Source organism: Electrona antarctica (assembly GCF_951216825.1).
Source record: "Electrona antarctica genome assembly, chromosome: 2".
NCBI lineage: Eukaryota > Metazoa > Chordata > Actinopteri > Myctophiformes > Myctophidae > Electrona > Electrona antarctica.
The window spans coordinates 22,067,243-22,138,019 of NC_136807.1; the positions used below are offsets into that span (position 1 = coordinate 22,067,243).

General features: G+C 41.9%; 8 protein-coding genes across 9 annotated transcripts in view; 4 read left to right on the plus strand and 4 right to left on the minus strand.

The window, feature by feature from the left end:
- Positions 1-8,687: 8,687 nt before the first annotated feature.
- dnase1l1 (deoxyribonuclease I-like 1) lies at positions 8,688-19,779 on the plus strand. The gene is made up of 10 exons (XM_079495997.1): positions 8,688-8,722; positions 10,003-10,170; positions 10,449-10,537; positions 10,944-11,030; positions 12,259-12,371; positions 12,478-12,590; positions 13,587-13,744; positions 15,409-15,505; positions 15,844-15,909; positions 18,867-19,779. Exons 2-10 carry the CDS (start codon positions 10,012-10,014, stop codon positions 18,933-18,935), a joined length of 951 nt encoding a protein of 316 aa, XP_079352123.1. The 5' UTR covers positions 8,688-8,722; positions 10,003-10,011; the 3' UTR covers positions 18,936-19,779.
- A 970-nt stretch (positions 19,780-20,749) lies between these two features.
- On the plus strand, positions 20,750-25,045 carry LOC306932530 (L-rhamnose-binding lectin SML-like; the record flags this gene model as incomplete). Its single annotated transcript, XM_079514367.1, has 6 exons — positions 20,750-20,754; positions 21,360-21,365; positions 24,020-24,132; positions 24,256-24,300; positions 24,614-24,749; positions 24,919-25,045. The coding sequence occupies 6 exons, from the start codon at positions 20,750-20,752 to the stop codon at positions 25,043-25,045; spliced, it is 432 nt and encodes a 143-aa protein (XP_079370493.1).
- A 969-nt stretch (positions 25,046-26,014) lies between these two features.
- Positions 26,015-34,500, minus strand: atp6ap1a (ATPase H+ transporting accessory protein 1a). Its single transcript, XM_079528786.1, has 11 exons — positions 34,305-34,500; positions 33,565-33,691; positions 32,895-32,969; positions 32,144-32,337; positions 30,741-30,781; positions 30,427-30,512; positions 30,013-30,153; positions 28,829-28,989; positions 28,260-28,310; positions 27,497-27,734; positions 26,015-27,338 (listed from the first exon to the last, which is right to left on the minus strand). Exons 1-11 carry the CDS (start codon positions 34,424-34,426, stop codon positions 27,129-27,131), a joined length of 1,446 nt encoding a protein of 481 aa, XP_079384912.1. The 5' UTR covers positions 34,427-34,500; the 3' UTR covers positions 26,015-27,128.
- Positions 34,501-36,321: 1,821 nt separating this feature from the next.
- tafazzin (tafazzin, phospholipid-lysophospholipid transacylase) lies at positions 36,322-43,156 on the minus strand. The gene is made up of 11 exons (XM_079520406.1): positions 43,085-43,156; positions 42,398-42,543; positions 41,668-41,796; positions 41,527-41,572; positions 41,308-41,393; positions 39,808-39,888; positions 39,672-39,713; positions 39,455-39,517; positions 39,057-39,109; positions 38,887-38,964; positions 36,322-38,776 (listed from the first exon to the last, which is right to left on the minus strand). The coding sequence occupies exons 2-11, from the start codon at positions 42,504-42,506 to the stop codon at positions 38,675-38,677; spliced, it is 789 nt and encodes a 262-aa protein (XP_079376532.1). The 5' UTR covers positions 42,507-42,543; positions 43,085-43,156; the 3' UTR covers positions 36,322-38,674.
- A 917-nt stretch (positions 43,157-44,073) lies between these two features.
- drc8 (dynein regulatory complex subunit 8) lies at positions 44,074-46,809 on the plus strand (the record flags this gene model as incomplete). The annotated part of the gene is made up of 6 exons (XM_079514374.1): positions 44,074-44,168; positions 44,577-44,649; positions 44,942-45,021; positions 45,230-45,272; positions 45,839-45,905; positions 46,545-46,809. The coding sequence occupies 6 exons, from the start codon at positions 44,074-44,076 to the stop codon at positions 46,661-46,663; spliced, it is 477 nt and encodes a 158-aa protein (XP_079370500.1). The 3' UTR covers positions 46,664-46,809.
- Positions 46,810-48,383: 1,574 nt separating this feature from the next.
- Positions 48,384-55,563, minus strand: LOC306936805 (mitochondrial carnitine/acylcarnitine carrier protein-like). Of its 2 annotated transcripts, XR_013791540.1 has the most exons (10): positions 55,236-55,563; positions 53,405-53,497; positions 53,019-53,146; positions 51,935-52,025; positions 51,441-51,558; positions 50,673-50,745; positions 50,434-50,543; positions 50,057-50,097; positions 49,730-49,851; positions 49,469-49,485 (listed from the first exon to the last, which is right to left on the minus strand). XR_013791540.1 is itself a non-coding variant. In XM_079520428.1 (9 exons), exons 1-9 carry the CDS (start codon positions 55,347-55,349, stop codon positions 49,423-49,425), a joined length of 912 nt encoding a protein of 303 aa, XP_079376554.1. In that variant the 5' UTR covers positions 55,350-55,558; the 3' UTR covers positions 48,384-49,422. The 2 variants fall into 2 exon arrangements, 1 of the variants encoding a protein (XP_079376554.1); XM_079520428.1 differs by lacking the exon at positions 50,057-50,097 and having other exon boundaries at positions 48,384-49,485; positions 55,236-55,558.
- Positions 55,564-63,971: 8,408 nt separating this feature from the next.
- On the minus strand, positions 63,972-65,322 carry LOC306932552 (kelch domain-containing protein 3-like; the record flags this gene model as incomplete). Its single annotated transcript, XM_079514383.1, has 2 exons — positions 63,972-63,977; positions 64,549-65,322. 2 exons carry the CDS (start codon positions 65,320-65,322, stop codon positions 63,972-63,974), a joined length of 780 nt encoding a protein of 259 aa, XP_079370509.1.
- Positions 65,323-69,450: 4,128 nt separating this feature from the next.
- Positions 69,451-70,777, plus strand: part of LOC306918068 (uncharacterized protein) — a 10,729-nt gene continuing 9,402 nt past the window's right edge. The window contains exon 1 of the mRNA XM_079496023.1: positions 69,451-69,578. Within this exon, the coding sequence (XP_079352149.1) occupies positions 69,516-69,578 (63 nt within the window). The 5' untranslated portion in view covers positions 69,451-69,515. The remainder of the gene's footprint in view (positions 69,579-70,777) is intronic.

Genomic DNA, 70,777 nt, shown 5'->3' on the forward strand with positions numbered 1-70,777 from the left:
ACGTCATAGTGTAAATTTTATGTCAAATTACGTCAAATTTTACATCATAGTGTAAACACAAATATTGCGCAACACAAACATTGATGACGAAGGTGAAGATGCAAATTGTGATTGGCCGGAATGAGAGGGTGTGATTTTTAATCAATTACACTAATTTGAACTGGTGGATGTCTAATTATAGGTTTTCTCAGTTTTTAGTAAAAAATCACACCCGTGTGAAGTGAGTGGTGCAACTCCGTGTGGGGGCCCGGTTCCGGCGAGCCGCCCCGCGTCCGAAACGGTCGAGAAATGACAGAATTACCATGTGTGTGTACTGGCACACCCGAAAGCATCATATATACATGCAGTTAACATGTGCGTGTGTGTTTGTGTGTGTGTTAGGTTTGATTGATTGATTGATTGAAAATTGTATTAACAGTTTGCAGAATTACAGTACATTTCAAGCACAAACTCAATACAAAGGCTTGGTTGCGCACAGGTGGTGCACAGGTGGTGAAAAACAACCATGCTATTTTCGTGCTCAGACCCACCCAGCCAGCCACACACATAGCTCCGTAAGGGAGTGGTTGCATGATTGCATCACTCAAAAAATTACTCCTGCAAGGCCATAAAATCAGCCATGTGAAAATGTTGGCTAATTTTAGGACTGAGGCTGATTTTTGCTATAGAATGGGTTAAGTTCAGGGATAAGGGGTTATTATTATTACCATAACAAAATCCTGCAACCCTTTGTCATCAGCATAATTGGTATAGCCAGTACAAACTGGCTGATCAGGTGTGAATTGAAGGATGGTCAGAGATCAAATTGAAAGAAGCCCAATGGCTAGCACAAGTTAAGCACCCATGTGCGCATCTGATGTTGACACTTGAAACATCTGCAACATCTGGGGCGTGTCGTGCTGGTGTGATGAGCTACGGCTGTCAGTGAGAATACCAGGATGACGAAACCTAGCCGGCCTAGCCTAGTCAGCCTGACTTTGTTCGACTCCGTCTCGTTGATCTGCAACGGTTCTTTGTGGAGATCGGGCGCCGAGTGGGGTGTCTTCTTGGCGATGATCTGCTGCTGTAGATTCTCTATCTGAGCAGGCTCGTTCTGTGACGAGTCTACACGAAGGACAGGTTGATCCGTGGCAACTTGGCCGCTCATTGGGGCTAAAGTGTTGCCCGTGTTTGTCATCGCAGCTGGGAAGGAAACGTGGAAGTCGCCTTCACGATCTCCTGTGTTCAGATATACTACTTTCGTGCGCCTGTTCCGAAGCACTGATGAATATGTGCACGGTATGCTCTCTAGGAGGGCATCTCTTCATGTAGCTTGCATAGCATCCAGGTAACGCTTGCGTTAGGTGGAGAAGTTTGCTCTCAGGAGTACTTGCGTTTGATCGTGCCTTGTAAGTTGTAAGCTTACGGATGTCGGCCGATGTGAGTTCATTCCTCTTTTTGTTGGAGAGGGGCTCCTTGAGCTCTTTAAGCTTGCCATGTTTGATCATTTGGCACCGAGTGTGAGTCTGAGACTGGTCACGGTGGCAGATAATGGCAGCAGGCGGTGACAGCAGGGCGATGATGATCACCGTACACCGTATCATGTGGATCTGGGGTAGATTGTCGTTCTGTTTGTGGGGGAGGTCCTGCTTCTTCTTGCATGGGTATTGCATGAGTGTCGTCCCGTGCTGTTTGTGGTGGGGGTCCTGCCTCTTCTTGCATGGCCATCGTCCCCCCCTGCACGCCTCGTGCAGTTCCTGATGAAGGCGGTTTAGGCCTATGGAACGTTACTGTTTGCAATTCCTGTGCATCAGCTTCTTTGGCTGGGCTTATTGCAGCTAGAGGATCGCTTCTTTTGTCTTCCCGGTGATTATCGTCTAACTCTGGCGGCTCGTCGGATGTAATCGCAGAGTCGAGTCTAAGCTGTTCATGGTCTGGGCAGGGCACAGTCTGCGGTGACTCTGTGACAATTGGAGTTCGCCTTACTTCACTCAGTGGTATTTGGGTCTCTGGGCTCATGTGAGCTATGCTAGACTGCGCCAGGCATGGATTGTCTTTCGGCTTTGTTGACATGAGATCTATCCTCCCCTGCATCTCGATCGAGGATGCGATAGTTTCAGGGGGTTTGTCATTAAGGTCAGGGTTGTGAGGGCCTTGGACGTCGTGGGCAACTAGTTTTGTGACCGTCAGGCCGGATGGTGGCTTGGAGTTACCAGGGTGAAGTTCTCTGTCCTGAGAGGAGTTACTGTTTGGAAAGCTCCTCAGGTTTTGCTCGTCGCGGGCCGAGCGCCATTTTGCCAATGCGAGACATCGCTCGGCTAGCTTGGCTTGGTTTTGCTCGTCGCGGGCCGAACGCCATTTTGCCAATGCGAGACATCGCTCGGCTAGCTTGGCTTCACGGTTGATGAATTTCACTAGGTCTACGAATGTGAGTCCAAATGGAGTACTTGGACCGTAAATGGCTTCCGTGATCGCTTCTTGTTCTCTCCATGCATCTCGTGATCGCTCTGGTAACTTGTTGACGATGGGCTCCATGACGAAGTTTGCTTGAGCCGTTCCACCAGACGTGACCTCAAGTCGGCCCCGGAGGTTCCAGAGGAACTCAGCCAGTAGCCCGTACTCGGCCGCCGTCTGCACTGGTGACCAGTCCAGTGCCCGTTGGACAAGGCGACAACAGTTAATGGCACTGGGACCGTCGTATTTATCTCGAAGCGTCCTCATGGCAGGAGCATAGGCTAGAGTTGGGCTGAGTGCAGGAGAGTGTCCTCTGATAAGTTTCCGAGTGTAGCCGGAAGTATGCTGTTCGAGGAAGTTCAAGCGATCGATGTCTGTCGCTGAGGCTTGGCCACTGAAGTAGTTATGGAAGTCTCTCAGGAATTGGGGAAACTGCAGGCAGTGACCGTTGAATGATTGGATTTCGACAGAGCGGTCGGAGCAGGCTAATTGAGCCAGGCTATTGTTGGAGCGGGCTATTTCAGCCATGTCACTGCTGAAGTAGTCTAGGATCGGCTGGTCCGTTCTTCTGCCGTCCCCCCCTGCACTTGTGCAGTAAATGAAGGTTTTAGGACCATAGTCGAGGAGGGATTTCGCCTCGCGGTTGATCTCCTCACCGAGCTGTCGAATTCTTCCTGGCAGGGATGCGTCCTTCTGTCGTGGAGGCGCGTGCCTTCCTCTCGAGTCTGCTATTTCGCTTCTCAGAGCAGCGATTATTTTCTTCATCGCTTCGTTGTCTTGAAGCAAGGCTTCTGTATCACTGAGAGCATTGCTCATGTTGGGGTCTGTTAGTGCAGACATGTTGCCAGCTGTAGGTATGCAGGAAGTCCTTGGGTAGCACTCACCTGCAGAATGAGCAGTACTTCTTCGTCTTCTCGGGACCAGCTGGTGCAACTTGGTGTTTCGATGAATTTTAAAGGACTGTATGATATCGGACTTCGTCCGCCTTAGGTTCTGGAGGTCTCTGGTGGCGGCAGTCAAATCTTCCGATCAATAGGCGTCGGGGTTTGGCTTCGCGTTCCGTGTGAGAATGACCATGTAAAATCGATTCCCTATATTCCTATATATAGGCAGCTGTCTGAGGGCTGTTGATGTAGGAGGGAGTCTTGATCGGGGCTTGAGTCTGAGTTCTTGGACTCAGATACCTCTTTTTGTATTGGTGATGATTATGTATGTATTTATATGGTGTTGTTGTCCGGGCACCTCTGAGTCAACCTTCATCTTGCTAGCTGGAATACCTCCTTGGTCTTGCCTGGTACTGGTACGCGTAGCTAGGTCTTGTCGGTTTCACTGCTGAGATTATCCTGGGGAACACACCCTTCTGGACGCCTACGTCCTCTTTTATAGGGTAGCGTGACGTCGTGGCCCGACGTCACACTACTGACCGTTTCCGTGGTAACAGGTACACATACTCCTTAAGGATTGCTCTTTTGATAAAACCATTGTGCCAAATAAAATTTCAATATGGCGGCCATTTTTCAAGATGGCCGCCATTGAATATACAGTAATATTGCATTTCGCAATAAATTCCCATAGACTTGTCCTATTTGAATGATCTTGGTGTCAAATCATACATTGTTCACTATGTAGAATCCACATTTGGACCCATGGACTTACTCACTGGCTTCCTTGTACAATATATCAGTCCCGGAATCCTAATATTCTGCTAAATTAGAGGTTTGTGTTATGCCTGACTCGGGTAAAATGGATGGTAGTGTATAACTTAATATTGTTAGAGGTTTAGTGTGTGTATGTGTGTGTGTGTGTGTGTGTGTGTGTGTGTGTGTGTGGTGGTGGGGGGGTCAATGTAGTAGCTCAACAGAGCGGATGTCAACATACAGCCAGGGCACACTGGTGGCACCGCTCCTGTGAAACTCAGCATGGGGTTCAGTATCAGCCGAGTAATTTGTTTGGTGTAGCTAAATAATGACTTCAGTGTCCCAAATGTTGTCTAATAAGCCCTGCATCTTTTAGCTAGATTACATGTAGTGTACCATGTATGATGTTCAGTTAGACAACCGTGCCTGAATTGACAGGGTACCAGCACGGGAGAGCCGAGCCAATGGTAAGGGGGCTATACATGACTTATTCATGGTCTTACCAACATGGTGTACAGATCGCACAGGACTTAAATGATACTGGATGAACGATCAGGCTAGGTGTAGATCAGATATTTTATTGTCAAACCTAGTCGTATCCCATACCTTATTGTGCATGATGGCGGTAAAAGGATAATCCCTCTGCCTTGATTCACTGAATACAGATAATGGTCATATACTGTGATACCTTGATTACCATTCACCAAGATTGCAAATATAGATCCAGGACCGTCTAAATTCAAGACTGACTGGAGCAAGTGTTGTCTTTGCAAATAGAAGAATAGTAAAGAGCTCTCATCACCACATGCAAGACAATCACAACATGATGGCTACACTATGATTGCAACTAATATTCCCCTCTTTCACACAATGAATGAGATGCATATTAATACAATGTATCCAGACAGACTTGATGATGGTGGTGGCATTGAAGAAAATCTGAGGAGGAACAAGGCGCAATATCACAAAAGTTGTTGCATTACGAAACTGGAGAGTGAGAATCACAAAACTAAAAGCAGAGTGCACTCAGCCAGTGTAGGGATGTTCTTTTGGCTTTCCTTGGCTTGTCAGAAGCCTCTGACTCTTATAGTGAAGCTATTGTCCTTAGCAAAGCAGCTAACATCTTGTGAAGACATATATGCTGGACCACAAGTCCCTCCAAATCAGGTATTTCTTACAGCAGTTTTTCATTCAGTCTTGTGGAGTTGACAGCAGGTGCATCAACACCCAGCTGTTCCAGGCACTGGGCGTACAGGTGAACTATGTCTGCAAGTCGGAGGACTGAAGGACCCTCACCAGATCTGATGGTCTCCACTAGATATGTGACTAGCTCTGAGAATTCCTGTAGGTGGGCAACTGGGCATCCTCTTCGGTTGAATGTTCCTCTTCCAGTCTCTTTGTGGTTGTGAGGTACGACCTCTCTCTATTGTACAGGTCTGCCAAGCATGCAGCATGGTATTGGTACAATCCTTTCTATATTAATATGCTAGATTCATGTTAATGTTTCAGACATTTAACCATTTAAACCCTCAAAACTTGACATTCAGCTCTGTAGTCTTGGGTCTTCTCTTTTTTTCCCATGACACCTTGACACCAAACCTCTTTGCCGAAAATAGGCAACATGCTCACAACATGTCGCAGCGCGAAGCGTTGAGAGCTTGTAGATTGGCTATATTTTTGGCGAATGTTCTCCCCCAGAATAGGGATGCTATAGGGTTCAAGAGGTTAATGGTATTAAAAACATTGTTTATATATATATTATCATAAAAATCTTAGTGTGTTGCCAATTACGGCCCCAGACACATTGAGAACCACTTTCCGTCCTAAGCCACACAAACACATACACTTTAATTAACTTTGATGCTTCCTCGAACATCATTCATTCTTCCTGGCAAGAGACTGAAAATATGTTTCCTCATACCACAAATACACCAAGTAAAGATTCCCATGACTTCACCATTGTGAAACCTCCACCATTGTTACATTCCATATAGTTTTGCGTTTCTTCCGTATACCAACAACTCAATGTGGCTTATAATGATGGCACAAGGATGTCACGATGCAGCAGTACAAGCCAATAAAAATAAATAAATCAGTATCGGTGTACCCACCTGCTGTGTGTGTGTGTGTGTGTGTGTGTGTGTGTGTGTGTGTGTGTGTGTGTGTGTGTGTGTGTGTGTGTGTGTGTGCGTGTGTGTACGCGTGTGCATGCGTGTGCGCGTGCGTGCGTTGCATGTCTTTCCGACCCAGCAAGACGAGCAGGGTTTCAACAACATCACTTCATCATCCTACAATGAGAGCATGGATATTTCAATTACCTAAAACAATGAATGAGACTTATCTCTGCCAGTCTCTTTTCCAACAAAGATAAAGATAAAGATAAAGAAAACTTTATTGTCCATTAAATTGACATAAAACATAAAATGCATCAACACCCAGCTGTTCCAGGCACTGGGCGTACAGGTGAACTATGTCTGCAAGCCGGAGGACTGAAGGACCCTCACCAGATCTGATGGTCTCCACTAGATATGTGACTAGCTCTGAGAATTCCTGTAGGTGGGCAACTGGGCATCCTCTTCGGTTGAATGTTCCTCTTCCATGCAGTCTCTTTGTGGTTGTGAGATACGACCTCTCTCTATTGTACAGGTCTGCCGAGCATGCAGCATGGTATTGGAGCAATAACATCTCCACCACTGAGTCTTGCAAGAATATTATGCGGAGAACTTTTAACCCAAAGTCCAGAAGGGTATTGTCTATGGAAATATGCATTGAAATCGTAGTGCCAAAGACGCGGGAACGAAAATCATTTTCTAGGCACTTTTTCTTGGGTCGCAGCACGGCCTACTAGCCCATCCAGTATAATTTAAGTCCTGTGCGATCTGTACACCATGTTGGTAAGACCATGAATAAGTCATGTATAGCCCCCTTACCATTGGCTCGGCTCTCCCGTGCTGGTACCCTGTCAATTCAGGCACGGTTGTCTAACTGAACATCATACATGGTACACTACATGTAATCTAGCTAAAAGATGCAGGGCTTATTAGACAACATTTGGGACACTGAAGTCATTATTTAGCTACACCCAACAAATTACTCAGCTGATACTGAACCCCATGCTGAGTTTCACAGGAGCGGTGCCACCAGTGTGCCCTGGCTGTACGTTGACACCCCCCCCCCCCCCCCCCCCCCCCCACACACACACACTAAACCTCCAACAATATTAAGTTATACACTACCATCCATTTTACCTGAGTCATACATAACACAAACCTCTAATTTAGCAGAATATTAGGATTCCGGGACTGATATATTGTACAAGGAAGCCAGTGAGTATGTCCATAGGTCCAAATTTGGATTCTACATAGTGAACAATGTATGATTTGACACCAATACCATTCAAATAGCACAAGTCTATGGGATTTTATTGCGAAATGCAATATTACTGCATTTTCAATGGCGGCCATCTTGAAAAATGGAGCAATCCCTAAGGAGTATGTGTACCAATTTTGGTGCTTGTATCCGCAAGTGAACGATTATTTCCGCTATCTGCCCCGCTACCTGCATGGTTCTCAGATACTGTGATTTCCTTCTCTCAACATCACTAAATTCACCATTAATTAACTATCCACCTCAACTGTTTAAGGTGCTGTACTATGATATTATTGTAAGCACTGAGTGCTTACAATAATATTACATAACATTGAATATGAACATTTTCAGGGCCATGTTGAATTCATCATGTACAGATGTATTAGCCCGATAAGCGAACTACAGGGGCCCAGCATGGGTTCAGTCAGGCGGCAGGCCTGAGGTTCGGGAGGTTTGACCAAGCAAAAGACAACCAAGCACCACCCACCTGCCACCGTCAACTCCACCCTGTGCCACCCGCGCCAACCACTCACCCACCTCCAACCAGGCCGACCACTCCTACCTCACCAATCACCCTGGGTACTTAGATGACCTTAGATGTTCATGCCGGCACCTCTAATGGCATCCCCCGCCCCTGGCCATCCAAGCCACGTGGCGATGACCTTAGATGACCATGCTGGCTCCCCTAACGTCCTTCCATGCCGTGGCCGTTTATGCCGCACGTTCCATGCTTCGCATGCGACGTGCCCATAAACGACCGTACTCCATGTCTATTCAATAAACAACCCTAGAGGTTCTTATGTCTGATGCTTGGTCTTTCCTAGTGAACCCTTGGCTTTTTGGGGACTGGCGGAATCAGTAGGCCTACAGAATGCCAGTTTATTTGTGCAGTAGGGAGGAGGAGAGAGGAACAGCATCAGGCCTTCTGGGTTTTCTATTTCATTTGAGACTAGCTGTTCTGAAAAGATTATTGGCACCAGGCTGTAATGATTGTAATGAGGTGTGTTAGGGGGGGGGGGGGGAGAGAGAGAGAGAGAGAGAGAGAGACAGAGAGAGAGAGAGAGAGAGAGAGAGAGAGAGAGAGTGTGGCCGGGTGGGTGGGGTCTCCTTTCTTTCACTCTCTGTGACTGCAGGACCCTAACTTTGCATCACCCTTTCCACAGGCGGAGAAAGAGCAAGGCCCTACATTTAGAACAGACAGGTCCCTCCCACAGGAAGGGGGTTTCACATATCAGGAAGTGAGATAAAACAACCCAAACAGACACAGTGGAATCTTTCAAGGGGTGAGTATGGGAAATGTGTTGTTGCTATTAATCAAGTAAAAGGTTAACGTATGCCTATTTCCTTCTGGGAAATAGTGAATGATTGGCGGACAGACATACAATCCTCGTGAGGAAGACTTGTAACATGAACTGTTTATGTGGGTGTGATAGACAGAGTGATCACAATACACATACAGTGCAGTATGTGTGTGAAATGTATTTCATGTCTCAAGTACTAAAAAAGCTAAAAAATGTATGAGAGATATGAAAGAGAGCTATGAAAGACAGCAGAACCCATTTATGTTGCCCTCATCTAGGGTGGAAGTTGATCCTGCTAAATGCTTCTTAATCACAGGGTGAGAATAGTTTGGCAGTGTTTTTGCGACTTAGTGCTTAGTCACTGTATGGTTTTAGTCTTTGAATGCTCCAACTCGCTGATATGACTTTCAAAATGAATGAATGTATTTGCTATCACTAATATTCCAAGTCAGAAGTCCAAATCATCTTAGCTTTTCTCTTTCTGTTGTAAGGCTGTTCAAAGTCTAAACATATGAGTGAAATGTTTAGAAATAAAGAACAGATATAGTTCATATACTGTAGCGGCAGCCTATAATACAATATATGTTGATACCAATAATAGAAGACAGAAATGGCAGCTGGTACATTCCTTTTCACATCCTAGCGTATTTGGTGTCTTGCGAGAAAGGGGAAGTTTCTGTCTTTCTACCACAGGTGGGACTCAGGCTCAACAACTTTGAAACTGTAATAACATGAAAGACGATTAGAATTATTTGAGTAGAGGTACAGGGTACAGAATTGTACTGCCTTTTATATAGGTAAATAATCAACCAAAATTAGTTTACTTGAACGTAAATTATTGTTAGAGTGAGTCTCATACAGTGATTGTATCAGCATGGGTCTCTACATATTTTTGCTATCTGGTGGCAGATCAGTATACTCCCTGTCCTGACTTGCGTAAACAATAGTGTTTTCAATTGGTCCCTGCAACTACAACATTTTAGTGTTCCTCACTAACAAGGCAGGACAGCAACAGTCACATATTTTAGTTTTACGCATTTGTGATAATTTCATTCAGAATATACATGATGCTACAGTGTGTAGTGTGTGTAATGTGTGTACTGTAATGTAGCGGGGTGTGCAGTGTGGTAGTTTGTGGGTGTTCTTTCTTTATACTGTAAGTTAATACATTACAGGGGTTTCTTTCATGAAATTACCGTGTGTAATGTGTATACAGTTATGAACATACACTAAAGTAAGTTCCTAATCTTTTTTTCCTACAGCTCAGCATTATGGAGTCCGTTCCCTCCACTCTCCTCTTCCTGCTTGTCCTCTCATGCGGTGTGTGTGATGTTTTAGGGGGGTCTGATTTCAGAATCTGTGCCTTCAACATCCAAAGTTTTGGCGAGTCTAAGTCCAACAATGCCAAAGTCATGCACACACTTGTCAGGGTAAGCTCATAATTGTACTTCATGTCAGATGTTTTCTGTAAAGCTCGAACCGCACTAATGATTCGCCACACAACTCCTTGCAACATGCAGCTCCTTGTAACTCCTTGCAACCATTATCCCCAATGGCAGTTGCAAGGAGTTGCATTGGTGTGGTTTGGGCTTAAGACAGACGGTTATTTTGTCACTTCAGTTCTGATGTTGGTCTAACCCAGCTGTGTGTGTGTGTGTGTGTGTGTGTGTGTGTGTGTGTGTGTGTGTGTGTGTGTGTGTGTGTATAGATTATAGCTCGCTATGATCTATGTTTGCTTCAAGAAGTGAGAGACACCAAACAAAATGCTTTGCCACTGCTACTAGCTCAGCTCAACAGGTTATGAACACACACACACACACACACACACACACACACACACACACACACACACACACACACACACACACACGCGCACGTGCACACGCACGCACGCACACACACACACACACACACACACACACACACACACACACACACACACACGCGCGCGCGCGCACGTGCACACGCGCGCGCGCGCACACGTGCACACGCACGCACACACACACACACACACACACACACACACACACACACACACACACACACACACACACACACACACACACACACACACACACACACACACAGTTTGACAATACTCTCATCCATACTTTCTCACCCAGACACATTTTGGCTTTGTTCTTTTCTCATAATAATCCAGCTAGATATTAAACTGTGTGTTTCTCTCCCCTGGTCATCTCAGGTATGACAGTGATCATAACTATGATGCAGTGTCCAGTCAGAGACTAGGCAGATCTCACTACCAGGAGCAGTATGTGTTTGTGTACAGGTGAGCACAACACAATGTAAATGCTGCATTTATTTTAATGGTAAATGATGATTTATATAGTGCCTTTATCCAATTAAGGCACTTTACAATGATTGTGCATTACATTCAACCATTCACACACACACATTAATACACCGATGGTGGAGAAAACCATGCAAGGCACCAACCCGCTCATCATATTTATATTAAAACCATGCAAGGCACCAACCCGCTCATCATATTTATATTAAAACCATGCAAGGCACCAACCCGCTCATCATATTTATATTAAAACCATGCAAGGCACCAACCCGCTCATCATATTTATATTAAAACCATGCAAGGCACCAACCCGCTCATCATATTTATATTAAAACCATGCAAGGCACCAACCCGCTCATCATATTTATATTAAAACCATGCAAGGCACCAACCCGCTCATCATATTTATATTAAAACCATGCAAGGCACCAACCCGCTCATCATATTTATATTAAAACCATGCAAGGCACCAACCCGTTCATCATATTTATATTAGACCATTTAGGACTGAGGCCCATTTTTGCTATATATTGTAGATGGCAACAAGAAGCCCAAAAGGGGTTCCCGTCCTGAATGGGTTAAAAAAAAGGCAAAGTCACAAGTTGTATCTGATCAATTTCATACAGTTGTGCAGTGTTTAGATGGTATTAGGGAAACGAGAAAGGACAGCGAAACTAAATATTTAGCCTTTCATGAGCAGTGGCAATTCTTGAGTCTATTTGGCCGCCAGCCCTTTATCACTCTGACCCTTGCTATGCCTACTTTGTTAGTTCATAAAACATTCCTCTTCATGAGGGGCCTTTTTGGTTCAACTTCTGAAGTTCAGGGTCTGGCTATGGAACAGTTTAGGCCTTGTGGTTAGAGCAGGGTTCATGATGGAGAGGGCCACTATGTTTCCACACTCACTCGAGTCCTTAATTGTGACATACACTCCAGGGGGTGTACTTGTACATCATGTCCAGGGGCTGAAGGGCCCCAGGAGCCCTTGTCAGGATCTCAAACCCTCTCTGTGAGCAAAGGGCCCCTGGGGCCTTATTGGCCTAGAAGTCTTTATCAACCTCACGGTCGCTAATAAATATTTCTGGAGCATTCAAAAGTGAGTTGCGAGCCCTCACTTTGTTCTTGAATGTCTGTTTTTATAGTTTGGCTCAGCACCAAATGACGGAGGACGTGTGTTATATTTTTCTCCCCTTTTGTATGTGTACAGAACCGGAACAGTGAGGGTGACAGGTCAGTACCAGTACCCAGACACTCGCCCAGGAGACGTCGATGTTTTTGCAAGAGAGCCTTTCTGCATCCGCGTTAAAGCGCCCAAGACAGGTGATCTCTCTATTAAGACCTTACTGTAAATCGCTCTGGATTAAGACCGTCTGCTAAATGCTTAAATTGTTTCAACCCTCGGTCCCTCTTTTATTGCTCTTTTCAGCCATAAAGGACTTTGTCCTGATCCCCCAACACACCTCTCCGTCCAACGCAACCAAAGAGATTGACGCTCTCTATGATGTGTTTCAGGATGTCAGAAGATTGTGGAAAACTGATGTAAGAAAATAAGCTTAAAGGTGCACGTTAATATATATTATTTTTGGGTTAATCTTTATATTCTGATAGTAATCATTGATATAGTGTGTTTGTTTCCAGCTCGTATTAATTAAACAGAAAATACATTTTCAGGGTGGTTGTTAATTCCATCCAATCTGGAAATAGTTCCCATTTATGAGCTTTGATTTTATAGTAATCTAGTTTCAATTTTGTCTGCTGTTTTTGTTTCATCTCTTCCAGCTGGAGAGATGGGGAGAGCCCTGTTTCTGAACAAACACTCAATGATTACTATCATTATAAAGAGATATTCACTTATTTCAACACAAAAATATCAATTACAGCACCTTTAAGAAGTTATTATTGTGCATTTAATAAAGATAAGATGAAGACATACATTATAATCTATATATTACTAGTACTTTGAAGATTCCTTCTTCTACTTTAGTCTCCTATTACCACAAGTAAGACGCGTAAACGCGGGAAGCGAACGAAGCTGTTGTGGCAGTCTGACACACTAGAGACCTCTGTATCGTTCCAATTTCAGTTGCCCTCTGGTGGCGGGCGGGTGGTGTTACAGCGTGACACACACAGACACACAGACAGACAGTTTTGGCCAGCTTCTATAGTTAGTGCTCACTTCGTTCGCAATCACTTCGTTCGCAACAACTACTATTACTACTACTACAACTACTGTAACAACTTATATTACTGATAATACTATAATGCCTACCAATAATAATTATAATAACAACAATATCAATAACAATAACAATAACAATAACAATAACAATAACAATAACAATAACAATAACAATAATAATAATAATTATTATTATTATTATATTTTTACTGCCCATGATGGGTACAATGCGTACTCTGACAATGTTTTGTGTACAACGGGTATTGCATGGCATGCATTCCTAATTTGCATATTTCCCAATATACTTACTGTAAGTGTGTCCTAAATGTGTGTACAATGTTGTGCATTATGTGCAGAATGTGATGATCCTCGGTGACTTCAACGCTGACTGTGGCTACCTGGCCAAGAAGAACAGGAAGAATGTTCGACTACTTACTGATAGTTCCTTCATCTGGCTAATCTCAGACAAGACAGACACCACGGTCAGAGAGTCTACCAGCTGTGCCTACGACAGGTAGGCACACTAAGTAGTTCTATCGTCTCATCTTTGCACAGTAAAATCCCAAGTATTAATTGAACTCTATACCAACATCGACCCCTGAGTTCGAATTCAAGGTTAAAGGACAACTTCAGTTTTTTTCAACCAAGGTTCATGTTTTAGGTTGTTATTAGAGAAAGTAAAAGGTGAGTGTAATGTTTTTCTTCATTTGCTGCTTTCTTTCGTTTTAGGGATTTTAGCTGTTTTTGACAGGGGGCGGGGGCATTCGAGCATAGGGCTAAATATGTAAATATGTAAATATTTCTTTACTAAATGTTATAGCGGTTTCTTTTTTTATTATTTACTATAGTCCTACTAGACCCCTGGCCACAAAAGATCACGGGATCTACTGAATGTGTCAAACTGACATATTGACACACAGTGTGGCTTCCCCCCTGTAGGCTACCTTCGCATTCAATAGATCCTGTGATCTTTTGTGGCCAGATGTCATTTCTTGCGGTCTATTAGGACTAGTAAATAATACAAAAATAAATCGCTAAAGTTGTCCTTTAAATTATTTTACTTTGGGGATTTTACTGTCTGCATTCTTTTTTTTTTATGTTTTTTTTTTGCGGCTTTCGCCTTTATTTTATATTTTTTATAGAGGGACAGACAGTAGGCTGACAGGAAATGGGGAGAGAGATGGGGGGGTGACATGCAGTAAAGGCCGTCGGGATCGGGAGTCGAGCCGGCGGCACACTGCCAGACTCGGGCTACCGGCCAACGTGCCTGGACCGCTGAGCCAAGGCCCATGGCCACTGTGTGCATTCTTTAACCTAATACTGTTTATAATGGTGAAAAAAATAAATCTATGTATGAAGGGTACCATAGAATAAAGCATATTCTATTATTGTAATTGTATGACATCCTACAGTTAGGACAATTGTGTCATAATTACTTGAATTCTGTAAGAACATCCTTTTGGCTTAACTTTTGGAATAATAATAATAATAATTTGAGTACACTTTGTACTTTGTAATAACATTTCTAGTTGTCAACAGGTTAGGCTCTTCCAAAAAAAGTTTTAAAGATAGGGAGTGGAATAGCACTATAGCTGTACTATATTAAGTCTGCCTTTAAGTTGACAGGTGTACCCATGAGAGGTTGTAACAGCACCTGAGAGACTACAGTTTCGAATTTCAAGATTCAAGATTCAAATTTATAGAGGGATGGGAATGTGCGTGACATAACCCGGACGTCTACCCAGCGGCAAAAAAACGACTTTCTACTACTTTGCCACTAACTTTAAGCATAAGCATACCCTCTATTGTTGTCAGTCTTCTCCTTACAAATTATGGGAAAAGGAAGAATATATATAATGCCCCCAGGGCAATTGTTCAATACATGAATTAAAACAATAATAACAACTATAAGAGCAGCAAACATAAACTCTCACTCTCCAACAGATTATTTTATTACAGTGTAATAATAGAAGCTTCTAAATATTTCTGAGAATTTCTATCATAGCATTTCTACAAAATGTGAAAAGTATGAAATATGAATTAATGCAAAGCAACACGTTAATACATGGCTCTTTGTTACAGTTTATTACAGCCCCAGTAAATAGTGTTCCCGTCTAAAGAAGACAGAGAGAGAAGCGACAATGTCTTTGACTCTGTGTGTTGACTGTGTTCTAATAGGATCGTTGTGCATGGGGAACCCTTTGCCAAAGCCATTGTGCCTCTTTCAGCCAAAGCCTTTGACTTCCAGAAGGAATACCGTCTAACAGAGGAACAGGTAACGCATATACTAGAGTTGTGTATGTGTGTGTGTGCGTACTGACTGTCTGTCTGTCTGATTTCTGTTTGTTAGTCTGTCGGTCCTACTTGTGACACAAATGTAGCACGTAGTGGCAGCTGACCAGTACTTTGGACCGAACATTGTATTGAATTGTATTGTACTTTACTCTCTTGTATCTTTGTCTAGTCTACTTTAGTCTATATCTATACAGTGTCTCTATATTTAATTTTCCTATAAGTTCTTTCAGTACTTTGCTCTGATTCTCAACTGGAAAGATGATCCGTATAGTTTTCGTTGATTAATAACTTGTTCTTTTCTGGTGTAAATCATTTCAGGCCGTGGATGTCAGTGACCACTTCCCTGTGGAGGTTCGGTTAAAGTCAGGCACATCCACACAGCAGGTCTCAATCAACCTCCTCTTCTTCCTCCTAACCTCCTTATTGGCCTGCAGTTGAATGACCATGAACTGTGTGTAGGTGTTTACACAAGGTGGCACTAGAAAACCATAATGACTAAGGACTTCCTCCAACTCTGTTATGGCCATCAATAAAAGAGGGTTGGTTGGTCTGTGTGTGTGTGTGTGTGTGTGTGTGTGTGTGTGTGTGTGTGTGTGTGTGTGTGTGTGTGTGTGTGTGTGTGTGTGTGTGTGTGTGTGTGTGTGTGTGTGTGTGTGTTTGAAGCAAATCTCGCAAACCTCTGGACTGATCAGCACCAAATGTATTGTGCATGCCGTCAAAGAAGTACGTCCATGCATTTGTTTTCACATACAGTATGTTCTATAATATATATTGGAAATACATTTTATAAGTCCATCCTTTATTTACCCAGGGAGGTAGCTAAGTTAGGGTGCTTATTTTCAAGCCCAAGCCCTGCACACCACACATCAAAACCTCGACCAACAGTTGTGTGCTGTTGGCCTCTGAGCAACTGCACTGGAGCAGTCAGGGGTTCAGTGCCTTGCTCAAGGGCACTTCAGCTGCGTTGGGGAGGGGTGAGTGGTGCCCAATCACTTCTCCACCAAGATGTTCCCCGCTGGTCTGGGAATTGAACCGGGAACCTGGCTAAAGGTGCTTGTTGCTGGAAGGTGCACACATGGCCTAAAGTTTAGGATTAGGTCACTGCTGCTTTCATTTCTGGACAAAAAGTGTATTTTAGATGTGGTGGGGGGGCTCCGAGTATTTTCCACTAAGGAAAGTAGGCTTTCAACATCTAAAACCCGTCGTTGTTTTGGTGAGTGTTTATTTTTATTTTTACTACAGACCAGATGCTGCGCAGCCTGGGCTACCACGGGTGTGAGGGGCTGAAAAGTCCCAATAAGGAGAACTCCTTCTAACACTATGGTGTATATGGACCAGAGCTAAGGCGACAATACCATCTGCAGGCGTATCACTGAATGCCTCTAAGTCAGAATTGCGCCTATGGCAGAACGATATATCGGCTGGCCTCGCAATGCTCACATAGCCGCCCTAGACAGTGCCTGCCAGGTGTGGAAGGCCATTCGTGAACATTTTAGGCATTATAGGCTCACTGTTGAATAATTTTACTCCTTCAACTGCTATTTAAAAATGTCTCAATATTCGCAACTTCCATACAGTAGTCTTTTTCTGTGGTATTGAGTGTTTTGCCAACTACACGCCTATTCCAGAGCACAGCGCACATGCTTTGTTGCTCTGTCAGTGACCACTTCCCTGTGGAGGTTCGGTTAAAGTCAGGCACATCCACACAGCAGGTCTCAATCAACCTCCTCTTCTTCCTCCTAACCTCCTTATTGGCCTGCAGTTGAATGACCATGAACTGTGTGTAGGTGTTTACACAAGGTGGCACTAGAAAACAATAATGACTAAGGACTTCCTCCAACTCTGTTATGGCCATCAATAAAAGAGGGTTGGTTGGTCTGTGTGTGTGTGTGTGTGTGTGTTGTGTGTGTGTGTGTGTGTGTGTGTGTGTGTGTGTGTGTGTGTGTGTGTGTGTGTGTGTGTGTGTGTGTGTGTGTGTGTGTGTGTGTGTTTGAAGCAAATCTCGCAAACCTCTGGACTGATCAGCACCAAATGTATTGTGCATGCCGCCAAAGAAGTACGTCCATGCATTTGTTTTCACATACAGTATGTTCTATAATATATATTGGAAATATTTAACTTACATTTTATAATGGAAGTCCATCCTTTATTTACCCAGGGAGGTAGCTAAGTTAGGGTGCTTATTTTCAAGCCCAAGCCCTGCACACCACACATCAAAATCTCGACCAACAGTCGTGTACTGTTGGCCACTGAGCAACTGCACTGGAGCAGTCAGGGTTTCAGTGCCTTGCTCAAGGGCACTTCAGCTGCGTTGGGGAGGGGTGAGTGGTGCCCAATCACTTCTCCACCAAGATGTTCCCCGCTGGTCTGGGAATTGAACCGGGAACCTTCCGGCAACAAGCAGGCTCCTCTAACCTTTAGGGCCTAAAGGTGCTTGTTGCTGGAAGGTGCACACATGGCCTAAAGTTTAGGATTAGGTCACTGCTGCTTTCATTTCTGGACAAAAAGTGTATTTTAGATGTGGTGGGGGTGCTCCGAGTATTTTCCACTAAGGAAAGTAGGCTTTCAACATCTAAAACCCGTCGTTGTTTTGGTGAGTAGCGAAAGTGTTTATTTTTATTTTTACTACAGACCAGATGCTGCACAGCCTGGGCTACCACGGGTGTGAGGGGCTGAAAAGTCCCAATAAGGAGAACTCCTTCTAACACTATGGTGTAAGGTGTATATGGACCAGAGCTAAGGCGACAATACCATCTGCAGGCGTATCACTGAATGCCTCTAAGTCAGAATTACGCATGGCAGAACGATATATCGGCTGGCCTCGCAATGCTCACATAGCCGCCCTAGACAGTGCCTGCCAGGTGTGGAAGGCCATTCGTGAAAACTTAAGGCACTGTTGAATAATTTTACTCCTTCAACTGCTATTTAAAAAATGTCTCAATATTCGCAACTTCCATACAGTAGTCTTTTTCTGTGGTATTGAGTGTTTTGCCAACTACACGCCTACTCCAGAGCACAGCGCACATGCTTTGTTGCTCTGTGCAAAAGCATCAAAGTTGAGTTTTTTTTGCAGCACTTTGCTGTCTCTGTGGAAAAGTGTAGACATGCGTCTTCATAGAGTGTGTACTGAAGCGTGTGTGTGTGTGTGTGTGTGTGTGTGTGTGTGTGTGTGTGTGTATATACTGAGTGTATACATGTATATAAATGATAACATGTGCACTTTATATATTAGGAATTATTAGGTTTCTCGAAGTGAAATGAAGGTCGATGATGATGATGTCTGAATTATTATTATTTTTTTTTTCAAGATTTGTTTTTAGCTTTTGTGCCTTTATTGATAGTTACAGCGAAGACGGACAGGAAAGAGGGAGAGAGAGAAGGGGAGAGACATTCAGCAAAGGTCGTCATGACCATGGACAGGCCAGAGCCCACACGTGGCACGTGCCTGGACCACCAGGCCAGCGGGTGCCCCATGATGCAAAAAAGTAAACCAAAGAACAAGATTTCTGGGCAGAATTTCCTCGTTTGTCAACAAAACTGCTCTCAAGACTCTAGCTGTCTCTATGTCACTAAAGACCAAGCTACAAACCTCCCAAAACAAACTAATTCGACTACTGGGGCCCATGACCCATATTTTTGCAAACCATTTTGTTAGTCTAGGGTGGCTCCGGGTAGAAAACAGAATTAAACAGAGTTAAACTTCTTCCAATTAAGAAGCATAGCTAAAATCAAGCCATTTTTAACAGTTCCCGACCTAGAAAAAGTTATCCATGCATTCATCACATCACGCTTAGACTATTGTAATGCACTATACACAGGCCTAACCCATAAATCAATTTCCCGCTTACAACTTGTCCAAAATGCTGCCGCCAGACTCCTGACAAACACCAGGAGACGGGACCACATCACTCCAGTCCTGGCTACACTTCACTGGCTTCCTGTTGTTTTTAGAATTGACTTTAAAATCCTTTTATTAACATTTAAGGTACAAATGGGCCAGGCACCCCAATATCTTGTTGATCTCCTACACCCCTATAACCCTCCCCGTACCCTTAGGTCTTCAGACGGGGCTCTCCTAAAGGTTCCCGAGAAATTCCATCGTGTAAACAAGGGAGAACGAGCCTTCTCCATCCGTGCCCCTAAAATTTGGAATACCCTTCTCAAATCCATCCGACAAGCAGATACCATTGCATCTTTTAAATCTCTTCTCAAAACGTATTTGTTCAGAAAAGCATCCCCCCCCCCCCTGCCCCGTTAAATGTTTTTTCACTGAACTTTGTCGGTATTATTATCTATTTTTATCTATTACATTGTTGTTTTTTATATTGCATCTTTAAATATGCTTTCTACTGTTGGCCAGCTGACTGTAAGTTGTCGATTTGCTATGTTGCATCTATCTAATTTTGTTCAATTTTCCTGCTTTTATTGATTGTGTTGTACAGCACTTTGTGACTCCGTCCAGAAAAGTGCTATATAAATAAAGTTATTATTATTATTATTATTATTATTATTATTATTAATTGAAATTGGGACTGACATTTAAATTGTAAATGCAGCTTTATCCTCTATGTCCTCTGTACCCGCATACCTGATAAACTAAATAAAAAAAGTGAGCGACTCCCACAGCCACAATACAAGAGGAAGTGAGAACAACAAATTGGTACCACCTACTTTCAAAACAAACATGGGCAAATTCTCCTTCTACAGCACTGCCACCCAAGTGTGGAATGCTCTGACTCCCTCCCTCAAAAAAATGCAGATCCCTGGCGTCCTTTAAAACAGGCCTGAAAATCCACCTTTCAGCATGCCAAAAGGAGAGGAAATGATTACTAAGGGGGGGGGGGGGGGGGGGCTTAGTATAGTGACTACCCCCAACTCCTTATAACCCCCTTCTTTGTTCCCCAACCTGTACATATTTTTGTTATTTTTACCTTTTATGATGATTTGAATCGTGTTGTTGTACCCTGTACTGATTACATTTCTGACAATAAAGTTTAGTATAGTGACTACCCCCAACTCCTTATAACCCCCTTCTTTGTTCCCCAACCTGTACATATTTTTGTTATTTTTACCTTTTATGATGATTTGAATCGTGTTGTTGTACCCTGTACTGATTACATTTCTGACAATAAAGTATTCAATTAATCAATCAATGTCTGAATTCTTATAGTGTTGATTGGACAAACTTGGTATTTTTGCCCATGTGATATTGTCTAACTTCAACATGACGTAACAAAACCGAGCGAATAAGCTTGACATACTAATTAATTTGTGTGTTTTTGTCATAGTTTCCTTTCAAACTGCACATCTTTTTACAGCTTCTTGGTTGAAAAACCATCAAGTCGAGAACCTGCACCACACATGGTAACATATTTATTTTTAGCAACTAAGAAAAGATGTTGGTCTCCTGGGTTCTTTGTCAGGTCACCCTATGAAGGCCCCGAAAAGGATGAGATGTTATGCAAGTCCATACCAACACTGAATGCGGTGGGTGGTACAACTGTAACGCACCATGGTTTGCTGTGCGATAGGCTGATAAGGGCCCTTGTGGTTCCCATGGTAATAACTTACTGTATCATGCTAATGCACACATTGTACTGACGTCACTCATTTCCACGCAATCAATGGTCTCATGAGGTCAATGTACCTCCAGCTTTGTGAAACGCCAAAGATTCAAAGATTTGCAAGGACTCCTGTGTGTCTCCTGAAATTTGATTTCTGTCGACACATCACTCAAAGCTTGTGCATTTCCACATATGTGTCTCTCACACAGTTTAACACTGACACACATTAATTAGCCTTGTCTATTACTGATTTCCATTGTTTTGTGACAGGGTCAGGTAAGTAGGTAAAGAAGGGATAAAGGTTAGTATGAACAGAGCAGCACCACAGCTCAATATCTGCTATCTCTCCTGTTCCTGGTAGGAACAATGATGCAAAGAACATGGTGGAAAGTAACTAAGTACTTTAGTAACTAAGTACTATTTTGAGGTATTTATTACTTTACTAGAGTATTTTCAATTCTCAATACATTTACTTCTACTCTACTACATTTCAGAGGCAAATATTGTAATACTCCACTACAACTACAAATGTATACAAGCTGACAACCCATTGCGATGCACCTTATTGTGAGCTTGTAGATCTGCTATTTTCAAATGATTTTATATGTTAAATCAAATGTTGCGCGATAATGAATCAGGAAGGATACATGAATACATTCCTCATAGCACAATATTGCAGTGGTTCTCAAAATGTTCATGTCAAGGACCCCCAAATTGATATGCCCCATCTGATAGATTTAGTGCCAGCTACCCGATAAGAGAACATTTGTCAACATAATATTACAGAAATCTAAAAGCCTGTTGCATTGCGATGCGTTATGAACTTGTATCAGCCTAAATATCAGCCAAAATAAAAGCATTAAGTATAAGTGTTTAAACTGATCCTGGTTTATCTGGAGACCCCTTGAGGGGGTCCCCGCACCCCACTTTGAAAACCAGTACCTTATTATATGTTCAGATTACAACCTATTGTGCAAGGATAAAATCTATAAGTGGGCCTGCATGGTTCACTGTATAAAGAGTGAGAGTCAGTTTGAGTCAGTATTTGTGTCACTGCCTTTTTTGAAGCCATGCTCCCCATTACCACTTCTCTGTGTGAGTATACACTAATACAAAGTACTGGTTGCACATTATAATAATACTTGCTTACGTTTAAATTAAGTTAGAATGCTCTTGATGTTGATTATATATCATATGATAGCGGTTCCCTACTTACACAAATTGGTCTTATTTGGAGAACCTCTTGTTTCCTTCATAACTTAAATTAGTCAATAGCGTAGACTACTGTATGTATTTGACTATGGTGATCGTTCAATAATCAATCTTGACTTTGTTACTTGATAGAAACTGATATAGTGACACATTTGTTTTGCAGTTGTGGCAGCGGCTTTCTGTATGGTGGCAAATGCAGGCGGTAAATATACAGAATAATGTAGACTACATTATATGCAAATGACCGTGTGTGAGAGAGACAATGTATCAGCACCATCTTTGTTCTTTCCATACAGAAAGAGTCATCACCTGTCGTAAGGCAGCTGTTCACCGCCTAAGTTGTGGTATGATTAATAATTGAATGAAACTATCTACAATGTAAACTACATCCACAGTATTTTGATTGGCCTGAGTACTAGATTACTAGATGTTTATTATATGATCTCAACCAGTATAAAGGCAACAACTGCAGACTTATACTGTTAAGTTGGTTTGTGTCATTTTTTTATGAAAGCAAACAAATATTGCAAGATACAGTAATGTATACATTACTGTATTACAAGTACAAGATAAAGTACTGTATCACAAGATACAGTAAAAAACATGTTTTGTAAGAAAATACATGTATCATGCATCATTGTTTTCTTAATTTAAAATGTTACATTTGTAAATGTAATATGGTATTACATAAGGCTCATATTTTACTAGCTGCAATAGTGGAAATTTCAACCTAGCCCATATAACCCTCCATTCTATATAAACTGATGATATTTGATCAATCAATACCCGAATCAAATTTGTTTTCTGTGTAACAGACATTGGAGTGATCCGTGTTGAAGCAGCATTCTATGGACGTACAGACAGACAGATGTGCAGTCAGGGCGTATCTGATGCTAGGGTTGATAACACACACTGCTCTCAAGATGGCATACTGGATGTCCTTGCCCAAAGGTACACATTTCCAATAACATAAAAATGATCACATGATGAGATTCACATGTTCAGTTGTGCTTTTTATGCTTGTATTAATGATATTCCTGTAGTTTTGATATGGCACGTTAATGTTGCTTTCGGAATTTACTGGCTTTGTAATTAATGTATTTATTTGGTAGTTTATTTCTTATAGCTATTTCTGAGGCTAGTGAGCAAAGATGACATAGAGCCAAGATCATTTTGGACATCTGTGCTGAATAACTAGAGAATGGTTTGGTGTAAGAAATATGCTAGTACATGTACAGCAGTGGTAGAGGAAGTATTATTTTTTTCTTTTTGGAGCAAAAGTAGCAATACTACAATGTAGAAACACTACAAAAGTCCTGTATTCGTAAACATGCTTAAGATTTATTGGCATCAAATATATACTTACAGTACCAAAAATAATGTAAAGATATGCTACTTTATGAAGTATGGCCCATTTCATAATCACATTATTAACTTTAATAAAAAAGATTGTGAAGTTAGAGATAATTTTAATTATTTTATGTATGTAATAATTACAAAAGATATATTAGATAATGTATCTTATTCAATGGTATAATACATCTGCAAAGTAACTGTAGTTTGTAGTGTTGAATTCATATTCTTTAAATGGAAACACTCAAGTAGATCAAGTAAAAGTACCTCAAAGTTCTATTTAAGTACAGGGCTTGAATAACAGTATGTATAGGCTACTACATACATTGCACAGAATGAACAACATGTTTGTTCTTCTTCTCCAGGTGTAATGGTAAGAAAGTGTGTGAACGGCAGAGAAAAGATGTCATCGGTTCTCTTAACCCCTGCCCTGGCATCTGGAAATACCTGGATTCCACCCACGTATGTCTCCCAGAAAGTCAGTAGAAGTGCTTGAATCAAAAATAATTAAATGGAACTGAATAGGAAATATTCTTGAATAATGACTGAAAGTGATCTAAATTATGATCCTTTATTCCTTTCACAGGTATTCCTTTCACAGTTTCTGTTCTGGCATGTGAGGAGTCTGTGGCCACCCTACATTGTGGTAAGTCACATCCTTTTCATTCACACACACACACACACACACACACACACACACACACACACACACACACACACACACACACACACACACACACACACACACACACACACACACACACACACACACACACACACACACACACACACACACACACACACACACACACACACACACACACACACACACACACACACCTGGGTGGGTTGGTATACGACATGGAAGGACTGGCTCCATCTGACTCTCTGCCTGTGTATTTCTCTTCCTCCTCTCAGATGCAGGGCAGATAACTGTGTATTTCTCTTCCTCCTCTCAGATGTAGGGCAGATAATTGCTGTTCGTGGTGCAGATTATGGTCGCCGTGACCGGACCACATGCTCCATGGGACGACCTAATTCTGATGTCCAAAAGATTGACTGCTCAGGACCATCTTTTCAGAAAGTTGCAGAAAGGTGTTGTTTCACACTTCATTACAGATTAATATCAGTTTGAGGAGTGTAGAAAATATATGAATGAATTTCATGACCATCTCAGAACACCTCTAGATTGCTTACAACTTACATGCACTACTTGTTATTCACACTTGTGATCATTCATGACCTCCCTTTCCTGCATCCACAGCTGTAATGGAATGAATAGCTGTATTATCGATGTGAACAACTCAGAGTTCGGAGACCCCTGTGTTGGCACTTACAAGTACCTGGAGTTGACTTACAGATGCGAGGGGAGACCCCTGGCCCTGTGGTGACACTTACAAGTACCTGGAGTTGACTTACACATGCGAGGGTTAAGTTTGGAGCTGCTTGACACACCTGGAATTTGCCACATGGGGGTACCATAACATCTTGTAAGGAAACGTGACATAAACAGAAGAACATATTAATATCCATAATTGGATGACAATTGTATGATCAACAAAAATATATTTTTGACATTATGTCTAGATGTATTTTGTCTATTTGTTTGTTTCTGAAGATCCTGGGGTCAAGAAAGAAAAATCGCAATTGCCCTTTTGTCATGATTTGAACTGATTTATTAACGAATGATTCTGTGTTTTTGGTATTTTTTATTGTTATGTCTACATAATGTGATATCAGGTGTTGGTGACATCAGTGATTAGTAAATTGAAATTAGGAAGCATCATTTGTACACTGATGAAGGCCGGACGGCTGAAACGGTTGTGTTATGGCACATAAGCTATTAAACTAAGCAAAGTGACCATTTCCTTATAAATGTTGATAGGTGACTATAGGACAACACAGCAGGCAATTGGAATACCTACAAACTAGACATGAAGTCTAGTCTGTTTTTTTCCCCTGTGATACAAAGGTCAGGTCCTGTTAGGACTATACAGTCAGTTACTGCCAAACAGAAACATCTACTGTAACTATAAGCACAATACACAATGTGGCTTTAATTAGTTTATTATTATTTTTTGAGAGCCTGCACAAACATGAATTTCACCCATGTTTACCTGTAACTGTGTATGTGACAGTAAAGAAGTAATTATTGTAGGTTACTTAGTAGCCCATTAAAGTGACATGTTGTGTACACTGACAATAATTATTAAACAATAATAAATAAATAAATGTACAGCTTAATTTTAACTGATATCACCACCCTACTTTTGTTGCAAACTACTACTTTAAAGGAAGTTAATTTCAATTAATTTGTAATACCTGAAAATATGAGACACAAGTTGGTTGAGAGACCAGAGTTAAATCTCCACATTTTACTGGGTTCACAGCAGCAGTACAACACAGAACCACAATCAAGACCCCTCATCAATAACATTCACTACAACTCAAACAATATAACAAAATAAATTAACAGACAAAACAATTTTCTTTTCTCCACATTAAACATAGTCCAGTGCTTGCAAAAATAAAGACAAATCCAATAACACATCGCTGAGCTGATATGAAATATTCCCATTAGGATCATCTATCCAGGTTGGCTCACATTTGTTTGTTCATCTAAATCGAATATATCCAAAAATCATCGTATATGATGTAGGATGTGATGTAGGATGTAACCCGATGGATGGGATGGGATGGGATTTAAAAACTGTGTGAGCTCAGCTTTCTTAAAAGATCTTTAATTTGCATTTTCCACATATCTTCACACGGAGACTACTGTAAACACAAACACTGTGAAGCACAGGTCAAAAAACACAAATAAATAGCTTTTCTTTAACATGACACACGTCAAGTCATATATTTTGTCCCTCTATGTACAAATGATATCCCTTTGGGTCATAAATATTCATCCTGACCACATTTTATAATCTTCACATTACTTTCAGAGTGTATGCAATTGTAACAGGATAGCAATGTTGTTGCATCACAAGACGCACCCTTTCTAAATCTGAATAAACTCCTTTGACAATTGACACAAAGTAGTCAATTGAAAGTAGTCAATTGTGGCCCTTCTGCTGTTCCACCATACACCATAGACGGAGTAGGGCTTCCCACTCCCCAACTGTGACATAAGAGCAAAATGTCTGTGTGAATATGGTCAATACCAGTATGTGATTAGTATATCTATATCTACCTACAGATGGATGGAAGGGTGGAATGTATGGAAGAGAGGAAGGAAGTGTGAAAGTACAGGAATGCAGTAGCAGAGGACAAAGACAGAGAGGAGGGAGACAGATAGTAAACAATGACAGGTTTATACGTGATTGCGTGCTGAAATGAGCCAATCTACAAACCTACAACGGATGATGCGTTGTGAGCTTGTAGATATGCCATCTTCGGTGAGTGACACCTGCGCGCATAGAAATCAGGCTTAAGCAGAAAAATGCACCGTGAAAGCTGCATAACCTGGGGTTACTCCGTCTGGGGCACAGAGATGGCCGGGCCCTTAGGGTCGTCGAAGCGGTCCATGGTGCGAAGCTGCATGATCATATGCAGGCCGTAAGTGAGTACCAGCACCATGAGGAGGCTGGTCATCAGTCCCATCCAGATGCCCGGGGTGAAAAAGCTTGCACAGTCGCTGGCATAGGAGAAGTCACTTCCTGTCACGTTAAAGCCCTGGATCTGTGGATGGATGGAGAGAGAGAGAGAGAGAGAGAGAGGTGAATGTGAAGGGTTGGGGCGTCAACAAGGAGCAGAATAAAGGCAGATGAATAATGGCTAACATTGGATCCTTTTAGTGTAATTTCATAAAAGAAATGTCCAAAATGTACTTAGCTCACCTGGAAGTCCTCAAAGGAGACTCGCCACTGATTGGCCGGGTCTTTGGATGAGCGTGGGACCAGGGCAGGCCAGCGGAAGCTGCTGACGGACTCGCACCGGTAGGAGTACTCGGCTGGGGCGTAGATGCTCCGGCTGCCATTGAACATGGCTTTGGTCCCGTCGTACTCCAGCTCCAGGGCGTCGAGTGTGAACCAGCGGCGTGCAGACACCTTATAGTGGCTCTGGCTCATCGCAAAGCTACAGATTGCACAAACGTACACAGTACTTAGCATTCCATGTGAATGCTCTGGTGAATGCTCGTGGGCGAAAGCGCGTAAGCGTCCGTTTATTGGTGTGTGCCAAGTGGAAATTTGAGTATTTTGTCCTCCATTGATTTAGAATTTCGGCTGTTCAACCATTTTGGGAGTTTTTCAATTAGTATTTATGTATACTGGATTTTAGGTTTAGCACTCCACTGAGAAACACATTGTTGATGTGCAACCTATTTTTCTTATTTACGTAGTGTAAGCTTTTCAACAAATTATTTTAACCACTTTCAACCTGGAATCCCTATTATGTTATCCTCCTATTATGTTATCCTCCTGAAAATAGTGAAATTAGATGAAAAGCGATGTGAGCTTGTAGATCAGCTATTTTTGCCATTTGTCATACAACAAAGTATATAGGGCTTAAGTGGGTGAGGCTTCATGGATAGAGGCTCTGATAATGTGTTTATGTTTGTGCCTGTGTGAGTTTGGCTGTATGTCTGCTGTGCACACTTACATAAGTTTGAAGTCGCGATGGCCAAGGACACCCTCATAGTTCAGGACCAGCCTGGCATGAAGAGAAAACGAGACAATTAGGGAAATAAAAAAAACACCTGTGTGAAGTGAGGGGCGCTCTTATCATCATACGTCAGACTCATCATACATCATCTCATTCTGGTCAATAACAATTTGCATCCTCACTTTTGTCTTCAATGTTTGTGTTTACACAGACTCTCAAAGCTGGCTAGCACCCCTCAAAAATAAGTGGAGTTTGGAGACAGACATGAACACAATTTCACATCACTGAAGACTGTAGCTTTTGATATATGAAAAATCCCTGAGGGGAAATTGGTCCTTAGACCCAGTAACAAACCTTTATAGTTGACTGTGATTCCAAGGACTGAGAGCACTCCTTCAGTGGTCTTTATGTGTTAATCTGTATGATTTACTGTAATCACCAACACCTCTTCAAAAGATATATTTTGGCTACTTCAAACGTTTGGCTCATTTTTGATTAGCCTAAATATAATCAATGAGAATAAATTCCTACAAAGCTAACCTACTCCCACGCGGTCAGTCATTTACCTTGATTTGGTTTGGTCACAGCTAGAGCCATGGAGCTTGGGGCTAACGCCCTCCCCAAAGGTGGAAGGACTTAGGTCATAGCCCTCCCAACGGCCTCCTCGCAGGATGCTCACTGAGAGGTTTCGTGCCCACATGAGGATGCAGGTGTTATCCCCCTCCCCCTGGAAAGAGAGAGAGACACAATAAATGAAGAATAGAAACACTGTGAAGAACCACAGAGGGTAGAAAGAAAGCATGGTTGGATCTGGAGATGAATCAACTTGATAGAGAACAAATAGTCTCTTTCAGTGTACCACATTTGCCTCAGAAGTGGCTCAGGAGGTAAAGCGTTCACCTGGGCCGAAGGCCCGAAGATTTCAAAACTTTTAATCCCTATCTGAGTGGATCAGATTTAGATTTGGAGCAGTTAAAAAAAAAAAGAAAACAACATTGGGATTTGGGATCACATTTTAATTTATCAAATAATATCCTTCACAACCAAAATCCAAGTCTTGGGCCCTGGGAATTAGAGGATTCCCTGTTTGATTCCAGCATTGTGTTAAGGTGTCCTGACTCCTTGAGCAAGACAATGAACCCCAAACTGCTCCCTAGCTCAATACCTCTGAATTAGTTAGAAATTGAATGGGTTAAATGCAATCAATTCAATGTTCTACTTTTCAGTTCTTGGAGACAGAATTTCAGTTGGACAACTATGGTGATAAATGGATCAATACATTGCAGTTATTGCCATGTGGTATAATCCGGTTGCATTGAGAATTCTATCATTATTATAAATATAATATTTTTTTATTTTTTATTAATCCCCTTATTTCAATTAGGTTTAGGGCTCGATAATTAAGCCAGGGAGACACATCATGAATCATTGGGCTGCAGTGGATCAGGGGTAGAGTGGCCAGTAGAGTAGCCGCACTAGCCGGATAGCAACCGTGAGGTTCCCAGTTCGATCCCGGGCTCCCCCAAACGTTAGTGTCGAAGTGTCCTTGAGCAAGATGCTGAACGCCAAATTGCTCCTGATGTGCAGGTGGGTGCCTTGCATGGTTTCCTCCACCATCGGCGTATGAATGCGTGTGTGAATGGGTGAATGTTATGTGCAATCTATGTAAAGCACTTTGGATAAAAAGCACTATATAAATGCACAATTTATGATTTTATATATTATTGAACTAACCTTGTTGTGACCCTACCTTAAACTCTACTGGGCCATAGGTGGACCCAGCTTTCTCCTTCATCATGCGCTCTCTCTCTCTTTCCTTGTAACCACCTCTGTTCTGCAGGAGAGAGCGCCCTCCACCCACACCTGCCTCCAGGGACAGAGATGCTGGCTCCTACAGAGAGATGAAACCAGAGAGGGAGAGAAAGATGTAGAAATGGAGACAAAAGGTTTATTAATAGTTAAAAAACATTATGACTTATGAATAGACATTTTTGAAAAAGAAAATGTTATATCATGACTGATGCCGTTATCACTGGACTCTTCAATGGAGCAACACACACACACACACACACACACACACACACACACACACACACACACACACACACACACACACACACACACACACACACACGCACACACACACACACACACACAGTCTCACCCGCGAGGGCCGCAGGGCTGTGTAGATGGAGGTGTATGGAACAGACTGGGTCTTCATGATGCTCAACACCTGCCCAATGACCTCATCTAAAAGAATATTTGCATTTAACATCATGAAACAGTTGCACAGCCATCATGAGTTATCAAACACACATTTAATGAGGAACCCTAATCCTAATTAAGAGATCAGCTAGTGTCTAGTAGTGTCTACTGAATATCCCTGCTTCTAAAAGTAATTTCCAATTTAAACAACAACATATTCCCTAATCCCTGCTTTATATTTAGGCCGAGTAACGGAATACGTCCCAGACTCACCATTCCCACTGAGAATCTCCCTAGCAGACATCAGATCAGCGCTGCAAGACACCAGATGCCGCAGAGACCATAAAAAGGAAAGGGAGGAGATACATTTTTATAAACAGAGATAATGAAGTGAGGAAGGATGAAAAGAAAGTGAGAATGAAGATAGGAATGTGAGGGAGTGGATCATGATTAGAAAATGTCGTTCATTTAACAAGCCCAAACACATTCATAGCATGACCAATGGGGCGGCGGTGGTTCAGAGGTTGAGTGGCCGGATGGTAACCGCAAGGTTGCCAGTTCGAACCCGGGCTCCCCCAGTGTCGAAGTGTCCTTGAGCAAGATTCTGAACCCCAAATTGCTCCTGATGTGCTGGTTGGTGCCTTGCATGGTTTCCGCCGCCATTGGTGTGTGGACTGTGGATGTGTGTGTGAATGGGTGAATGTAATGCACAATCTATGTAAAGCGCCTTGGATAAAGGCGCTATATAAATGCACCACTTACCATTTACCAATAATCATCTATGTGTTCTCCATAATTCAAGTGAGATCTTCCATCTGGTGTGAATACACCTCAAGAAAAAGACTCTGATAAAGCCTGAGAGATTTAGGGGGACAACTAAACTACTGCAAAGTTTAACTGATTAAGGACAGGTGGGCAACTAGTACAAACTATTGCAAAGTGATTATTTTAGTTCTACTTGAATATTGTCAAACATGAAATTGTTCCTGACAATTAGCTGTGATCGCCCTCTTGTGGATATATTGAACAGTTTGCATAATGTGCATTATTTTCTTTGCAAAACAAAAAAAGATATAATTGAAAAGTGTCCCATTTTTAAGACCGAAATTCAAATGTAATTTCTGAGCTCAGTTGACAGCCCTAACAAATAAGGAAAGTTGGTCAATTTAATTGGTGACCAACATTCCAGTGAAGCATGGCTGAAAGATAATAGGAGGGGAGCTTTTTCTAAAATAGCTTTGTAAATACATAAAACAAATGCCTCCTTAATACTAGACCAGGCAGGCTATTGTTTTGGTACAATAGGCACTGGTGTGCAGTGTGCACTGTAAATGTCACCATTGATTAATCCAATATACTGCATCCAAAGGTTTAAAGATTGACATGGCCGCCCTCCCATAAATAAATCTTAATCAATCAGAGGAAAACTGCAATTATTTTCCTAGTAAGTAAAGGGAAGCAAGCTTTAGAAGAGAACGCCCTATTTCTGTCTCAACTGTGTTAAAAGCATGTCAATATGGATATTAAAAGTAAGTTTCTTGTTTTACTACAAAAGGTATGTATTATACTTCTCTCCATACTGTCATAATCATTATTTCTGGCATTCAAAAATTCATGCACTAACCCAGCAGTGCATGAGTGTGTGTGTGTGTGTGTGTTTGTGTGTGTGTACGCACCCAGTGCCATAGGGCAGCCTGAACACTAACAGAGCAGGTGAAGAGGCGTTGAGTCTCAGCTGACTGAGCGTTTCGGGGTCCATGTAGAGAGGGGAGGTTTCTAATTGGTCCTGGATCTGACCAATGACTGCATTAGAGGCTGGCCAGGACACAGCAGGAAGCACCAGGGGAGAGGGAGAGGACCTCAGAGCCCCCTACAGGACATGAGACACAAATAAAACACCATTCACAAGTTTAGATTTAAGTCATTACATTCCCAAGTAAATGGCCGCACACCAAGCACGATAACTAAAAATGTCGTTCTAATTGAAGTGGATGGCATTGTCCAAACTACAACAACAATAGTGTTGAACGATATTGTTTGGATCACTTTCAAAGCGATTTCATGAACGATAGAAACATTGACAGCTAATTAAAATCCATCACAAGGACATCTTCTAGGATGCAATCGGTCTGATACATCTACAGTATCTGATTAGCCTCGCATAGCCAGCCTTCATGGCCCCTCTCAATTGTGGGAGGACTTCATGGCCAAAGTGGTGACAAGCCAACCAGATTCGTCTGGAACCAGGCTATAACCAACCAGGGCCCGTATGCAAAATTGCAAATATAAGAATATTGCGGAAAAATATCTAATACTGAGAAGGATGAGACTAATATTCACACAGTGATAATAGTATCGATACGCGAGGCTAGCATCTGATTTTCGAGACGGGTGTCTCGATAATATTGTGAATAATTATTGTCTCACCTCAAGGTTGGGGAAGACACTGTCCTGCTTGTTCCCAAAGGCCCCTCCGTACATGGTGAAGTCCTCTATGCTCATCTGTTATGGAGACCAGGAGATAAACAGAATCAAATAAACAGAGCTGACAAAGTCACAGCACAAGGTGTCCCTGAGCAAGACAATTAACCCCAGACTGCTACCCCTCTGTTCAAGTCTGACCACTTGGCCAGACAGACTAAATATGGCTTAAGTGGTTAACTATTTATGATTGAGGAATGCATGTGTGAATGGAGTGTCTATATCAAATGAAATGAAATCTATATTTACCCAGGGTATCTGGGCTAAGCTCAAGAACTTGTTTCCAGCCAGGCCCTGCTCATAGAACACATTTCATCGTAGTGGTTCAATGCCTTGTTCAAGGGCACTTCAGCGGTGGTAATTTTTAACGTGTCGGACGGCTGATTCGAACTAGGAACCTTCCGGTATCAAGACCGCGCCGCTATCCGTTCAGCCACCGCTGCCACATCAGTGGTTCTCAAAGTGTGGTTCAGGCCAGGGACCTTCAGGGTTCCAAATGGACCCTTATAGGTTTGTTACTCTGAGTATACAAATGAGTTATGGGGGGGTCCTTGAAATGAAAAGGTTTGAGGACCACTGGTCTGCAAGAATAGAACAGTTCCATGTGCCTTTATACCTTGTCCTGGAGGAAGAGCAGCACATTCCGTGGGCCAACACTAAGAGCTTTCCCCAGGTAAGAGCTCAGTTGCTCTCGGCCCACGATGTGACCCGCTGTGGGTGGTGACTGGGATGGCAGGGAGAACCTGGTGGGTGTATTGAATGCATTTTCAAAAAGGTTATCAACAGCAGCAGTGCAGCTGGCCATCATCATGCATCACATTACTTGAACATCACATTCCCCTTAGTATTCCATTTTAACTATAAGGTAAGGACATACATGAAGACAGAGGGAGGCAGGGAGCAATAGAAAAACATGAATTTCAGTCATATTATGCGGCATCAAATCAAATCTCTCAAGCTATCAAATTCAAAGAGATTTTATTTGGTTGATGGGTTGGGTTCCCAGATTGTGCAGCAGCATCCCATTTTAGTAATAACAAACATCAGTCTAGAATGACTACCCCGAGTACAATTTGCTATTATAGATACATAGCGTCTCGTGGACGGGGTCATACATTTGGAAAACCTTCATATAATATTTTATAAAGGGCTCAGAGTCAGATCATCTGCCCCTGCAAATGCTCACGAACAAAATAAACGTTAACTTCAGCTGTCATCAGTACAGTACCGTTAAGCTAACGAGGGAGTAACATTAGCCACAGTACAGTAGCTAGCAAAAATGAATACTGATCCCAATGTCAGCTCTAGGATGCGGCCACTGGTCGAACACAAAGAGGAAAAAACACGAGTCCTCACCCCTCGCTCGTCCACAATATCAGTGGCACCTGTTCGTCGCATTTCCCTATTGTTATTTCGAGAAATAATACGGCAAATGACACCGCGATGCTGTTAAACGCTCGCATCTTTGCGGTCGCCATCTTCGAGATAGGGACTTCTCTGACAGGTGTGACGTCGTCGCCAAGTGAGATCACGTGAGCTGCAGCATCTTCAGAGAAACGCTTCCCCCGTTTCACCGAAACCAGTGACCTGCCCATTTATGCGACATTGGTGTCGATCACTCGGTCGGTGAAATAACGACGACCTCTGGGGTCACTGATTTCAATAGGTCATCAGTGTTTGTGTAATCAGTGCAGCTCCATCCTCTGCAGTTTGGATCTAGGCAGAACATGTAGTTTGATTGATTGATTGAAGAATTTATTAACAGTTTGCAGAATTACAGTACATTTCAAGCACAAACTCAATACAAAGGCTGTTAACTGTGAGTGGACGACCCAATTAAGCATTACACTTGTTTCCAACAGGGTCCACCATGTTCAAATCATCAAAACATTTAGAGACGTACAAATAGACACTTCTATAGACAGAACAGGAATTCATCAAAAAAGAATTCATCAAAAAGGAGGTAAAAAGGGAAAAGAAATATATACAGTGAGGGGAAAAAAGGGGGGGGGGCGGGGGGGGGGGATTCAGATTTTACGGGGGCCAGTTTCGAATTGCAGCCATCCGTAGGTGCCCTTTGAGAGCGGTTTTGAAGGAGTCAAGGGATTCGCATGTCTTAATGACAGTTGGTAGGGCGTTCCACATTTTGGTGGCATAGGAGCGAAAAGAATTTAGTCCCTTGTTTGTGCCGAATCTGGGTTGTACATGGTTCGTTGCACTCCCTCTGGTGTTGTGGGTGTGGACTTCGTTAACATTAAGGAAGTATCTAGACAGGTACATGGGTATCTTGGTGGTGTATCGAATCTTGTGGACCAGACCCATTGCAAGATGCTGTACTCTGTCGTCGACCCTAAGCCATTCCAGCCTGTCGAAGTGGGCAGGGGTGAGGTGGGTTCGGGGGGCTAGATCAAGTAGGAGCCTGACCAGTTTGTTTTGGGAAGTCTGGAGCCTGGTTTTAAGGGCCTTTGAGGTGCTGTGGTACCAGGAGGTGCATGCATAGTCAAAGAAACCCTGTACAAGGGCTCCTGTTAAGGTCTTCAAGGTGTTTTTGTTGACCAGTGAGGAGATCCTGTAGAGGAATCTTGTTCTATGGTTGACTTTTTTGATTACGTTGGTGGCCATTTTATCACCGGAAAGATTAGCCTCCAGGATGGAACCTAGGTAGGTAATTTCATCTTTACGTGTGATAACATTGTCACCCACTCTAACCAAGAAGCCATTTGCCTTGCTGAGATTACTAATAGAGCCAAAGAGAATGGATTCAGTTTTTCCCAGGTGTAAAGATAGTTTGTTATCAGCGAGCCAGGTGCAGATTCTACCGAGTTCAGAGCTGAGGGCATTTTCAACCTGCAGTTTGTCCCTGTCCGAGACCAGCAGTGCTGAGTCATCTGCGAACAGGAACAAGTTGCAGTCACAGGCTGAAGTCATGTCGTTTACATATATTAGGAACAGTAGAGGCCCTAGTATGCTTCCTTGTGGAACGCCACAGCTCACTGGTGTAGGCCTACACTAGTATTTATCATAGAGTATAGGTATTTATGGTAGGCAAGAAAATGTACAATCTTCTGTGATTGGTGGTGGACATTTGTCGTTATGACCATTTATTCCAAAGAGCTCACGATATATATATATATATATATATATATACACACATACACACACACATATATATATATACACATAATATATATATATAATTATAATTATTTTTCCATCCAGGGTGACCAGAAGACTAACAAGAACCAACAGACGCTTTTTCGATTAACACACAGAACAAATAAGTAATCATAGGCTTTCTTGGGTTATCCTTTAAGCATCCTTTTTTTGCAAACTGTTAATCAATCAAGACAATACTAGACTGAATACATTTAAACTTAGAAAAGTCAAACACTTTATTGGCATACCAAAGTGTGGCAATCATCAAGGCAAGGCAATGCATGTATCAAATTACCATAATTCAGTCTTACTTTGGCCCTTACATTTGATTTAAATGCTTCATTGGTAAATATGTTATTTACATGTAATAAGGAAAAGAGCCTACAGGAAAAGAAAAGGGCAACATCGATTTCAAGTTTTAACACAATTATCTATTGAATTATTATAAGATGATCAAACATTACAAATAATAGCTCCTACATTGAAGATGACAAGGACATGATATTGTGACGACGGAATAGACTTGTTATGAACACATGGTTATGAAAGGGGTCTGCATTTTATGACCAGTGAAGTCATGTCATTAATGCCAGGCTGCCATGACAACAAAGAGGTAACAACTATAGAACAGCAGTCATGCCCTACAATCAACATTACATACTAGTAGTATGTAATGTTGATTGTAGGGCATGACTGCTAGTATGATACTACTGACCTTTCATACAATCAACCATTATCTAGGACAGTGGTTCCCATTTTTCCCCACTTAAGATTGTCCTTCTTATATCTGACAAAAGCTGAGATCCCCCACACTCATGCACACACACATGCACGGTTGCACACATGCATTTTTCATTTAACCACTTACCCCTATACTTGTGTGTGTGATGATGAGTGTGCTCCACAATGATGTTACATGTGGGAGTTAGTTATCATTTATGCAACATGTTTACTATGTAGGACTAGCTCCAAGAAGACAAGCCCTCCAAAATGGAAACCAGACCCCAGGTTGGGAACCATTGATCTAAACAGGGTAAGGGCACAAACACAGCCAACCAGCTCAGTGGACCAGTCTCTCCTAAAAGTACAGTAATACAAGGCCAATTAAATGAATGATTGCGTAATAGGACACAACATGAATCAAAGTGCATTCAAGTAACAGAATAAATTCAATGTGAAGACAAAATTCCTGCATTGAAATGTGATGAAAGCTCCGGTACAAGGAACAAACTCAACTGCTTCCTAATGACTAAAACATCTGTGATACTGATCACTTCACGACACTGCACATCTTAATATAACGTTACACCAAACGTTTCAAACATTCCCTGGCATTGCTTCAATATTTCCTGAGTCTGCTTAGAGTGGTGACCATGGCTGAGATGAACCAGTTATGTAAAAGAGGGGGGAAGACTACATCGCAAGCCTTTGACAACCACTAGATTCCAACGTGTTTAGCAGCTCCCATAGCTGTGACTAAGTTTTGACCAATACAAAACACCTAATGGACTCTCAGTGAGGCGCACGTACACACACACACACTCACACACACACACCATTTAAAATTTTCAGGAATCAGGGTCCTTGACGGAAGAAGTAGGTCAGGAGTGGCTTATTGTCGGTATCAGCCGGTAACACGCAGGAGTCTATCCCCGTTACAATGCGCTAGACCCCTGGGAGATGGATTGCCGAGGTGGAGCGCCACACCAACCATCAGCTCCCAGTACTCCCCCCACGACTTGCTGCACCAAGCCGTGAAACTCATTTGCTGAGTTGGCGGCGGTGCCCGGGATCGAACCCATGAGCTTGTGGTCCAAAGGTGAGAGCTCTACCGACTGAGCTACCCGGACACAAACGGGATTGACGGGATCCCCAGCAAAACAATTGATAGGTAGTTGGGAACCAAATGGACCCTTACAGGTCAGTCAAGTTACAATTTAGGCATTGAGCAGACGCTCTTAATCCAGAGCGATTTACATTAGGCAAGAACAAAGGCATGGGAATACATCACATATATAAAATGCAGTAAAATGCAGTAACTGAGAAAGTTAGAGCCCTGACTTGAACCCAATGTAAAATCTCTGGAGACATGAAAACGCCAGTCCAACAGTCCCCATCCAACCTGACAGAGCTCAAGAGAATCTGCAGAGAAGAATCCCCCCAATTCCAGGTGTGTTCGCAGTCAAAGTTCTTCAAATAATTACATAGTAAAGCGTCTGAATGCTTATGGCAATGTGATAATTCAGTGTCTTCTTTTTAATAAATGCCACTTTTATCATTATGGAAAATTTAGTGTACATTGATGAGGAAAAATGTAAACCATTTTAGAATAAGGCTGTATCATTTTAGCTTTCGTAGCATGTTGGTTACGACAGTTTCCCATTTCCAGCTGGGTCTGAATACTTTTTAAATGCACTATAGGTACATTCCACTCATTCCAGGTCCATTGTGTGTGTGTGCGTGCGAGTCCATCCGTGGTGTTCCAACCGTCTTGATTCAGCTATTACCCTGAAGTTAAGGTAACTGATCATCCCCTGAGGAGTGAGGTAGGTCCATGTGACGTGTGGTGCTCATGATTTGATCTCTATCTGTGAGTGGAGTGCCTCTGCCTGGGATTTTAGGCAGCGAAATTCTCCTTGGATAAAATCAGTCAAGATCTTTCTCATTTCCATCTGGGGATAAACATTCAAAAGGCAGGAAAGATTATTTGGCAAATCCATGTTTTTCCAACACGAAACACATTTTCCAGCTCATGTTTACATGTTCGTGCATGTATTTTCACCTGGCTCTTGTTTTCGGCTCGGAGCGACTCAACTAGGTCTTTGACACTAAAAGGTTTCCCCACCAGCACTGTGATTTTCTGAAAGCAAAAAGTACCATCATTTGAAACAATGGTCAGTCAGACCTAAAATAAAAGTTGTGAAATTAATCTCAGCTTTATGGTGTTCTTACCTTTCCTGTTTGAGGAATGTATGGCTTCACATTAGGGAGTACATCACTCATACCTGAAACGTAACACATGAAACTGATTATGTGGTTCAATAGTTCTCCATACAGATAAGAGACGTATCTTTCAGTTATCACTATTATTTTATTGTCATTTTCATTAACCGGTTTTAAATGTATTTATACTTTTTAATTTAATAGACTGCGAGTACCTGTTTTTTGTGCTATATTATACAAATCAAATTTGGTGCGTACCATGTACTTTTTATACAGGGAAAACATAATGGATTCACAGCCCAATACATTTTAAAATACTATTAAAAGATTAATCTAGAGGAACACAGACACATGTTGTGGGGTCCATAATTCTTCAATAGGTGTTCATCATAGGATGTGTAACTCACCTATATGCCAGAGGGGCAGTATAATGGGGTTTAGGGAGCACTCTGCTATTAGCCGACCCACACCTGTAACATGGGAACACATTTATACAATTTGACATTTTAACCACATTAACCCTGGTGTCCATATGGCATGTTATTATAGGTTAAGAGTACACAAATAATATAAGCAGAAGTAGACCATTCTACGTTATTAGAATATCACTTGAATGTCACCCACCCCATTTTAACCGTATGAACTCCGCAGTCATGTTCACTTTACCTGTTGAGAGTGGAGGGTTATTTTTATAATAACAGCAGTGACATCAAAATAATGAATACAATAGAAGCAAAGAAAAGAGACAATGGCAGAATACCTTCTGGAAAAATATGCACCCATTCCCCTTTATTTAACCTCTCCAGAATGAAGTCCATGCCTTTCTGGTAAACACCATCCCCTGAAAAACATAATTATAAATACTAGTCCTTACCCATTCTGATATATTTCAACTTGTATAATATATTTGTGTGTTTTTTTGTAATGAATAAAAACAGCAGTATAACATGAAAGTATTCTCACAAATGCATGGTAGGGAAACGTTTTCATGGCAAGGACCGCAACATTTACACTTATTAGCCCACAGACCCCTATTTGAAAAGTATCAAGGACCCCATACAGTTTGACATGCACCACAGAAAGTATGGACAGTCGCACAGGTACTCCCAGATATATTTGGTAAGTCGCACAGATCCAATTGCAGGTGCATTTGCGTCCAAAATGGTGTCAATTTTGAGATTTGGCTTGAGAGAACCTGTGCTTTTGCAACCTGTGATGTTGTGAGCTTGTAGATGAGCCGTTTTCGCCGGAGCGCGCCCTACTTCGCCCTACTTCATGCTGTGTGTGTGTGTGTGTTGGGGGGGGGGGGGGGGGAAGACAGTTGTACGCACACACACTACACACACTGTGCACTTGTCCACGTGTGAACACACGCACAGTACACACGCGCTGACACACACACGTGCGTGTGAGCGCACAGCAAAAGTAGTTTGAACACACACACACACACACACGCGCACGCACAGCGAAAGTAGTTTGGAAAGTTTACGTGGGCTGTTGATGTCGGAAGTCAATATGTGAAAGCAGCAGTGGATCCAGCGTGATGCAGCAACATGTAAGATAAGCGAGGGGCTTCAGCGTGTGTGTGTGTGCAGGTAGGCAGTCTGAGCGGTGGGCCAGGCGCAAAATTGTATAGGCCACCGTTTGTTGTGTTGCGGTGGGAGCAGAGGAAGCTTGACAGTGCGGTAACACAGAGAACAGTGGCCTGTGATGCAGGTGTCGCTAGGGGGCGGAGGTGTGAGGTTGCGCTTTGTTCCATGTAAGTAGATGGGGCAATTTTAATTCACTAATAAAGTAATTATTAATTTATAATTTGTTAAATTGGAAAAAGGGCTTCGTTAAGACCTCCATATTATTATGGTCAATGCCTGTGTGAAAAGTGGGAGTGATTGGTGCAGGCAGTGAGGAGCTACGGCAGTGTTTCTGACAGACATTCATTCATTCAGACAGACAGACATTGGGTTAATTATAGTATGATGATGATGATGTTCTAACCTAAGAAGAAAATCATAATTAACACTTCCATTCCATCCCTGGTTATTTCACAGACTCTAAAAGTATAATAGCTAATCCTTCCCGTCTTTGCACTGGCAATCAAAGAGACATTTTGGAGGTAAAGTCTTGAGACAACCTTCCACCCTGTCCAGTGGTTGCTGGCACAATATATTGCCACACAACTTAGAAGAATAGTAATGGTGGTGAACAGAAAATAAGACACATCGCCGCTGCATGCACACTTGTGCTAGAAATAGACACTCACCTCTGCACACAGGAACACATTTACCACGGCTGAAGAACCTGGAGTTGAGCTCTGTGGTGAAGCAGATGTCGTGGGCAGCTGGGCTCCTGTCCAATCACAGTGAAGGTTGATCATCACGCATGGTCCATGCACTGAGATATTATTTATGAAGTAATCATAGCTATAGGAGATCGATACGATTAAAAACTGATAACCAACATGAATGAATGACCAGCTCACCACCGCATTTTCCGGAAGTTCCATAATTGTCTGAGCCTTAGGACTCCTGTCACAAAAAAAATGATTATATCACTACCTTTTACCAAAAAAAAAGAACAAAAAAGAAAAAGAGGATTTGGTTTGTGTGTCCTTACTCCTTACCCCAAATATGCGGATCGTCCATGCAGGACTCGTGATTGGACAGTGTGATAAGGGGTGTGTCTGCAGGGCGCTGATCAATAAGGTCCAACAGAACATCATGGTTGTGAATTGTCAGGTAGTTCATGTACTCTACAAGGAAAGAGAGGGAGAAGAGGGGAAATATGTTGTGAAGTGAACTGCTGTGAGGTCCTCCCTATATAGTAAAACCCTTAGTTTAGTTTATTTGCACATAAAATTCAAAACATGATAAGAAGTGACAAAAAGACAATACATTTAAATAGAAAGGAAAATACATTTCTAAATCAAAACATAATGTGCCGGAAAGGCCCAAAAAACCCAGAAGGGCTTGTCAAGTGGCCTTCCTAAATGCTACAATCAAGCATGAATTAAGCTGTCAATATATGGGGACTACAACAACAAAGTAGCAGAATAGACTCTCAGTTTGAATTTAATAATTTGTAAAACTGAGTGTACAATACAAAGCAACCAAGGGTCCATTTGGATACATTTGTATGCCTGAAGATAGAAGAAGCAATCACTCAGTTGATTAGTTCACAGTAAGAGCGTATCGGGTGGACGGTTTCTTGTAGAAATAGTCTACAGTACATTTGTATGCCCTCAGAAAGATGAATTAAGTCTCTGGATTTTACTGTGTAGTGTGTGTCATCATTGGTGTCAGAGAGAGTTGTGTGAATGTCTGCAATGAATGTAAACATGCCATCAAACTTACTGGTCCAAAAGTATGCGTAAGAGCCCACCATGCCCATGACCAGGGAGCTGGTGAGCCTCCAGGCCAACGGGGGGCAGTGTGGGAATGGCCACTTCACCTCCAGAGGCATCACAACAACTACACAGTACTACATGCAAAACATCAGCCTGACACACACACACATGAAATACAGAGGAAAGATACATGCAGTTATATCCATAGCTAGCCCATGTGGTAGCCTACATAAGGAAAATGTGTGTTTTATCAATTACCCCAAAACACAGATTAAGTGGGTAGAACCTGGAATTCAGTGATAATCACCACACACACACACACACACACACACACACACTCTTTTAGTGCAACAACGAAACTCCAAAGAATTTATGCTTGGTTGGAAACATTTCTGGCTTCATTAATTTAAAGATATAATCCCTCATAAATCTCCTATAAAATTCATAATTAATTTCATTGTGAATTAGTTTGCGATAACTTTACTCAGATGATGGCTTATGTGTTAATAAATTGCCTAGTGTTTTGATCATGGCTCAGAACACTGGTCAACTTGTCTTCAACCCGCTTTCTCAAGTTAACAAAATTATATAGTAAATTATAATCTGGTCAAAATATGACGACACGTGATCATCATCATTGCATCAATATCTTTGCATAAGCACAAAATCTAAAGTCAAAGCATGTTCATCTCACCTTCTCTTGACAGCTGATAGCTTAGCCAACATGTCGTATCGACCCCGGAACAGAAAGGCTTGCCCGAGTGCGTTTAGAATTGAATTGTGGGAATGGTAGTTTTATGAATGGTCGATTTCTCTGATTTAAAAACCATAGCATTTATTAGTAAGATCCATTATGAACCAGCACAACCACCACAATAACGTGATGGTGAAGAGACTTTTTATAAACTGAAAATTATTAATAGTTTTTCCAAGACCATTGAATTCATGGTAAAGAGTACGCGGAAATGAGCAGAGTGAGTGACACGTTGTAGTAAGTGTACCCGTTTCCAAGCAACAGCAAATAAACAAAAGCATGGCGGAAGACAAGGCAAGTGCAGGTTTGTATCTTATTTATAAAATATATAGGCCTATAACGCTATGGTTTGTATAGAATCATTTTAAAACGAGTTGTTTGTTTGATGTTTATGTTTCCAAGCTCTGCATGAGTGGCGTATGTGCATGGAAATATTTCCAAATTTAACTATTAACATAATATTCTGCAGCCTCGTTTGGAACATCATCACTCTTCAGCCACATAGCTTTTCTTTTCTTTTCTTTTCTTTTCTTTTCTTTTCTTTTCTTTTCTTTTCTTTTCTTTTCTTTTCTTTTCTTTTTTCTTTTCTTTCCTTTCCTTTCCTTTTCTTTTTTTTTCAAATTTCAAATTTCACCATATTTAGCTGCTGCAGTTTGATGGCTTCATACTACAGTTTTGTTTGACACTATCATCATCATATATATTTTTTGTTTACACATTATCTTTGCTAATAATATGTTGGATTCATGTTAATGTGTGTATTGTCAGACAAAATCACTTAGCGGCAACATTTGGCAGCCACCTACGGGTCTCTGAAACCCTTGAGGACCCATACATGGCAGCTAAATCAGTACTGTGATGTCCCTAATATATCCATCCACACACAGCCATTCAACTTTAACATATTGCCTTTTATCTGTTTGGTCTGCATGGGATCAGAGGCCGTAGTCCTTGAATTCCACAAGAAGATCAATGACGCTTTTCAAATATTCGACCATGAGTTAAACAAAACAGTGGATGTCAGGTGAGTTGATTAGGTTTAATCTTACATTACTGCTATAGTAGCCAACTATTGGCATGACTTTGGAGGGGCTATCTATACTCCTTTGTACTTTGAGCTAGGTGTATCATGGATGTTTTATTTGCTGTTCTGTAATGTGAGACATGTAGTATTGAAGTGTAATTTTATTTCTGCCTCTTTGCCAGTTCCCACTTGTAAAAGAGACACAGTCTCAATGTGTTTTTACTGATTAAATAGCCTAAAAAAATACCTGCCACAGACCTGACCCCTATTTTGGGACTTAACATGCCTTGTTACTGTACTAATTTATGCAGTTTGATATGAAGAAGTATGTTAATGTTATATTTTACATTTCATAAAATGGACTACATGACTGCAGACCAAACTGTGTATAATGTGTGTGTGTTTTAGGGAGATTGGCACCATCATCCGTTCCCTGGGCCTCTTCCCCACTGAGGGGGAGCTACATGACATAATAGCGGAGGTTAGAACATTATGGACAAATGAAATGAATGAATGAACAAGCGGGTTTGAAGATTCAAACCTGCTTGTACTGTATATCTGAAAATGATTCAGATATGTTGTAGACACTGACTTATTTTTAGGATACATGGTGGCTGCAGGGGATTCTTTCCGACATTGAAGCTATGTTATGCACGATTATAGACAGTCAGAGAGAGAGTTAAAGAAGATACATTTGAGGAACTTTCGCCAATTAGGAATAATGCATGGAGAAAAACTATCCCTCATCCTTTCCTCCCATTCCTGTGTACCAGATGGAGGAGGAGGAGCCTACAGGATATATTCGCTTTGATAAATTCGTCCCAGTCATGACCAGTGTACTGATGGAGCGCAAGTAACACTCTTCTTTAATAGCGATTATGTAAAGTTGTTTATGATAATGTGGCAGTGGCCAATGATAAGCGTGTGTGTGTGTGTGTGTGTGTGTGTGTGTGTGTGTGTGTGTGTGTGTGTGTGTGTGTGTGTGTGTGTGTGTGTGTGTGTGTGTGTGTGTGTGTGTGTGTGTGTGTGTGTGTGTGTGTGCGTGCATTCATGTGAGTTAGGTTCCGTCCCATCCCAGAGGACCTGCTGCTCCAAGCATTTGAGGTGAGAGTGAGACCTGATACTGGGCCTGTATACAGTTGCAGATCACCACTATACCTACAAGCCATGCCAGTACATTTCAAGCGCAACTCAATACAAAAACTGTTAACTGACACCATAAAGCATTACACTTGTTTACAATAGGGTCCACTGGTCCACCATTTTCAATTCATCAGAACATTTAGCCAAAAACAGGAAATAATCATAAAGGAGGTAAAAAGGGAAAAAGCATATACAGTGAGGGGGAAAAGGGGTGGGTGGAGGATTTAGATTTGACGGGGGCCAGTTTCTAATATAAGCAGCCGTCCATAGGTGCCCTTTGAGCGGTTTTGAAGGATTCAAGGCATTCGCATGTCTTAATGACTGTTGGTAGGGCGTTCCACATTTTGGCATAAGGAGCGAAATTAATTTAGTCCCTTGTTTATGCCAAATCTGGGTTAGCTGTAATGTTGCCTTCTTTTTAGCGGAATGGATGTTATCAGCTTTTGGGGAAAAACAGGATATGAGCAAAATATAATACATACATAATGAACTGCCTTCATATAATAAAACAGCTGACATATTCCCAGGTTCTGGACCAGCAGAAAAAAGGACACTTACAACCGGATGAGCTGACAAAGTACATGACACAGGAAGGTAAACAAGGATCCAGTTTTTAATCTTTCCACAATACAAAAAGAAAAAGAAAATCAGTATTGTATTATTCTATAGGCATATGTCTAAAATGAAAACACCCATGACACGATCTCACTAAGTATAGTGGATTAAAATCACTTTATGTATTTACATTTGCTTTGTATGTGCCCTGCAATGGGTGTAAGTGATGTTTTTGTTATGTGTTAAATAGCTCTATAATATATTCTCTAATATAGAGTCTTTGTTCAGTAATATGGGTCTCCCTGTTTCTTCTCTTAGTAAAATGACATTTATACCACATGATCGGAATGTAGAGAAATGTAACACTTATTTCCAGACCCACAGGGTGCCGCGTCCGAAACGTTTGAGAAATGACAGAGTTATCGTGTGGGGGTCCCTCTACTGTACCCTCTACTGTACTGTACTGTACTGTCACTGTACTGTACTGGCACACCCGAAATCATCATATATACAGTTAATATGTGTGTTTGTGTGTGTGTTAGGTTGCGCACAGGTGGTGAAAAACAACCATGCTGTTTTCGTGCTCAGACCCACCCAGCCACCCACCCACATACATAGCTCCGTAAGGGAGTGGTTGCACCACTCAAAAATAATAAAAAAACACTAATCTTCACTCAGGTGAGCCCTTCACTCAGGAAGAACTGGAGGAGATGCTGTCAGCCGCTGTTGACCCAGAGAAGAATGTTGTTTACTACAAAGATTTTGTCAGCATGATGACCATTGATTTTGATAAATAGATATATAGCCATTTGTGTGTACACTGTGGTACAAGTGACAGCCACTGGCCATGATGTACATTTGTATTACTATTTTGTATTAAGCGTATGAAACACGGCATTTGAGGATTAGGATTATGTTCCTTCCTAATACTGATTTCTGTCCACTGAGCCTATCTACTGTAAATGTCAATTGGTGACAACAGATCCCGTCCCCCCCGTTCCCGTCCCCCCCTGGCCAAGACTCAGTTTTACTCTCAAGAAGAAGATATGAATCAACTAATTGAAAAACTGAAACAGGAATTGAATGAAAATGCATTGTGCTGCAACACGTGAGTTTGTAGACCCATTTCAGCAAAGAGATTTGGTATGTAGAGGGAAGAAATGAGTGGGAATTTTATTTTGTGCCTGCACACTGCCAGCTTAAACAACAGCAAGGTTTTATCATCGAAGCAACATTTCAGTCAAGCCTTCATCCTGACCGAAATCTATGTGACAACCGGAGAGACGGGTGACAGCCGAAATGTAGACGGCACACCGGGAGCAGTATGGGTTAGCGCCCCAGCCTGCATCCTCCGTGAGGAGGAAGCCCAAAAACCTTCAGTGAGGCCTTTAGGAGGGCCATTCGAGCCGCAAGTGGAGCCTGCAGTACTACCGTTGCCCAGCGGTGGAGCCTGCAGAACCATTGCGGCTCAAGAATCCACCACTCCTGAATGAAGTGTCTGGTGCTGGGAGTCTGGTGAGACATAGGAGGGGTCCGGACAGGAGTCAACCCACAGAGCCTAGTCCCTCCACATGCCTCTCAGTCCCGGCATAGTAGTTCCGGAGTGGTTCCAACGGATTGTGTGGCCCTGGTCTTTCCCTAGTGGGTCTGATCGAGGGTAGCTACTGGGGCGTAAATCGGGACTTGATCACCCCGGCTGGGTCACCCGAGTGAGGGGTATGATGTTCGCGAGACCCGAAACTCTGATGACCTTGGGATACATTGAGGATACGTCCCAGTTGCATCCATATGATGTATTTTCGTTATATTGCACCCTTATAACACCATATCTCACCTACTGTGTGGAAGTGTGGGGTAACACCTACAAAAGCAACCTTCAGCCAATAAACTTACTGCAGAAAAAAGCAATAAGAATAGTCAATAAGGTAGGATATTATGAACACACAAATTCACTGTTTCTGAATTCGCATACATTAAAAAAAAATTATTTAGTTGATTTTAAAACGGCACAAATATTATATAAAGCAAGACAAACTTCTTCCTGGCAATATTCAAAAAAGGTTTAGGGATAGGGATGGTAGGTATGAGTTGAGAGGGGAATTAAACTTTAAACAAATAGGTGTTGCAAGAGCATGTGTGTTTCTGTTTATGGAGTTAAGCTGTGGAACAGCTTGCCCGAGCCTATAAAGCAAAGCATTAACCTAAAGCAATTTAAAAAGAGGCTCAAACAGGAATTATTGGACAAATATAACCTGGAATGAGTGGGGGGGTTGAGTTATCTGTTATGCTATGTAGTGTTTTTTGGCTTTTTTTCTCTCCTTGTTTCTCGTTGTCTGTAGTATTTTGGAATATATTGTGATAAGGATAGGCACTAATAAGCTATAAGCTTCCGCCTATGCCTTTTCGATCATCTTAAAAGAACTGTTTAATTTGAAAAAGGAAAAAAGATCGAAATAAACTATTTATTTGTCACAATATCACTCATTCCTACAGGTACAAAGAGGTAAATAAGTTAAATGTTTTGGAAAGAGTTTTATTCAAACAAGTTTATAAAATCAATTCAGTCCAAGATATTATTTTGTAAAGTCTGACAGAGGTTGTAAAGAACCTGTACATAATTTATATTCTTAGTAAACATGACTGAATGAATATTTTACAACTGTTGAAAGGCTCATCTTCAGCGAAGATAATTCATAAACATCAATAGGTTGCATTCATCCATATCCATTGTGCATTGATAATACAGACAGAAAACAAGCAAAATAACTGAGATCTTGCCAGTAGATTAAAAGTTACATCCTTCAGTTAAAACCTTTCGAAAATAAATAATTAATATAATAATAATAATTAATTATACCAAGTTATGACGGTGCTATGAACTATGAAGGCATTGCACGTGCAACAAACTGGGTTCTATTACAATGGTCTCAAACTGTGGCTCAAAATGCTGACATATTGTATCTGAGCACCATCAAAACCTTTTCACCATCCTGAAATGTGACTCAAGAGAACATAAAATACTTTGAAAATAGGCAAATAGTTTCGTGTAGCCAGACGATCAGCGATATCCACGTACGGCGTGTACAGTTATGTTTGGTGACATCTAAACTAAATGTAGTGTTGCAATGAACAGTGGAGAGAACAGGAGTACGGCAGTAGAACGACAGTAGGCCTAGGCCTACTGCTTTGGAAACCAATCCTGTCATTTCCCAATATGAAGGACTGCCCTAGAGTAGAGACTTTGAATTGATTCAGCAATACATTCAGTTTTACATTTGTGAATTGTTTAAATCCAGATTTATTCCCTACAATGAATTCAGATGTCACCAGATATAGGCGGAGATCTCTATTCGTCTATAGCCACACAAGACTAACAAATGGATACACCTCGGAAAAGGACATCCTTTCACTGAAACTGTGAACAAATGTAACTAAATTATTTGGTTACATTTGTACACTCTCAGAGTTAAATGAACACATGATTTTACAGTGTGTCAACACTTTGGCATATTCTTCTCTGCTGGCTGCTCATGACAGATAGTGATAACCAGTTAGATCACCAGCCGGGGGCAAGCCAGTCCAATCCCTTTAATGCCACCTCAAATCCCAGGAAACAGGCCTGAGAGAGAAAGAGAGAGAGAGAGAGAGAGAGAGAGAGAGAGAGCGAGTGAGAGAAAAATATTGTATATTTCTTTTGACTATTTTGGGCATGTGATTACAGATTTCAAAGATTTTCAAAATGTATCACAAATTTCAGCCACTCATTTTACAGATGAATCAAGGGTGGATGGTGCTGTAAGGCTATGATTGATTGTCATACTTTATCATGCTTTATATGCTGTAAGAGGAATGTAAAATGTTACCGCATTGGCAGGGAAAGCTCGAAGAAAGACAGCATTAAATCCTTTATAAAGAGATCTGGGTCCTTCCTCTCTAAGCAGCGTTCGTAACACGTCCACAAGACCTCTATACTTCCCATCTGCAGCTACACACACACACGCACGCACACACACACACACACGACAATGACAAAGAAAAAAACAGACATTTCAATGACTAGTTCTCTCATTGTACTGTGCAGACTATTGCAGGATTTCAACACTAGAGTGCAGCACTATGCTACTTTTTTCTATTTTTAGTTTGTTAGTTTGATTCAATCTGTTTCTCTTTTCATCCAAGGTTGTGCTCACTTTTGGTTGTTAAGCTGGTTGTACCACTTTTGCCAGAAGATCTGGTAAAACACAAAACAGATACTTTTAACATCTGGACTTGAACTACAGTATAAGCAATTAATGTGACACGTGTACTTTCCATGTCCCCAACAATTTACTTGGACTATATTTTATTACTTAAGACCTTTGCACACAGGCTCTGGTGAGTTTTATTTGTGTTTGTTTCATGAAATGGTTTTCATCATCCTCGGGGGAAAATACTATAAAGCATAGAACACAAAAAATCACAGGGGTCTGAATTTTACTTTAGTGCATGAACATTAATCATTTTTACACTCTAAGAGTTGCTGTGCAGTCAAGACATTCAAAGAGTCTTGATTGTCCCACTGTCTGACCTGTCTGGAAGTTGGACTTGAGGACATCAGGAGGCAGCGCGATCGTCCAGTTCAAGATCCCTGCTATACCACCTGCCAGGAGAATCTTGGGAGTGCTGAGCTGTGAGACACTGACACAAAGACATGTAAACTATGACAATGACATCCTCAGTGTTACTGGTCCATTTGGCTTTATTGGATCTTGTAGATTGTAACTTCAGAATTTTGTTATTTCACAATTACAACAGTAACTGACTGACCTTTGGCCCTCAGGTGTCAGGAATTTCTTGAGGGATTCATAGGTGAGGAAGTATAGACCATTAGAAGGCACATCTATAAGAGACAGACGGTCAGACAGTATTTGAGTAGAGAATCTACAAGCATAATACTGTACAGTACACATTATTTTCACCTTACGTTTTTATACTTTTTAGTTTTTAATTATGTTCATTACATAATTCTGTTAAACACAATTAAACTTTGGTGGAGGTTTGCGTTGTGTAGTTCGGAAGGAAGAAAGTTAGCACACCGATCTTAAGCTCCCATGCTCTTTATATTAATAAATAAGATACAGAGAATTGATTGAGTTGTGTAGTTACCAAAAACTGCCGATATATATTCAATAGTCGCTCAGATCAGACTTTTAATACACAAATTAAGTTTGTTTACACAAATTAAGTTGAGTTAAGTTTAATGCTTATATCTTCACTTTGCTTTTATCTTCTTGAGAGGTTTATTGCATAATGAATTTCACATGCCCTTTACTTTGTGATAATTATTGTTGACAATAAAGTGGAACCTTGAACTTTGAATGAAATTACAAAACCTGGTTCAATCTGCTTTAATATAAAAAGTACTACTGCTGTTTCTTACACATGCAATAACAAGCACAGTGATTTGGTCATGGTCAAGACATCTTGTCAATATGTAGAGTTACATCATGGCATGGTAACTACACAAGCAACAAGAAGCATTTGATTCTCTCCCTTTCTCTCATACACACTCTCACAAACACACAGATCTGTTACCTCTAATAAGAGTGAGTATAGTCCCTTTGTAGACACTACGGATCCCCTGCTCCTTATATAGCCTTATAGCACAGTCTAGTGGACCTGCATACTTTGACTGACCGCTACTGCCCTGCACCTATAACACACACACACACACACACACACACACACACACACACACACACACACACACACACACACACACACACACACACACACACACACACACACACACACACACACAAAAGTTTAAAAACTGTTTGATCAGGACATCATTACTAGAATGTGTTCTTTGGATGGGAAATGAGACTGACGCACGCACGCACACACACACACACACACACACACACACACACACACACACACACACACACACACACACACACACACACACACACACACACACACACACACACACACACACACACACACACACACACACACACACACACACACACACACACACACACACACACACACACACACACACACACACACACACACACACACACCTGCAACAAGCACTTGATCCTCTCTCCTGGAGCCACTATCACTGTAGTAAAGACCCCTCCCAGACAGCCAGACAGGAAGATCTGGATATGTCTGAATAGAATAGACAATAGAATATCACTGTTATCAATCTATACATGCAAAGAAAACAAACATACTGTCAAATGGAATACTGTTTCACAGGATATGATCTGAACATCTGTTGTTGTTGTTGTTGTGGTGGTGGTGTCAAATATATCCTTAATGTTTATGCTTGACATAAAGGAGTCACATAAAGCCCCACTCTCTACATGTACCTGTGCTTTAATACATGATTGGATACCATGAAGCTGGAAGTGCTTTCATTTAATTGAATAGAATTATGATTTGGGAAGGAAGAATGCCTTCATCATATTTTCTTTCTTTTTGAAGAGTAGATGTAGACAGGCGTGTAGCGTGGATTAAAGTATTGACTGCGCAAATTAGCATAGCGGAGGGGGGCTGTGGTTAGCGCAACTCCGGGCCGATAGGTGAGAGCGGTTTTGCCGACTTGCTAATGGGGGACCATTTAAAACAAAGTCTTGCCGTGGTTCACTACTAACAGAAATGTGCATGCACAGGGGTGAAGGGCTGCCGAAGTAGGCTATCTTTGTTGTTTTTCGCTGCCGTTTTTCAGAAGTTAGACTGGGCCAGCTCTAAATAGACTGGGCCATGGCCCGGGTGGCCCAGTGGGGAATACACCTCTGGATGCAGAGACGGTCAAACAAGGGTGGCATGAGGAACAGGAGGGGTGGAGAGAGGGGTGTTGAATGGGTGTGTTGTTTAAGAGGGGGCGTGGAGGATAGAAGCCAATGACAGCTGAGGAGAGGACTGCAGAGACATATTTTTAGAGCTCAGATTCCAACACTTTGTACTAAGGAGTGATTTATAGCGATGATGAAAGCTAAAGCCAAACAAATATACATGGGAATAGTGCGTGCATGCGTGTGCACGTGTGTGTGTGCGTGCACGTGAGAGAACAAAGGGTGAGATAGAGAGAGGCTGGAAGGGTCAGACTGTGTCTATGTGCAAGAACACACACATGATGAATCATTGTAATGTACTGACGTGAGAGGTTTGCAGGGGTCTGGCTGTTGAAGCTGTTTTCCCAGACCAAAGCCAAAGAAACTGATGGCCATCATAGGAGCCACACCGGCCAGGGGAGCCCCCATACCCTTGTACAGACCAAGGACACCCTGCACACACACACACACACACACACACACACACACACACACACACACACACACACACACACACACACACACACACACACACACACACACACACACACACACACACACACACACACACACACACACACACACACACAATTAAAAAGGGACTTTACTTCTTGAAGTACAATTCTTACAGAAGTTTGAGCTGTGGGACACTAACTAATTTTGTAATCAGAGTAGTAGCACTAGTGTGTGTGCGTGTACAGTCACGCTCACCTCTTTAGAGACTGTCTTGCGGAAGCAGTCGTATGCTCCCTTGTAGAGTACATTCTGACTACAGGAGGCTTTAGGTTGAGTCTGCAACCTTACCTGGAAAGCATGGATTATCAATAATTATTGAAACACACACACACACTAATCTGACATGCACAATAACCCGACATGTGCATTGTACATGCTTTGGGGAGGGGCAGGAGTACTGAACAGTGCTGCATGATAACAAGGGAAACTCCCTCTGATGTCTGTTTCTCTGGTTTACTGATAAGGAAGAACAGTTGTCCTCATGAACCTATGTGTGAGGTTTTTTTTTCAAGGCTAAAGCTCTGTCTCCTCCCAGACCGAAATCATTTGCAGTCAACAGTAAAGACTAAACAAAATGTCAAAAAGTAGACACTACAGACAATCAATCAGTAGTCATGACATGCAGAAAATCTTTTTGCGACATTGTCAATAATCAGTTATTTGATTAATGTTGTGTTAGACATGAGGTTTTCCATGCATTGGATTGGAATACATCAAAGTGCCCCCTGACTGACTGTCAGCATGCATGACTACAAAATGGTAGGTGCCACTCTTACCCAGTGTTGGGTTAGCAGTGGCTAGTCTGGCTACTATAACAGGCAGAAAGAAATCAGTGCAGGGAACAGTATGTTATGTGAACTATAAATAGATTCTAAATAGATAGTTGGACACCCTACATTTCAGACTTTTCTCTGGCTCTCTTTTAACTTATACATATTGACTTGGATAGAATCAAAGTATGTCCTTTTGGTAGGTTCTTATCGGCTGGATAGTGTTAAAGCTGAGTCGTGAATAAACAGTGTCCTGCTGGCAGTGCAGTGTTCTGTATCATTCATGAGTGCCATACTCTCTCCAGACTCCGCCTGTCACCGGACACTGGCCCCCTCTTAACACCTTCCGTTTCTAAGAATTGTATTCCCTGCTCGCTCCCTCATTTCTCTGTCTCTAATGTTAGTAGAAAGGGATGCTGCTGGTTAAAGGGGGCATTCCACTCATTTTCAACATTTTACTATGTCATTAATATACCTTACAGCTGTGTTTTTTTTTATTATTTCCACACAACAGCTCTAAGGTATATTAATGACATAGTAAAATGTTGAAAATGAGTGGTATTCCCCTTTCCCACTGTTGCCTGTCAGAAAAGACCCTGACTGGTGCATTCCTGTGTATTGTTGTGTTAATTGTGCATGTTCTTGAAGGAGGTAGGGCCCGCACACCATTCTTTTGATAAAGAATTTATTGAATTAACAAATGACAATGTTTCGATCTTGACAGATCTTCGTCAGGTCAGTATCAGACGTATGTCGTATTCTACCTGTGGGTCATGTGTGGTCCAGTTTCCTCCCGCACCAAAACACATGAATGTTAAGAGACATACTCGAGTCCTGACATTGCCCTTGAGCAAGGCACTAGCCTGCTCAGTGGCAGAGTGGTTGCTCTATTTAAGATGGGCAGAAATTTCCTGAACAACATAAAATGTAAGTAAAATAAGTATGATACACCAGTTACCACTGTACACATCCCACAACCATTAGACTGCAACAGCTATACAGCCTGCTATCTAGCTTATTTGGCTCATCAACTGGCTGTCAGACAGATCAGCACTTGAAACATGTAGCCTACTTCCGACTTCAAGCTGGTTTTACACTAATCCCTTCAACTAATCACAGTGTTGAGCAGAGTAGTCTAGGACCTCGTAGAAAGAAAGAAAGAAAGAAAGAAAGAAGCCACAGTATCATAACTGTCATTGCCATTGGCATGATTACTAAAATGGATCAAACTGATCAACGTTTTGAGAATCGGTCACCTTGATAGTGTCAAGTGGGTGTCCAGCGAAAAGAAGGCAGGCTCCGGCGACTCCTCCAGCCACGAAGTTCTTGAGTGAAGAGACCTTTTTATTGACGGGATCCCCGTCTCCCATTCTCTCCTCCCTGCCTCACATGTAGTCAGCCGGCCAGTCTGCTGGGACGCCGGTGCTCAAGCAGACCATACAACTTCAATTTACTATACAACCTTCAGTCCATGATACGTCATCTGACTGCTCCTGAAGAGTTGTTTATTACCACGTGATGTCACCGCCGGACTTTGCCTTGAACTCAGTCTCTTGACTCTCTTCTCTTCTTTCGTTGCCATCTGGTGCATCTAAGAAGCTACAGCAGTACCCCTGGTACTCGCTAGCCCTGGTCCAGTGCTCTCGCTAACTTCCTATAGGAACTTAAGGAACTATTTATTTATATAGCCTAGGTATTATTTTTGGATGAACAATGTCAAATTGTCAATGTGGCATGTAATACAACTTAAGTGTCTTGCCTTGATTCTGTCCAAGGTGCTGAATTAAACGTTACACGTCGACATTCATTCCTGAAACTGAAATTGTCTGAATACATCATACATGTACAAATTTGTGTTTTGTGACTCAAACGTAACATTGGTTAGTTTAAGGATCAATATACAGTTAAAACTGCTGCGCTGCTCGACCGATTTTGCGGCAAAGTCAGAAGAACAATATTGAACAAATCATCGGCAGCATAATCTGATAATTTTCTGTTCCACAACCCCAAAGAAGAAGCAGAAAAAGAGAGGCGCTCGCTGCAAGCCTGCAAACTATTGAGCAAGAGCAAGTGGTTGTGTGAGTAATATATTAAAGTATTTATATTTGTGCACTGGGACTGCAATGTATGACTGCAATGACACTGCATGCATTCTGTGTGGGCCGGCGGCTGGCTGCCACACAGAGCCAGTTGGTCGGGGCTGGTGCCTGGTGGCCACCCTTTCTCAACAAAAACGTCTGGGTTTCCGAGGATAGTCAGGGCACTGAGGAGGGCAGAGGGTAACGGGTAACCTCGTCCTATCGATCGCGTCAACAGGCTTTCCACCAGGGAACAGGTAAAATAACTAAACTTCACTTTGCCAATTAGGCCTATGCCAATATGTATCCAGTTGCCACCCTTTATCTTTTATTTCTCTCCCAAACGCCCATGCCAACTCCCTTCATTGGGGTCCAGTCAGAGCTAGCTCAGCAGCATCATCAACTCAAACTGTTCTTAGGTAACAGGTAAGATTTCCTAATTCCTGTGATAAAATGGCCACCAATGTAATCAAAAGTCAATCAAAGAACAAGATTCCTGTACAGGATCAAAACACCTTAGGAGCCCTCATTCACGGCTTAATTCTGCAGTGGGCCTATTCTTTCAGAAGACTTTTTTTTTTTACGTCAGGTCTAAATGGGTCAAGTGTGTACTGAGCTACAATACAGGTTCATGAGCTGTGCCTGCTAAACGTGTGTTTGTTTCAGTGCAAGCCAAGGATGAACGCACAAGTCACAATTTATCGTCCAACAAAGGTAATTAATTGGAGCCCAACCGATGCCAGATGTTTTGGTCTAATTCTTATTTTGGAGAGTCCCAGATCAGATTTTTTTTTAAATCACACCTGTGTGAAATGACAATAAAAAGTAAATTTATTTCACTTGCAGTAAGCCTTACTCAGTCAAAAAGCAACAAAAGTTGGATAACATCTGAACTGACAATAATAAAATGATACATTGTGGGTCAATAATAGTACCACAGACGAAAAACAGTCTTAGTCCAAATTTCAGACTGACTCCTCCACGAAAAGGCCTCGTTGTCCTGACCCCTTATCTATCATTTATACATTGTGGATAAATAGTGTGGACTTAGACTGTTTTTCGTCTGTGGCATTCACAAGCCTAAACATTGACTAAATGAAAGTGGTTCCTGGTTTAAACCATACCACACATCAAGAACAATGAGTTGGCAATGGCCATTATTTACCGGTATGTTGGCTGGAGTAAAACAGATGTGTCTGCTCTTTGTGATCCTAAGCATTATTTTCAAGAAAGGAGGGTAGTTGTCAAAGAATGTAAGCACTAGCTTTCAGATGACCAGGCAAGGATTCATATAACATAAACAATGATATGGATTGATACAAATAATTATTCAGAATGATTTGTCTTTGTAGAGCTGTATTTATTGCTGCTACAATTGTGGTGCTGGAGATATAATTTTTCACTCTGCAATAGAGATGGGATGAATTTAGAAAGCGTTAGTCTTCGCCACCATCATAGACTATCTGTCACTGCCCTCTTGTGGACAAGTCATGTAATGACCTGCAAACGGGTCAGTTTTGCAAAATTTGGATTACTAGACCTGTGACTGTTGGGCACTGGCCTACTTGGGTTAAATTGGGAACTATGCAAGTTGGGAACAATAAAATCAGGAATGCATACCCCACCCTAGTGTGCAATATCTGTTGTCATGGCACCCGTTTTTTCAGACTTTGTGCCTTTCTGTGGAAAGTCCTTGTGCAGTGGTAAATATCAGACTGTGAAAAGTGGAGCAACATGAGAAAAGTACACAATTGTTTAGTAAATCTACAGATGCATTTAGGTTATTTCATGTTGGTAGCACAGTTGACTTGTTAACTATGTGTGCTAATATGTTGCATAATGTTACCAGAGGGTTGCACGTTCTGGGTCAGCTTAATGTGTATAATGCTACCGGTGTATCTATTGTACTGGTGTGTTCAGAGCCAGTTACTACAGTCATTGTCTCTGGTTTATACCACATAGGCCGTGCTGCGACCCAAGAAAAAGTGCCTAGAAATGATTTTCGTTCCCATGTCTTTGGCACTACTATTTCAATGCATTTTTGCATAGACAATACCCTTCTGGACGTTGGGTTAAAAGTTCTCCGCATAATATCCTGCAGTATTTTGTCACAAGCCAGAAATGTATATGAAAGTGTATAACTAAAAACGAAAATTGTATGCTGCTGTTTTTGCTTTTAAAATGTGTTCTATTGATTTTGGCAACACAATATCTTTCTCAAATGTCATAAATATATATACCTAACATCTGCAACAAGTATTTGTGCCATAGTTTACTCATATGTGAATTTAGATCATGAAATATAGCAAATTTGTTAAAAAAAAAAACTCTTCACCTTAAGTGATTGTCACCCAGAACAATGAAGCATACACATAGTAAATTTTGCCAAAAGCTTGTTTCATACATAAAAAATGTCTCAACCTACTGTGTAATGAAAGTCATTAAAGAAAATCGGCACACCTTGGCCCAAAATGTTACCATGCCCCCTAAATTGGAATAATGCAAAAGACTACAAATGAATGCACTAAAGGTCAGAATTATTACATTTATTCAAATACCACAAAGTGTCACATTTGTACATGTAATGTAATTTGTCAATGCCCCCTATGTAGGCATAGTGGCATCACGTTGTAGCATTGTAAATCCTCTATCCAGCTTGGCACTGTACATGCTTCAGCATATTATGTGTACTTCACACAAAACATATGCCAGTTCTGTTTGGCAGCACACAGTGTTCAACCTGTATGTTTCTGCCTGCAATGGAACACTTTCATCGTGGCCCTTGTCTTTTAGACTGTTGGTATTGTTTGTACAGGGATGCTAGGAGGTGCTTTTAATGTGTGCCCAGTGTCTCCTCCCCAAAATCAATGCTACCCCACACCAGTATTGTTGGTGCCTTCTTTGAGAATCCCTTAGAGAAGTTGTAGTTGAGCTAGGCTAGTGTCTAGACTGACAAGAAGCACAATGTCCTAATCTATTCATTAGTGACAGAACATTGGATGAACAAACCTGTTAAATGGCGAACAGTTAGACCAAGACACAGTGACTTAGAGAATTTAAATAAAGGTTGAATGAAAACCTTTAGGTATACATCTTCAGGAATATCAACATAACAGGCTAGTGTTGGTGCCTCTGATGCACCAATAATCCAGGCAATTACATTGAATAGTTCAACTGGCACAACAATTTCACTTCGGACACATTTAAATCCTCTGCTGTAGGAGGCCACGGGCAATTCATACCGAGAGATTCACTTAAGTGTCTTTAATATCAGTGCCCTTGTGTGCTCTGTAGTTTGCTGTCCAGAAGTACTATCTGTGTGTTCATTGTCACTTTCAGCTTGGTTTACCTGGGTTGACTCTGTTGTTGTGTCTGATGGATAAGGTAGCCTGTCTAACAGTTTATCTGCTGTTAATGTATCAACAAAAAACATTTCAGAGATGTTGCGCTTGCAGGGCAGTGGAACACCAGCTGGGGGAAATCACGGGCCAACCACCTTTTCAGTTTATCCTGCCTGCAAAATAAAATTAGAGAGAAAGATGAGTGTATAAATGAAGGGATTCTTTTTTCCACAATGAGAACCATCCAGTTTTATTTTATAGCCTTTCTTATGACAGGATAAATCAATAAAATGTAAACTTTTCAGTATGAATATGTTTTTTGTTTTGTTTACAAGAACTGTCAAAGACACACATGGTATTTCAGTTACCTGTAGTCTGAAGCATCAGCATCCTCAGTCTTCTTAACTGTGTCTATGAAGTTCCTCCTTTAGCACGTTAATTTTCAGGATCTCTTGGTTTATCTATAATCCTTTGACGGATGACTCGTTCACAGAAGATGTTATAGCTGACAGCAAAGGGTTGTTCATTTCTGAAAGCACACACGTACCGTACACACAGACACAAATACTTAACATGTGCAAAGAGTTGTGCTGTCAACATGGTAACTAAAAACAGACAAAAAGTATGTTGTTGCCTAGCCCCTCTCGGGACCCCCTCGGTTAAGCTCTTTTCATCGCTTCCCAGTAGGGTCCCCGAGTATTTATTCCACGCTCTATGGTAGACAGATGTACATACCCTCCGTTCACGCCGTACGGCGCTCCGCTTAAGTGTCGGTGAGATGTTTCAAAGATGCATAAAACGGCTATAGGAGACAACGGAAACGTGGGAGAAATAGCATTAAGCGCCGATGCCGTTAAGTATTTTTATGACTTCCTCATTGACTTCCCATTGTACCGCCTCCTGCACCGAGACTGGCTAGCTGCGCGTCCCTACGTTCCTGCCTCTGATCTGCTCCGTCTCAGCTAGCCAGCCCCGGTGCTGGAGGCGGTACAATGGGAAGTCAATAAGTAAGTCAAGGAAGGGAGGAAGAGAGAATTTCAGAGCAGCCAAAATGGAAAGAATGGCATCGGTGCTTAATGCTATTTCTCCCACGTTTCCGTTGTCTCCTATAGCCGTTTTATGCATCTTTGAAACATCTCACCGACACTTAAGCGGAGCGCCGTACGGCGAGGGTATGTACATCTGTCTACCATAGAGCGTGGAATAAATACTCAGGGACCCTACGAGGAAGCGATGAAAAGAGCTTAACCGAGGGGGTCCCGAGAGGGGCTAGTTGTTGCCTTACTTTTGAAATGTGCATGTTGAATGCAATGTAATAACTCACACAACTCACACAAATCTGTGACTGCAGTACTGGTGCGTGTTTTGTATATTTATTACAAGAAATTATTTAAGAGGGGAGGGGGGTGAAGGCAATGGAATAAAATGTGTGTGTGTGTGTGTGTGTGTGTGTGTGTGGTTACCTGCAGACGTGAAAGATGGAAGTTCTGCCGTTTTCCACAGAGTTTTGTCCACTTTTTTGGGAGTTTCAGACGTGGCTCCGTTGGCGCTGATGTAGCCCTGAAACATGACTGTCATACGAGCGTCATGTGAACCATGGCTAGCGCTGATGCTGTCTGACGGACCCGCCACTGCGTCTGCATCTGGTTCTTCTCCCAACGTCTGTGTGCAACGTTTCTCGGCCGAAATAAGTCGTTCTTATCAATAAAACGCGGTAACACGTTGCGTGCAACGGAGCCAGCGTCTTCCGGAACGCGTATAGGCAAAATCCAAATCAGCGCAATAAGTTTGAGCGACAGCCTTACTGTCGCCGTCCAGACAAATTAAGCTCAGGATCTGTACGTTTCCCACCTTGTCTCAGTAAAATCCTGGACGTCCTCCTGTACTAATAAAACATGCATCGTTTGGATTCGTCTTTACGCACTTTTTGTTTTTGTTTTAGTTTATTTTTCTCTTCTTTGCTCGATGCTGTTGTTATTATGGGAAGGGAATGAAACTGCGACCCGATTGGTCCATGTGACCAAAACCACACCACTCCCCTTGCAGAGATTAGTACGCTTAGTAAGAAATAGTCCCGGTTTTGACCACCGATTATAAAAAATACTGCAGGACGGCATGTGGAGAACTTTTTTATTTTGACTTTCTACCTATAAATCTCTTTTATGGAGCAAAAATTATGTAGTGCCACTTGTGTGGGAGCGAAAGTGAACGAAAACGTTGCTTGGGGTAAGGCCACTGAACCAGTTCTGTGAAAGCATTTTGTACCTTCGTTTTTTCATCATTGACCATGAAACCTTGCAATTCATTTCTTATGTTAGCTGCAATATTAAGCTTGGACTTTCTTCCCGCTTGCAACCTGTCGCATTTATCTGCAATTGCTTTTGCAGTTATTTTAATCACCCGTTTCTCCGTTTTGTTTTCAACACCGTCTGTGACGTCACCGCTAACAGCGGAGCGCACGTCCGTCTCCTGGGCAACGCCCGACGCCACACTGTGTTTCCTCATCACGAATAAATAGTCAGTGAGTCAACGACAGTTCGTAATTTGCACAACAAATAAAATCAGTGAGAGTACAAAATAAAGTCGACAGGCAACAATAAAAGTGAATTGTCAGTCTGCTTCAGCAACCATGGATTTACGCTCTTAACCCCAACTCAAGTTAATAACATGTGTGCGCACAATCTAAATGGCCATTTTTCGTGTAGCGCCACATACCTCTGTTGAGATGTGATTTTTATTATATTAGATATCCTCTTATTCTGAAGTGAACATGCTTAAAGGTGTAGTGAAACGGAAATGGTGGACATTTTATTGTGAAGTTTCAAGTTGAAACACCGCTATGAAGTTTCTGAACCAATCAGAGCGTCGCATCCCTTCAGGGGATGGGACGGTAGCTAGGGGCCGTAGCTATGCTACGCAGGACAGCGTGTGGATGTTTGTTTACAAATCAGATAGTCGTCCAGCTTTACCAGTTTACTCTTATGTGGCTTATTTCTACCCTATAATGTTTTCAGATACATTTTTTAACGTGATGATTAAGTTGAAACCGAGTAATACACTCCCTGGATGTTATCTTGAATGGGAATAAAAACGGAAGATGTCTGTAATCAGTAGCAGCTGTGCAGCCTGTGCTGGACGGATGCGGAGATATGGGGAATTAAACGGGTGAGCTTCATTTTTATTGGCTTTTATCGATGTTGGCCTCGACACGTCATCACGCAGCACGTTTTTGTTTTCAGGAAGTAATAAAAAATATATTTTTATGGACGATTGATATAAAAACACACAAATGAGAATTTTCCCGTTTTTTTGGCATCCATTGTTAGGTATGCCCATATGATGACCACGGATATGGTCTAAAAGTGTGAAAACGTATTTTTCATTTCACTACACCGTGTGTACACGGCTCCGTCTTTTTGGCAAATCTAGAGCTTCCTGTTTGAGAGCTAGCAAATCTAAGACATCCGGTTGCTTTCAGAATAAAAGTGTCGTTAATTAAATAATTATTACATTACATTATTAGTATTATTATTACATTACATTATTAGTATTATTATTACAGTTATTGTAAAGACACACATTATGTTTCTGTGTAAAAATAAGTAATTAAATAACGTAAAGTTATCTAAAGGGATAAATGCTATTCACTGGAGTGCATGGACTTTATAAAGTGGACGCTGGACAAAAGACGGCTCCGCGAGGCAACTGTTGTGACATACGCACGCGTTCAGGGAGATGTCCTCTACCACACACCACACTCCGCTAAGCGGGAGAGGTGTACAATTCCGAGCAGCAGACCTTCTACTGGTGTCAATGGTAAAAAATGTGCCGTTTCCAGACCCAGAGTGGACACTGGACAAAAGACGGCTCCGCGAGGCAACTGTTGTGACATACGCACGTGTTCAGGGAGATGTCCTCTACCACACCCCACTCTCCGCTAAGCGGGAGAGGTGTAAAATTCCGAGCAGCAGACCTTCTACTGGTGTCAAAGGTAAAACGGTAAAAAAAAAATGCCGTTTCCAGACCCAGAGTGGACACTGGACAAAAGACGGCTCCGCGAGGGCAACTGTTGTGACAGGCTAATCTTCCTCACTAGCTCTTGAACTCTGTAGCTCTGCTTGGCGTAGGAGTAGTGCAGTTAAAGCTTGAAATAGGTAAAAATAAAATGCAGGACTTTCAACAGGTAAGCATTAGAATAGTTTTTTTCTTGCAGGGGTGGGGGCGTCAGAGGAGAGCCAGGAATCGGATGTCGGTGCAGGGAAGTGGAATGTTCAGTAATTCAAATCAAAACTTAGGGCAATAAACGACTTCGGTTTCTTATATAGGGGGAAATGCCAATATGGAAATAATAATCATAATTCTTAATATTCTTTCTTTCTACAGTAGGTCATCTCATCGGACAGGTAAATGGGGGTCTGGGTTCCTTCCTCAGGCCAAAGGTAGGTTATTCTCTTACTTTAGCTTATAGTTTCACTGGTAGGGGATAAAGGGGAAAAGACGATGCTCTAAGCGTCACTTGAATGCATCACAACCAACCGAGCCCAACGGTCTTTTCCATGCATCAGTACAGCGTCTACGTCTACGAGGTGAGAAACACAGTCCGTGATCTGTTTCAACTATTAACAATATTGTGATAAGGAAATGTGAGTCCGCTTACCAGGAGCCGCATGCCTGAGAGCTGACGGCGAGTGCGGGGAGACAAAGCCTTTTATACTGTTTGGCGTAGGTGCGCAGGTGTTCTCATCAGCGGTGCTCAATCAGGTAGATCGGATACTACCGCCCATTTAGTATGTGGCCCAGCCTGGCGCGCTTCACTCCGCCTCCCGCTCTCTCTCTCTCTGAGGAGGTGCACCTGTGGTGCGTGGTCCCGCAGCGAGACACCACTGTGGGTATTTTTCTGCTGCTGTTGGTAAGGCTGCCAGTTCTCACCTGATGTTGTGTGGGAGTTCAGATTGATCCAGACCATACTGAATAACTGCTAGCTTGCATAACAACTTTAAACTAGGACTTAAGTCTAAGACATACAGTTCATGTGTGCCTCGTTCTCTTCCATAGAAGAAGACACGATCTCCCACCATGCAACAGCACCGTCTATGCCTCAGAGACAGGACCTTCCCCTTGGGCTCAACCTTCTTCCAGGAGAAGCTCACTGGACTGAATTTCCATATATCGTTGAAGCTCCGGTCAATTGTCTCGATTGTGGGGCCGTAGCCACCAAATATGTACAGCTCTCCATTGTAGGTAAAAGCTGCGTGACAGGCTCGTCTTTCTGGAAGTTGTGTATAAGGCGTATCCAGCCAGCAGTTGGTCTCTGTGTCAAACACATTGATGGTCTTAACAAGATAGTCATCCGTATCGGACCCTGTGCCCCCAAATACAAATATATTTGTCCCAATGATGGTGGCAGAGTGATCTCGTGAACAACGGAGTGATGGTGGAGTGCCTCTGGTGTTGATTAAATACCAGATCATTGTGGGGGTGTCCAACTTGTACATATCATTAAAGAATCCAAACTTGCTGCCTCCACCATATATGTACATGCCCTTCCCAAAGCTACAGGCTGAGTGGCCCCACCTCCCCTCTGGAATAGTCCCAGACACCTGTGGTTTAAACCATGTGAGGGTGTCGACATCAAATGCATACAGCACATTGCAGAAAGGAAACCCTCCCCAGATGTAGGCGATATATTCTATCAGCACAGCTGAGTAGCCGAAGGACCTGGAAGGAATCTCAAGGTGACCTCCTCTTCCAGGTGTCAGTGGAGGAAATTTCATCCAGCGCAGAGACACTGTGTCGAAGACTTTCACGTCAATCTTCACCTTCTCAACATTCAGAACGTTGACAGTGTTCTGTCCAAAGAAGTACAGCTTGTGTCCCACTGATAAAGTACAATGCTGTTCCTCAGGTGGCCCCTTCTGATGCATCGTCCAACGAAACATTTTGAACACAACAATGTTGAATTGAAGTAAACCTGATGGGTGTCTTGTTGCCCTGTAGAAGAGCTCAAGAGCCAAAGAGTTACAGTTTCTGGATTCAAGAATCTTAGTCGAAAGACAAAGATTCTTAACAAAAACAGTCTTGAAGAGATCTGTGGTGAAAAGTTTAGTCTTGGAGAAGGAGGTCTGCTGGAGATAATTGGGAGTGTTGATTTAATATGTACTCATTTAGGCCGCAGTGCTTTTTATCCAATTAGCTAGATTACTCGTGTCATACTGGTGAGGTCACATCTACTTATGACATCATACATACCGAGTTGCATGACGTTTAGGGCGAGGTCGCGTGCACGCATCCGCCTGAGTGACGGCAGACTGCTGGGTGAGTGCTGGCGCTTTGGCATGCGGGGTCAGATCAACATATGGAATGAATTGTGTACTGGCCATATATGGAGCGTGTCTTGAGTGTACAGGGTTTGATGAGGTCAGATCAACTTATGGAATTTCAGAACAGAAAGGACAGGTGGTGAAGGATCAATATACATCACATGTATGGAATGCCGAGCTCGCCTCGCCTCACTCGGTGGTGCTTCAATATATACTCTTAAGTTGTGCGCTCCTAACTTTTTTGTTAGATTGTTGTTGGTTACCACGGTAACCAAAGCAGATATGTCGATGCAGGGCGACGTTGAGTTGTTAAAATCAGTCTGAATGCACAGATCGGATCTGGTCACTTGCAAACGGTGTGAATGACCGGGCCTAAAGATCGGATTTGAGGAAAAAAATGGATTTCAATCGGATCTGACTTGAAGTGACTGCAGTCTAAAGCAGGCCTAATTGCACATACCTGTGAATGGACATTTATGGGTTATTGAGTGAATTGAGTTCAAGTGAATGGAATGTGATGGTTGATATAGTGTAGATATTTTATTTCTGCATTCCCGTGAGTGATTGAGTGACATCGTGAATATTTGATTTTGTACATGTTTGAGAAATTGATTATGCCTTTACTTTGAATAGTTTAAAGGTGAAACAAAGGTGAATTGATAAATAACAACGTATTTTGATTTCATAAAAATACATTTCATTGGTTAAAACAATACTTATAGTGAACCTAAAATAGGAATAAGTTACTTAAAAACAACTTAACTTAGTTACTTACCTTAGATTTAAAACCTGAAAAGGAAACTAAAATAAATAGTGAATAAATAGGACTAAAACAGAGACTTAAATAGGATACAATAGTACTTAACTGCTTTCCTGTGTGAGCATAGGGTTAATAGGAGGCATTTACTTGGTGACATTCAACTGTTGTTTTCTCTTGTTTATTGTTTTGAATGATTATTGTCATTGTTTGTTGTGTATCTGCCATTCTATTCTTTTATTTTATTACTAAACCTTACCTATGGTCTGTGGTCTAAATCATTCTCCCTGCTTACTGCTCCTCCGAACCTAGTAACTAGTCTTATACCCTGTAATAATTAACTAAGGGGTTAGACAGTGTAGAGTTGCCGTTGTACACGCCGACCTCCTCTGAGTCTGCATACAGTCGAAGTATGAGAAGAGCTATCACCCGATCCACTATGAAGCTGCAGCAATACCTGTCTCAATATCAGTGGCAGCGAGGAGGGGGAGGAGAGGAGCAGAGGAGAGGTAGACAGAGAGGGAGCCTCCTGACCTAAAGAGGTAGAGGAGGGGGAGACAGATGTAGCGTGGATGTGGAGGCCGTTGCGATTAACCTCTAGTACTGTATAACATACAAGTACACTAAACTCAGTTACAAAACTTCCCCAAATATGTAACTTCAGCTACCATTTTGATGATAGATAAGTGTTAAGCCAACTCGTCTTAATATTAGTAATGGTGTTATCTACTGATAACTGTTCTCTGATAACTAAAATTATAACCATATAACAGGAAAACAACACAAGGCCTAAGAACATAAGGATGTGTGGAGTCAGTAATCAGTGGTGTAAATGTGGATGTGTGAGACAGTGTGGTGTGTGTGAGTGGATGGAAAGAATAAAGCATAAATAAATATCTTCAAGAGAGAAGAGAATTAAATTAAAAGGTTTTTTTTATACTCCAAGCAGACAGCTAACAATGGGCATACAGAACAAAAAAGAAAAAGCTGGGATGGAGTTTCCCATCCAAGCAGACAGCCAGCAATGGGCATACAGAACAAAAAAAAAAAAAAAGCTGGGATGGAGTTTCCCATCATGGAGCTCCAAAAGCAGAACCTTTGCTAGTAGAACCTCATGGGGATGGCATGGGGCAAGCAGTGGCTTCACTTTCCTGGTGCTAATTCAATCAGAAAGAAGAGGTTTTCATGTTATAGAAGTGGTTTAATTACCCATTGTAATAAAAACCTATTTATATCACAGTGATGCCACACTAAGGTATTAAAGAAAAAATACCATGACAATTTTTAAACATTAATTATTGTATAATAACACATGCTTACATCTCATATTCAGGATTCACTGCTTCCTCTTCTTGATCTGTACCTTGCTGAGGTTGTCAGCTAAGTATTCGGTCTCATCCCCTTGGGCCTGATCCAACAAGGAAGAAGAGGACACATGTTTTTCATGTTAGTTAAATGGTTTAATTATATAACAGTGATGACATACTGGTTTTAAAGAAGAAAAAAAATATTACTTATTTTATATAATTATATTATTTTATTTACTGCCGAAGATATCTTTGATGACTTTTTCCCTCCAATGGCTTTAGCCGAAGTCTACTTTTAAATGAGTTAATGCTATACTATCATAAATGTTCCATTTTAAATCGTGGCCCATAGGTCGGGAATCGCTGGTCCAGGAGGTATGGTAGGATTATAGAAGGTAAACTAGTCTAGGCTGGAACCCAGGCTAGATGCTCACATCTCTACTTTACGTTTAGAGTAGGACTACGGTTTAGGGGTGAAACTGAGTGCATTCACATCATAACCAACTACTTTAAACAAACTGTATGCAGGAAGAGTGCACGCGCACGAATTTGGGTCCCATTTTTTTGCTAGGATGTCTAGAATGTCTTGCATTCTCTGTTATCCGATTGGCCGTATTTGCTGACACTGTATATTACATGGGGGGTGCCATCTCCCCTCTGACAGACATGATAGTCATTGTTGGTGTGTCCTATAAGAGCACAACTCAACGATAGCATGTTGAGACAATTTATGGTGTGGTTATATTATCTCTGATTTGCTTCAAGTGATGCAGCGCTTCTGTCCCCAACATGATGACAGGATCAATTAAGAACATAATGTGTTTCATTGAAGAGGAAGGAATGTAGGTACCAACCCCTTCATGCTCAGACTCTACCCAGATGTAGAATATATTTTGTAGAGGTGCTCTGATCAGGTTTCTTGGGACCGGTCCCGATCACCGATCGAGTCATTTGGAGTGAATATCGGTCATTTTTGTAAAAATAAATAAAAAATGTGTGACTTACCAGCTGCTGGAAAACAATGCGCTCATGAAGACTTCCATCAGTCAAATCTTTCAGGAGCGCGTCTTCATTTCCAGCACAAGGTGAGATTTGTGCCAGCAGGTTTCTGTGAGAAACTTTATTCACCCCTGGAAGATAGTGCTGGAAGATAATACAAAATCTCATATGCAAATATTGTGATAAAACTTGCATTCGTGATTCTTTTTAGTTTACTTAACAGATCACATATAGCAAGGACAGCTGAGAGCTGACTGAATTAAATTCCATCTGGCATTGTTTCAGTCAACTTGTACTACTTTGAACCTGGTTTTGTATTAAAAATCATTAACATAAACATTAACAGACAAAGGGGTCCAGGACCCTCAGGGGTCCTTGAGGGAGTTCCAGGGGTCCCCAGCTAAATGATAGTTTGATACCAAATGGATACCAATGTTGATACCAAATGGACCCGTTGGGGTCCGTTTGGTACCATTTGCATTACCAAACGGACCCCAACGGGTCCATTTAGTTCCATTTGTACACTCTGTTAAATTAACATTGATTTTTCAATATAAATTGGGGGTCCCAGAGATAGAAATGCCATTAAATGGGGGTCTCCATAAAGAATAATGCGCCACTAGATGTCCCGAGAAGTAGCCTACCTGCGTACTCGCGGTTGAACATGTTCTTCCAGCCACGAGTCTGACGAGAGATCTAGCGAGAGATAGAGCGATTCTCACTCAGGAAAGAAGATGCAAACCGCACTACACGTCGTTCTCCAAGGAGCACAATGGATCAAACGCAAGATTATGAATGTGAGTGTGTAATGTTTTGTTTTTCAAACTGTCAGCGAGGATGTTTGGCACGTGTTATATCCCCTTTCATGTGTTCACATGAAACTGGTTCTCAGTCGCCATGACTGATTTCAGAAGCATGTAGCCGGTCAATCTGCTATTTAATCTGCGATTTAAGAGCATTTGAAGTGGTCAAACTAGCAAATGTTCACAGGCATCTTTCATTGAATACGTTATTAGTCAGAAGACTCAGAAATGTAAACAGCATGAGATAGTGGTGAAGTTACGTAAAAACTGTTGAAAATGGGGAAAGTATATACAGTTGGAAGAGGGGTAAGCCTATTTTGTAAACGGGTAAGAGCTGTCACACTCACATTGTGTCGTGACTCGTTATATACATGTAGCCTACACGTAAACTGTATGTATGGTATACTATGGTACATTTCGGTACAGTACAGTATAGTACAGTATGGTAGTGGTACACAGCTTTACAGTACAGTATGGCATGGCGTGGAGCTAGAGCGAGACCGGCCGTGTTCTAGTTTTTATAATGGGGATGCCAGTAGGCTCTGGCTGTCAGAGTGGCAGTGTGTGTGCTGTGCAAAGCTGCCTGTATTCTATAATGGGAGATTTTAAACACACTCACTACCAGATATTAATTCATTGTCTCCACCAGGCCGAAGGCATGGGGAGAGAGTATGTTTTGCACTCCGTCCGTGTGTGTGTCCGTCCGTCCGTGTGTGTGTCCTTCCGTCCGTCTGTGTACAGCTAATCTCCGGCACCGTTAACCCGGTCGATGCCAAACTTTGCACACACACTCCCTGGATGGCAACGATGAACCTCTGCCCCGCATTTTCCAGAACGGCCTGTTATAGCGCCACCATGAGGCAGCTTTTCACATTTTTACCTAAAACTGCACCGATCTGCGTGAAACGTTGCATGCACACTCCCTAGTGGCCAAGGACAAACCTTTGACCTGCAATTTCCGCATCTGCCTTTTATAGCGCCACCAGGAGGCTGACTTTTGTAAAACACCTTTTTTGATATTACTCCTCCAGATTCTGTCCACAAATCTCACAAATCGTTACACAGTATCTCTATGGTCATGTGCTCAAGTCGGATCTGTCCGATATTTCATATTCCATCCTAATTGGCTATAATTGGCTTTCACAGTTTGCAAGATTGCCCCGTTTTGAACAAAAGCCTCAAATCATGAACGC

What these genes read in the sequence shown, in the direction of transcription:
- LOC306936805 (XM_079520428.1), bottom strand. Translation starts at nt 55,349, where the DNA reads ATGGGAGACGGGGATCCCGTCAATAAAAAGGTCTCTTCACTCAAGAAC. An exon ending in ACCCACTTGACACTATCAAG is followed by an intron (nt 53,498 to 55,235) that starts GTGACCGATTCT and finishes CATGCTTTCCAG; the next exon opens with GTAAGGTTGCAGACTCAACC. An exon ending in CAAGTCCAACTTCCAGACAG is followed by an intron (nt 49,852 to 50,433) that starts GTCAGACAGTGG and finishes GTGTGTGTGTAG; the next exon opens with CTGCAGATGGGAAGTATAGA.
- dnase1l1 (XM_079495997.1), top strand. Translation starts at nt 10,012, where the DNA reads ATGGAGTCCGTTCCCTCCACTCTCCTCTTCCTGCTTGTCCTCTCATGC. An exon ending in CGTTAAAGCGCCCAAGACAG is followed by an intron (nt 12,372 to 12,477) that starts GTGATCTCTCTA and finishes TGCTCTTTTCAG; the next exon opens with CCATAAAGGACTTTGTCCTG. An exon ending in CAGGCACATCCACACAGCAG is followed by an intron (nt 15,910 to 18,866) that starts GTCTCAATCAAC and finishes CTTTATTGATAG; the next exon opens with TTACAGCGAAGACGGACAGG.
- atp6ap1a (XM_079528786.1), bottom strand. Translation starts at nt 34,426, where the DNA reads ATGGCGACCGCAAAGATGCGAGCGTTTAACAGCATCGCGGTGTCATTT. An exon ending in TGCTCTTCCTCCAGGACAAG is followed by an intron (nt 32,970 to 33,564) that starts GTATAAAGGCAC and finishes TCTCCATAACAG; the next exon opens with ATGAGCATAGAGGACTTCAC. An exon ending in TCTCCTTTGAGGACTTCCAG is followed by an intron (nt 27,339 to 27,496) that starts GTGAGCTAAGTA and finishes ATCCATCCACAG; the next exon opens with ATCCAGGGCTTTAACGTGAC.
- tafazzin (XM_079520406.1), bottom strand. Translation starts at nt 42,506, where the DNA reads ATGCCTCTGGAGGTGAAGTGGCCATTCCCACACTGCCCCCCGTTGGCC. An exon ending in AACTTCCGGAAAATGCGGTG is followed by an intron (nt 41,394 to 41,526) that starts GTGAGCTGGTCA and finishes GTGATTGGACAG; the next exon opens with GAGCCCAGCTGCCCACGACA. An exon ending in ACATTCCTCAAACAGGAAAG is followed by an intron (nt 38,965 to 39,056) that starts GTAAGAACACCA and finishes TTTTGCTTTCAG; the next exon opens with AAAATCACAGTGCTGGTGGG.